A 72,089-nucleotide genomic window follows, 5' to 3' on the forward strand; every position below is an offset into this window, starting at 1 on the left:
CGCCGAGTTTAAGCGAGACAAGCAAAACTATGTAAGAGAGGAGCTAAATACACGAGCGTCGGATCCGATAAACGTCGATTCGTCAAGTTAGTGGTATTCGCGCAAAAGGCGAACGTTACGTGTATATATGTACTTTAACTGGTTCGTGTACAGGTGAATCTTTTTATGCTTATGCCGTTTAGTGTGGACTCCCTATCCCTCCAGGTCGCTTTTTCTTACTGCATAGAATATAATAATACAAATATGCTGATTGACGTTTCTTGGCCTTGCGCTTTTTCTTCTTTTTTTTTCCGCCTTCCGGCTATCCTGTCGCATTGTATTCTTTTCTGTCGACAGCTCGCTTTCTTTTTTCCTCGTTCTTTGGGCGCGACTTTGGTAGAGAGCGTAAAGGTGTGGTATGCACTCTAAAAAAAAACAGAGAGCTTTGACAACTCCTATATGCTGGTGTAACTGCTCTTCGATGTTTTAACTCTCTTCGTCAAGAGTTGCACACACCCAAGGAAAGAACAGCTGTACTGGGTGTGTGAAATTTCGGAAAGGGGGTCTATATGTGACAAACAATTACTCTCGCATAATGGAGTTTCCAGAACTCCCTTGGTTCTTTGAGACTTAGCGTCGTCTTGCCGTGCGGCCAACAATGCAGTAGTAACGGCCCGACTGGAGCGTACATCTACATAGCTGTTCAGCGCTGTCGCGGGCAGTGCTGCACCGAGGCAGAACCAACTTGCAGGGAGTGATGAAGACACACGTGCCAACGCAGTGAGCAAGACGCGTACGTAGCTGGGCTTCTTTCGCTATTTATCGACGAACAACGGGGCAGATGGCTGTCCGCACCGGCAGAAGCAGCTTTTCTGCGTCGCACCAGTGAGTGCTGCAATCGAGCAGGGAAGCTCGCACAACAGGGTTTGACAGCGGATAGTCGGATCAAATAGAGCCAAGAATCACAGACCACACGGCGCTTCGAAGCATTTTTGTTGTGTTCTTTCTAGTTCTCTTGGGTATATTTTACCCGAGAGGTGTACGTAGCGTACTTAGTTGGCAGTGTTTATTCGAACGTTACTATATATAGGCAAGCTTACTACATGGTTTTAGATACTGGTTATTTACTCAGCAGCGTGAGCGTTTACAAATGAATAGTTTACTCTGCTTGTCGCGACACACTTCGTCCTTTTATGGAACGAAAGAGCCTGAGCGAGCTGCGATACAGTTCTGTACAAAGGAGGCGGCATTACAACTCCTGGTTATCTTGTACACTGCGTGATCTGGCGGACGCACTAATGAAGAAGAAAAAACATAATGAGAAACAGCGTTCGACTGACTATGTATGTGTTCTGTGGCAGCCTGCGTGTGCTGTCCATAAGATACGGCGCAGCGTAGCTTTTTTTTTTTCCTTTTACACTTGTAATGCATGGTTCAAATCAAAATTTCAGGAAGAACACCTTGTTCTCGTCATTTGTCCACACATAGCTGCATCAGCAATTGTGCAGTATCTAAAGTGCAACCTCGCAGCAGCCAGTATCAGTGGCTGGGAAGATGGCTTTAAATGGATTCCATTGTAAACTTTGTACAAAGGCGTATTCCTTGGAGTTGACTGGAACCTGCGAGCCGTTTTCAGTATGGCTCGTAACAGTGTGCCGCTCGCATTTCTTTTAGAGACAAGAATTGTTCTTCTGTCGGCAAGACGTCATTGTGGACTGTTGCTTGGCTTCGGGAAACGAATGATCTGCGTGCTTCTGTTCTTTGGAGCGCAGCCATTTGCGCATGAACGTCTCAGCATTTGTTTGTTTGTTCAGGTCTTTGGCCGCGCCTGTATTTATGTGTTAAGTTGGTGTTCACGAATGCGGTGATCGCGAGGACAAAATGTGGGTGTCGCCTCTCGCCGCCGAAACCACCGAGACAAATTGATGTGGTAACTACGGTACCACCTACTATCGCAGGAACACTTTTAGGGTGATTTCCTTTGACAATGAGTGAAATAAAAGGGAAATATTAACCACGCTGACTGCTCGTTCAGTGTCCGTTATTTCGCGTCAACCCAACACCGTCACAGTCCCGAAACAAGGCTGTACCGTATGTCAGGAAAGTTGTTGTAAAATGTTGAATCACTGCTTCGATAACCGCTCCCTTCGAGACACGTGTAAAACAGCTAAAGTAATCTTTATTCCCAAGCTCAATAAGCCCTGTGACAACGCTTATCTTATACCCATTTCCCTCATGCCATGCTTGGGCAAACCGCTCGAGCATGTCATGCTTAATCGCTTGAATAACTACATGGGAGACAATCAATTATTTCCGCCAGGGATGATTGACTTATGCCGGTCACTCTCTCGCCAGGATGCCATGCTAAGGCTCAAGCGCGACCTTACTCCTACGAGTGGTCGAGATACCCAAGCCATCTTGGAACTCGACCTTCGCCGTGCCTTTAACAACATAGATCATGGCTCTATCTTACGTGATTTGAAAATTATTATATGTGGCAGCTAGAAAGCGCATGACTACATCCAAGAGTTTCTCACCAGTTGCACAGCTGTCATTAGACTCAATGATCAAACTTCTCCGATCACCCTAGGTAGCTTGTCACACATCGGGGATCTGTGCTTTCACAGTTCTTCAACTTCGCTGTACTTCTATCGCTACGATGATGGCACAATTACTGGATCTAAAATTTTCTGTATATACAGGCGACGTTACATTACGGACGAAGGGTGGCTTGAATGGCCACATTCAAGATTCTTTACAAGAGGCGGCAGATGCAGCGGCTACGAGCTCCGGGTTCGTCACCCTCGAGCGCTCGCCCCCAAAATCCAGGCTGTTACTATACCATCAGCTATTAAACGCAAGACGCCCAACTTCCAGATTAATATAAACTGGAAAGAAATGTCCGTCGTATAAAAAAATCCGTTTATTTGGCATGCACGTTCAGTCTAACCGATTCAATGCTTATGCACTTCAAACGATCGCAGCTAGCGTCGACCACACCAAGTGGCTTAGAGGAAAGGTGTTCCAAAGCACGTTGGTCTCCGCGAAGCAGAATTGCAAAGACTGATACATGCCTTTGTCGTCAGTGGAATCACATACTCCCTCCCTTATCTCCATCTAACTAAGGCACAGGAAGATAAAGTCAATTCACTCAAACGCAAACTCTACCAATTTTGCCCATGAAGAGCCAAATCGAGCTTCCATCGAGACACTTTTGGCTACAGATACCTTGAATACATATATAATGAGCTCGCAGAAGCCGACCTGACAGCCCAATACCACTGCATATGCAATAACCACCCCGGTAAGTACATACCCAGTCGAGTAGGTACATCCTAAACTCCCTGAATATTACTTAAGCACCCATGTCCAAGAAGCAATTTAGTACTCCCCTCCACATTCATGAGCGCCTTCATATCCCTCCTCTTCCTAACAAAGTACATCCTGTTCATCGCGAATATAGGAAGCAAGAACGAACTAAAACCCTACAGAAGCACTTATCTAAACACAAAGACGTGGTCTATGCTGATGGCGCAGAGTATCAAGGTGGCCACAAATTCGCGATAACACTCATAGACTCCAGTAGCAGGGTTGCGACGGCTGCCTCAATGCTGGCCTCTTCGGAGCAGGCGGCGGTGGCATTAGCCACAATCATACCCAATCACTCAGTAATTGTACAAGTGACTCTAAAACTGTCCTATACAACTTCGGAGAGGGTCGAGTTTGCAGGGCAGCCCTACCAATTTTATCCAATTGTCTGCCATCCCAGCTTCTGAGTTTCATATGGACACCTGCTCATGCAGCCCTCGTCGCCAATGAAACGGCCCACGCCAGTGCTCGAGATTTCACGAACCGAGCGCAAGATACCCTATACGGAACGGTTAAGACGCCTACAGTTTCCCTCTCACATTCGCTCCCAAAGATAAGCTTCTTAGATACCAAGACATTTGCGGGCATAGCCGCTAGCAAGCGGCTATGACCGCAGAAGGTTAGAGGGTTCGGTGACCCATGGGTAACCGAACCCTCTCACCTTTAATGTGTATGTCATCATACAGACGCGAGGTGCTATGACGAACAAACCCGCACTTTTCGCTCTCATGCCTACGTCACCTATTCCATCCTGGAACATACCCTACTTCAGAGCGCAAAAAGCCTCAGCCTTTAAGTTTTGTAAGTTTTGCCCAGCATATACGCCAACGTCCATCATATTGGAAGAGCTTTCGCCTATTCAGGCGATTCATAAATTGATTGCAATAATTGGCCCTCGTTACGAGATGAAAAGGACACCACTGAACAGAAGTGGAACTCGGCGATCAAGAGCTCGGAATAACATCGTCAGCTTTGGGTGGTCCAGAGAGCCTGCGATGCGGCGGTTAGGTTAGGCCTAACCGTCCCCACGTGGGAGCGACCCGCGGTATCGCTGTAAGGGGCGGCGTTTCTCAGGATCTTTTTAATCAAGTTCTTCGTATTCCTATTGGCATTTTGCAAAAAAAAAGGTATGCCTATAGCCCATTCAAATGTAAAAACAGCCTTGTCCACTGACTTTTCTGGTAAACGCCGGTGGGTGGCATATACATCAATCTCCATCCTATTGGAAGTGTTTCGGCCTATTCAGGCGATGAATAAACGGTTTACAAAAAATTGGGATTTCCGAAAAAAGGTAACCCTATAGCACAGTAAAATATCGAAACAGCCATGTCCACTGACTTTTCTGAAACACGCTGGTGGGTTGCATATACATCAATCTTCATCCTACTGGATGTGTTTCGGCCTATTCAAGTGATGAATAAATGGTTTACGAAAAATTGGGATTTCCGAAAAAAGGTAAGCCTATAGCCCAGTACAATATCGAAACAGCCATGTCAACTGACTTTTCTAAAGAACGCTGGTGGGTGGCATATACATCAATCTTCATCCTATTGGGAGCATCTCCGCTTATTCAGGCAATGAATAAATGAATTACAAAAAATTAGGATGTCCGAAAAAACGTAAGCCTATAGCACAGTAAAATATCGAAACAGCCATGTCCACTGACTTTTCTAAAGAACGCTGGTGGGTGGCATATACATCAATTTCCATCCTACTGGATGTGTTTCCACCTGTTCAGGAGATGAATAAATGGATTACAAGAAATTGGGATTTCCGAAAAAAGGTAAGCCTATAGCCCAGTAAAATATCGAAACAGCCATGTCCACAGACTTTTCTAAAGAACGCTGGTGGGTAGCAGATACATTAATCTCCATCCTGCTGAATGTGTTTCCACCTGTTCAGGAGATGAATAAATGGATTACAAGAAATTGGGATTTCCGAAAAAAGCTAAGCCTATAGCCCAGTAAAATATTGAAACAGCCATATCCACTGACTTTCCTAAAGAACGCTGGTGGGTGGCATATACATCAATTTCCATCCTACTGGATGTTTCCACCTCTTCAGGATATGAATAAACGGCTTACAAAAAATTAGGATTTCCGAAAAAAGCTAAGCCTATAGCCCAGCAAAATATCGGAACAGCCATGTCCACAGACTTTTCTAAGGAACGCTGGTGGGTAGTATATACATCAATCTCAATCCTATTGGAAGCATCTCCGCCTATTCAGGCGATAAATAAACGGATTACAAGTAATTGGGATTTCCGAAAAAAGGTAAGCCTATAGCCCAGTAAAATATCGAAACAGCCATGTCCACTGACTTTTGTAAAGAGCGCTGGTGGGTGGCATATACATCAATTTCCATCCTACTGGATGTGTTTCCACCTGTTCAGGAGATGAATAAATGGATTACAAGAAATTGGGATTTCCGAAAAAACGTAAGCCTATAGCCCAGTAATATATCGAAACAGCCATGTCCACTGACTTTTCTAAAGAACACTGGTGGGTGGCAGATACATCAATCTCAATCCTATTGGAAGCATCTCCGCCTATTCAGGCGATAAATAAACGGATTACAAAAAATCGTGATTTCCGAAATAAGGTAAGCCTATAGCCCAGTAAAATATCGAAACAGGCATGTCCACTGACTTTTGTAAAGAACGCTGGTGGGTGGCATATACATCAATTTCCATCCTACTGGATGTGTTTCCACCTGTTCAGGAGATGAATAAATGGATTACAAGAAATTGGGGTTTCCGAAAAAAGGTAAGCCCATAGCCCAGTAAAATATCGAAACAGCCATGTCCACTGACTTTTCTAAAGAACACTGGTGGGTGGCAGAAACATCAACCTTCATCCTATTGGAAGCATTTCCGCCTATTTAGGCAATGAATAAATGCATTACAAAAGATTTGGATTTCCGAAAAAACATAAGCCTATAGCCCAGTAAAATATCGAAACAGCCATGTCCAATGACTTTTCTAAAAAATGCTGGTGGGTGGCATATACATCAATCTCCCTCCTATTGGAAGTGTTTCGGCCTATTCAGGCGATGAATAAATGGATTACAATAATTGGAATTTAAAAAAAAAACATAAGCCTATAGCCCAGTAAAATATTGAAACAGGCATGTCCACTGACTTTTGTAAAGAACGCTGGTGGGTGGCATATACATCAATTTCCATCCTACTGGATGTGTTTCCACCTGTTCAGGAGATGAATAAATGGATTACAAGAAATTGGGGTTTCCGAAAAAAGGTAAGCCCATAGCCCAGTAAAATATCGAAACAGCCATATCCACAGAGTTTTCTAAAAAACGCAGGTGGGTAGCGTATACATCAATCTTCATCCTATTGGAAGCATTTCCGCCTATTTAGGCAATGAATAAATGGATTACAAAAAAATTTGGATTTCCGAAAAAACGTAAGCCTATAGCCCAGTAAAATATCGAAACAGCCATGTCCACAGACTTTTCTAAAAAACGCTGGTGGGTAGCATATACGTTAATCTCCATCCTATTGGAAGTGTTTCGGCCTATTCAGGCGATGAATAAATGGATTACAATAATTGGAATTTAAAAAAAAAACATAAGCCTATAGCCCAGTAAAATATTGAAACAGCCATGTCCACTTACTTTTCTAAAAAACCTGGTGGGTGGCATATACATCAATCTTCATCCTATTGGAAGCATTTCCTCCTATTTAGGCAATGAAAAAATGGATTACAAGAAAATTTGGATTTCCGAAAAAACGTAAGCCTATAGCCCAGTAAAATATCAAAACAGCCATGTCCACAGACTTTTCTAAAAAACGCTGGTGGGTGGCATAGACATCAATCTCCATCCTATTGGAAGCGTTTCGGCCTATTCAGGCGATGAATAAATGGATTACAAAAATTGGTAATTCCGAAAAAGGTAAGCCAGTAAAATATAGAAACACCCATGTCCACTGACTTTTCTGAAAAACGCTGGTGGGTGGCATGTACATCAATCTTCATCCTACTGAATGCGTTTCGGCCTATTCAAGTCATGAATAAATGGATTACAAGAAATTGGGATTTCCGAAAAAAGGTAAGCCTATAGCCCAGTAAAATATCGAAACAGCCATGTCCACTGACTTTTGTAAAGAGCGCTGGTGGGTGGCATATACATCAATTTCCATCCTACTGGATGTGTTTCCACCTGTTCAGGAGATGAATAAATGGATTACAAGAAATTGGGATTTCCGAAAAAACGTAAGCCTATAGCCCAGTAATATATCGAAACAGCCATGTCCACTGACTTTTCTAAAGAACACTGGTGGGTGGCAGATACATCAATCTCAATCCTATTGGAAGCATCTCCGCCTATTCAGGCGATAAATAAACGGATTACAAAAAATCGTGATTTCCGAAATAAGGTAAGCCTATAGCCCAGTAAAATATCGAAACAGGCATGTCCACTGACTTTTGTAAAGAACGCTGGTGGGTGGCATATACATCAATTTCCATCCTACTGGATGTGTTTCCACCTGTTCAGGAGGTGAATAAATGGATTACAAGAAATTGGGATTTCCGAAAAAAGGTAAGCCTATAGCCCAGTAAAATATCGAAACAGCCATGTCCACTGACTTTTCTAAAGAACGCTGGTGGGTGGCATATACATCAACCTTCATCCTATTGGAAGCATTTCCGCCTATTTAGGCAATGAATAAATGGATTACAAAAAAATTTGGATTTCCGAAAAAACGTACGCCTATAGCCCAGTAAAATATCAAAACAGCCATGTCCACAGACTTTTCTAAAAAACGCTGGTGGGTGGCATAGACATCAATCTCCATCCTATTGGAAGCGTTTCGGCCTATTCAGGCGATGAATAAATGGATTACAAAAATTGGTAATTCCAAAAAAGGTAAGCCTATAGCCCAGTAAAATATCGAAACAGCCATGTCCACTGACTTTTCTGAAAAACGCTGGTGGGTGGCATGTACATCAATCTGCATCCTACTGGATGCGTTTCGGCCTATTCAAGTCATGAATAAATGGATTACAAGAAATTGGGATTTCCGAAAAAAGGTAAGCCTATAGCCCAGTAAAATATCGAAACAGCCATGTCCACTGACTTTTGTAAAGAGCGCTGGTGGGTGGCATATACATCAATTTCCATCCTACTGGATGTGTTTCCACCTGTTCAGGAGATGAATAAATGGATTACAAGAAATTGGGATTTCCGAAAAAACGTAAGCCTATAGCCCAGTAATATATCGAAACAGCCATGTCCACTGACTTTTCTAAAGAACACTGGTGGGTGGCAGATACATCAATCTCAATCCTATTGGAAGCATCTCCGCCTATTCAGGCGATAAATAAACGGATTACAAAAAATCGTGATTTCCGAAATAAGGTAAGCCTATAGCCCAGTAAAATATCGAAACAGGCATGTCCACTGACTTTTGTAAAGAACGCTGGTGGGTGGCATATACATCAATTTCCATCCTACTGGATGTGTTTCCACCTGTTCAGGAGATGAATAAATGGATTACAAGAAATTGGGATTTCCGAAAAAAGGTAAGCCTATAGCCCAGTAAAATATCGAAACAGCCATGTCCACTGACCTTTCTAAAGAACGCTGGTGGGTGGCATATACATCAACCTTCATCCTATTGGAAGCATTTCCGCCTATTTAGGCAATGAATAAATGGATTACAAAAGATTTGGATTTCCGAAAAAACATAAGCCTATAGCCCAGTAAAATATCGAAACAGCCATGTCCACTGACTTTTCTAAAAAATGCTGGTGGGTGGCATATACATCAATCTCCCTCCTATTGGAAGTGTTTCGGCCTATTCAGGCGATGAATAAATGGATTACAAGAAATTGGGACTTCCGAAAAAAAGGTAAGCCTATAGCCCAGTAAAATATCGAAACTGCCATGTCCACTCACTTTTCTGAAAAACGCTGGTGGGTGGCATATACATCAATCTTCATCCTATTGGAAGCGTTTCGGCCTATTCAGGCGACGAATAAACGGCTTACAAAAAATTAGGATTTCCGAAAGAAGCTAAGCCTATAGCCCAGTAAAATATCGAAACAGCCATGTCCACAGACTTTTCTAAAGAACGCTGGTGGGTAGCATATACATTAATCTCCATGCTGCTGAATGTGTTTCCACCTGTTCAGGAGATCAATATATGGATTACAAGAAATTGGGATTTCCGAAAGAAGGTAAGCCTATAGCCCAGTAAAATATCGAAACAGCCATGTCCACTGACTTTTGTAAAGAACGCTGGTGGGTGTCATATACATCAATTTCCATCCTACTGGATGTTTCCACCTCTTCAGGATATGAATAAACGGCTTACAAAAAATTAGGATTTCCGAAAAAAGCTAAGCCTATAGCCCAGCAAAATATCGAAACAGCCATATCCACAGAGTTTTCTAAAAAACGCGGGTGGGTAGCGTATACATCAATCTTCATCCGATTGGAAGCATTTCCGCCTATTTAGGCAATGAATGAATGGATTACAAAAAAATTTGGATTTCCGAAAAAACGTAAACCTATAGCCCAGTAAAATATCGAAACAGCCATGTCCACAGACTTTTCTAAAAAACGCTGGTGGGTAGCATTTACGTTAATCTCCATCCTATTGGAAGTGTTTCGGCCTATTCAGGCGATGAATAAATGGATTACAATAATTGGAATTTAAAAAAAAAACATAAGCCTATAGCCCAGTAAAATATTGAAACAGCCATGTCCACAGACTTTTCTAAAAAACGCTGGTGGGTGGCATGTACATCAATCTTCATCCTACTGGAAGCATTTCCGCCTATTTAGGCAATGAATAAATGGATTACAAAAAAATTTTGTATTTCCCAAAAAACGTAAGCCTATAGCCCAGTAAAATATCAAAACAGCCATGTCCACTTACTTTTCTAAAAAACGCTGGTGGGTGGCATATACATCAATCTTCATCCTATTGGAAGCATTTCCGCCTATTTAGGCAATGAATAAATGGATTACAAAAAAATTTGGATTTCCGAAAAAACGTAAGCCTATAGCCCAGTAAAATATCAAAACAGCCATGTCCACAGACTTTTCTAAATAACGCTGGTGGGTGGCATAGACATCAATCTCCATCCTATTGGAAGCGTTTCGGCCTATTCAGGCGATGAATAAATGGATTACAAAAATTGGTAATTCCGAAAAAGGTAAGCCTATAGCCCAGTAAAATATCGAAACAGCCATGTCCACTGACTTTTCTGAAAAACGCTGGTGGGTGGCATGTACATCAATCTTCATCCTACTGAATGCGTTTCGGCCTATTCAAGTCATGAATAAATGGATTACAAGAAATTGGGATTTCCGAAAAAAGGTAAGCCTATAGCCCAGTAAAATATCGAAACAGCCATGTCCACTGACTTTTGTAAAGAGCGCTGGTGGGTGGCATATACATCAATTTCCATCCTACTGGATGTGTTTCCACCTGTTCAGGCGATAAATAAACGGATTACAAAAAATCGTGATTTCCGAAATAAGGTAAGCCTATAGCCCAGTAAAATATCGAAACAGGCATGTCCACTGACTTTTGTAAAGAACGCTGGTGGGTGGCATATACATCAACCTTCATCCTATTGGAAGCATTTCCGCCTATTTAGGCAATGAATAAATGGATTACAAAAAAATTTTGTATTTCGCAGAAAACGTAAGCCTATAGCCCAGTAAAATATCAAAACAGCCATGTCCACTGACTTTTCTAAAAAACGCTGGTGGGTGGCATATACATCAATCTTCATCCTATTGGAAGCATTTCCGCCTATTTAGGCAATGAATAAATGGATTACAAAAAAATTTGGATTTCCGAAAAAACGTACGCCTATAGCCCAGTAAAATATCAAAACAGCCATGTCCACAGACTTTTCTAAAAAACGCTGGTGGGTGGCATAGACATCAATCTCCATCCTATTGGAAGCGTTTCGGCCTATTCAGGCGATGAATAAATGGATTACAAAAATTGGTAATTCCAAAAAAGGTAAGCCTATAGCCCAGTAAAATATCGAAACAGCCATGTCCACTGACTTTTCTGAAAAACGCTGGTGGGTGGCATGTACATCAATCTTCATCCTACTGGATGCGTTTCGGCCTATTCAAGTCATGAATAAATGGATTACAAGAAATTGGGATTTCCGAAAAAAGGTAAGGCTATAGCCCAGTAAAATATCGAAACAGCCATGTCCACTGAGTTTTGTAAAGAGCGCTGGTGGGTGGCATATACATCAATTTCCATCCTACTGGATGTGTTTCCACCTGTTCAGGAGATGAATAAATGGATTACAAGAAATCGGGGTTTCCGAAAAAAGGTAAGCCTATAGCCCAGTAAAATATCGAAACAGCCATGTCCACTGACTTTTCTAAAGAACACTGGTGGGTGGCATATACATCAACCTTCATCCTATTGGAAGCATTTCCGCCTATTTAGGCAATGAATAAATGCATTACAAAAGATTTGGATTTCCGAAAAAACGTAAGCCTATAGCCCAGTAAAATATCGAAACAGCCATGTCCACTGACTTTTCTGAAAAACGCTGGTGGGTGGCATATACATCAATCTTCATCCTACTGGATGTGTTTCGGCCTATTCAAGTCATGAATAAACGGCTTACAAAAAAATTTGTATTTCCGAAAGAACGTAAGTCTATAGCGCAGTAAAATATCGAAACAGCCATGTCCACTGACTTTTCTAAAAAACGCTGGTGGGTGGCATATACATCAATCTTCATCCTATTGGAAGCATTTCCGCCTATTTAGGCAATGAATGAATGGATTACAAAAAAAATTTGGATTTCCGAGAAAAGGTAAGCCTATAGCCCAGTAAAATAACGAAACAGCCATGTCCACTCACTTTTCTGAAATACGCTGGTGGGTGGCATATACATCAATCTTCATCCTATTGGAAGCGTTTCGACCTATTCAGGCGATGAATAAATGGATTACAAGAAATTGGGATTTCCGAAAAAAGGTAAGCCTATAGCCCAGTAAAATATCGAAACAGCCATGTCCACTGACTTTTGTAAAGAACGCTGGTGGGTGGCATATACATCAATTTCCATCTTACTGGATGTGTTTCCACCTGTTCAGGAGATGAATAAATGGATTTCAAGAAATTGGGATTTCCGAAGAAAGGTAAGCCTATAGCCCAGTAAAATATCGAAACAGCCATGCCCACTGACTTTTCTAAAGAACGCTGGTGGGTGGCATATACATCAACCTTCATCCTATTGGAAGCATTTCTGCCTATTTAGGCAATGAATAAATGGATTACAATAATTGGAATTTCCAAAAGAAAGTAAGCCTATAGCCCAGTAAAATATCGAAACAGCCATGTCCACTGACTTTTCTGAAAAACGCTGGTGGGTGGCATATACATCAATCCCCATCCTATTGGAAGCGTTTCGGCCTATTCAGGCGATGAATAAACGGCTTACAAAAAATTAATTTCCGAAAGAAGGTAAGCCTATAGCCCAGTAAAATATCGAAACAGCCATATCCACAGAGTTTTCTAAAAAACGCTGGTGGGTAGCATATACATCAATCTTCATCCTATTGGAAGCATTTCCGCCTATTTAGGCATTGAATAAATGGATTACAAAAAAATTTGGATTTCCGAAAAAACGTAAGCCTAAGCCCAGTAAAATACCAAAACAGCCATGTCCACTCACTTTTCTAAAAAACGTTGGTGGGTGGCATAGACATCAACCTCCATCCTGTTGGAAGTGTTTCGGCCTATTCAGGCTATGAATAAATGGATTACAAAAAATTGGGATTTCCGAAAAATCGCAAGCCCAGTAAAATCTCGAAACAGCCATGTCCACTGACTTTTCTGAAAAACGCTGGTGGGTGGCATATAGATCAATCTTCATCCTTTTGGAAGCGTTTCGGCCTATTCAGGCGATGAATAAACGGCTTACAAAAAATTAGGATTTCCGAAAAAAGCTGAGCCTATAGACCAGTAAAATATCGAAACAGCCATGTCCACAGACTTTTCTAAAAAACGCTGGTGGGTAGCATATACATTAATCTCCATCTTACTGAATGTGTTTTCACCTGTTCAAGAGATGAATAAATGGATTACGATATGTTGGGATTTCCGAAAAAAGCTAAGCCTATAGCCCAGTAAAATATCGAAACAGCCATGTCCACTGATTTTCTAAAGAACGCTGGTGGGTGGCATATAGATCAATTTCCATCCTATTGGATGTGTTTCCACCTGTTCAGGAGATGAATAAGTGGATTACAAGAAATTGGGATTTCCGAAAAAAGGTAAGCCTATAGCCCAGTAAAATATTGGAACATGCATGTCCACTGGCTTTTCAAAAGAACGCTGGTGGGTGGCATATACATCGATCTTCATCCTATTGGAAGCATTTCCGCCTATTTAGGCAATGAATAAATGGATTACAAAAAAATTTGGATTTCCGAAAAAACCTAAGCCTATAGCCCAGCAAAATATCGAAACAGCCATGTCCACTGACTTTTGTAAAGAACGCTGGTGGGTGGCATGTACATCAATTTCCATCCTACTGGATTTGTTTCCACCTGTTCAGGAGATGAATAAATGGATTACAAGAAATTGGGATTTCCGAAAAAAGGTAAGCCTATAGCCCAGTAAAATATCGAAACAGCCATGTCCACTGACTTTTTTAAAGAACACTGGTGGGTAGCGTATACATCAATCTCCATCCTATTGGAAGCACCTCCGCCTATTCAAGCAATAAATGAATGGATTACAAAAAAATTGGGATTTCCGAAAAAAGGTAAGCCTATAGCCCAGTAAAATATCAAAACAGCCATGTCCACTTACTTTTCTAAAAAACGCTGGTGGGTGGCATATACATCAATTTACATCCTACTGGATTTGTTTCCACCTGTTCAGGAGATGAATAAAAGGATTACAAGAAAGTGGGATTTCCGAAAAAAAGGTGAGCCTATAGCCCAGTTAAATTTCGGAATACCCATGTCCACTGATCTTTCTGGTAAACGCTCGTGGGATTCTATGAGAAGTATTTCCGACTTTTCAGGTGATGATAAATGAATCGCGAAAATAGGCATTTCCCAGAAAAAGGTATGCTCATAGCCCAGTAAAATATCGAAACAGCCATGTCCATTGATCTTTTGGAAAACACTGGTTGGTGGCATACATCAATCTCCATCCTATAGGAAGCGTTTCTACCTATTCAGGAGATGACTAAATGGATCTTGACAGTTGGCATTCCCGAAAAAAAAGGGTAAGCCTATAGCCCAGTAAAATGTCTAAACAGCCATTTCCACTCATCTTTCTGGAAAACGGTGGCGGGTGGCATATACATCATTCTCCGTCCCACTGGAAGTGTTTCCACCTATTCAGGCGATGAATAAGTTGATCGTGAAAATAGGCATTCCCGAAAAAAGGTAAGCCTATAGGTCAGTAATATGTCGAAATTGCCATGTCCACTGACCTTTCTGGAAAACGCTGGTGGGTGACATATACATCAATCTCTATCTTATCGGAAGTGTTTCTGCCTATTCAGGCGATGAATAAATGGATCGTGACCATTGGCCTTTCCGGAAATAAAGGTAAGCCTATAGCCCAGTAAAACGTCGAAACAGCCATGTCCACTGACTTCGCTGGAAAAGGCTGGTGGATGGCATATACATCAATCCCATCCTATCGGAAGTATTTCCGACTATTCAGGCGATTAATAGATGGATCGCCAAAATTGGCATTTTCGAAAAAAAAAAGGTGAACCACCACCACCACCAAAGGCCGTGGGTTTCAGTGTTTTAATTAACTATGTTTAATTAGCTGTGACTTAATTAGCTTCGCCTTAATTAACCCCTAAGATCGTGGGCTCGAATCCCACCAATTGTCGTGGGTTCAAATACTTTTCGTGCCATTGGTTGTGACAACAACACCGGATTTTCCGCTTCCTTAGCCATATAATGCTATCGCATTAATAAACTACTTATTGGTATTGTTACTAAATTGCTCTTTGCTCCATAATAGATTAAGTAGTGCCTTCCATTCGGGGCCTAAATTCCGGGTTTGCTAATTGAAGCATAACCTGCTTCCGAAAAAAATAGGCTATCCGTTATATTGGGCTTATCCCCTTTTTTCCCGTGTAAGCCAATTTGCGCATTTCCGTCTATTCGTCGCGTAAATTGGCGAGAGCACGTGTTAGCACGTGCTCTCGCACGTGCTAATGGGGTTGATGTAAGCGTCCAAAAAAAAAACTCTCTTTCGGAGACGCGAGTTGACATGGCTGAATTCACATTTTAATAGGATATATGCATACTTTTTTTTCTGTGTAAGCCAATTTGCGCATATCCGTTGATTTATCACGTAAATTGGCAAGAGCACGTGCACTATCATGGGGATTGATGTAAGCGTCCAAAGAAATCTCTCGGACTTGCGAGCTGCGAAACGCGCGCCGCGAAACGCGCTTTCCCGGCAAGAATTCTCTGCCGTGCGAGGATGATTCCCGAACCTTTTTTTTTACGGCGCCGCGTTTCCGCAAACTCGAGCGAGCCAATCACAGGCGCCGAAGTCGTCACGTGGTCGGTGAGGTCAATGCCTTCGCCGGCGAGCCGGACCAACGTTACTAGACTAGCTTCTCTAGTAACGTTGAGCCGGACCGGCGCGCGCACCGTGACCCAGCAGCCAAGGAACAACGACTGAAACGTGCGGGAATTCTCGCGGGCTCCCGAGGCATCTCGAGAGATGGCGAGAGCTATCGCCTGCCCGCCGCTCTCCGCTACCGGGAACGCGCAGTGGTGTGGCCTTCGGAACGCGGCGCGCGTTTTTAAGCGCGCCGCCTTGCGCTCGCTTATTTCCGCAAGTGAGGACGTACCTCGCCGCAGAAAATCCGGTGTCGGCGTCTGGCGCCGGCGTCGCCGTGAGCGATAATTCCCCTATATATTCTTCACAACGTTATTCCTTGTTATGTTGGGGATGACAGCCCACAACAAAGAAATTTCATGCAACAAAACACTGCCTTTTATGTTAAATCTTGGCAGTCTGAAATATTGGAAGTGCGAAACAATAGCAGAAACCTTGAAATGATTGTTTATTTATTTATTTTTCGGCACGGCTTCGCACTACCTGGATCGGCCGGCGCAAGATGGCGCGTTTCTACCAGAAATCTCGCCTTCGTGCATATCATTCGCCGCCAGAGTTTCCGGGTAAACATTGCGGTTACATAAGGTGCAGCTGCCAGGAAGCGTGAGAAGCACTCATGGATCTTCAGTTTTTATTCAGTGTATTCAGTTTATTGATGCGACTGAAATTTTGTACAGAAAAAGTAACTCTAGAAGGCTCCATAGTCAAAGACTGGGGAGGGACCTCCAAATGAACGCTATCGCGTTCCACTATTAAAGTCGAAGCTTAAGCGCCCTCCAAATATTTCCAACCTTCAACATCCATTATCCTTTCGCAGGGCAGACCCAATAGCCACGCCAACAGTGCGATGATATTCATATTTTGGGTTACGCATGGACACACGAACGAATAAAAAGGCTAGAAGACACAAGTCCAATATATGCGATTTGTTGCGCTCGTGTCATCTAGTCCTTTCCTTCGTCGTTGTTTCATGCACAACCCAAATTACGAATAGTAGTGGGTACCAGCTCGCTCAACCTTCAGTTCAAGTGCGAGATTGCTGCCACAGAGCAATATCGCCACTTGAAACCCAGCACGAGGATACGCGCAATGATCCTAATATTTGATCATTTCCTAGACGCCCGTCACCCGTGAAGCGCACGAAACCACCATACGTCACGATGTAGCAACTTCTTCGCTTTCTCGCGAGACGCCACCTAAAACAGAGCGCAATACGACGCCTCAATCGCTCCTCGGAAATGGAGCAGCCATCCCCACCCCCACCCTGCCCTCTTAAGCCTCACCAAATTTTTTGAGCCGCCCCCACACTTGAAGCACACTTCCAAAGCCTCTGGACCAATCCAAGTGCCGACGGCAACAATTTGTTATATAATCGAATCGTCTGCTAAATATCCGAAACTGCGATGTATGCAGATCTGCTGTCATAGGCATGGACTGTATCCTTTTTCTCAAAGTTCGCGTTAACTTCTGACCCTTCCTATGCCTATATACTTTCAGCAAAAATTGAAATGAGTACAGTGTAGTGGGGCTGATATCAGCTATACATGTCCAGTTCACGACATGGGTGCGGTGATAGTATATGCTCCACCTGAACGTTTTGGCCACATTTTACTGCACTATATTTTTATTTATTTTTTGCCACATCGTGGCAGGGAGCGACTCAAGTCATTGCCATTGCAGTCCTTTTTTTTTTTTGTTCCAGTATATCGCCCAGGCAACCTGCCTGGGTTTGTGGTATGCGCAATTTTCTGTGTGGAACCAAAGGTAGTTCCACAGCAGTCTACGTGTGGTACCCAAGTGTTTAGTATCCCATGTCTGCCGGAGGACACCCAGCAATGCAACCCCTAGTTTCGTTTCACTGAGTGTTGCAGATACGCCACAAATTCAAGAACTTCCTCCGCACTACTTTCTGGCTTTCCCAGTCCTTGCTTAGCAATCCCTGCCTAGCGTGTCATGGCAAGCTCTTCCACATCATGTCGCCAGGGTAAAACCTGTCAGTTGGTCTGTTCGTGAGTGACTATGGTGCCCCCCATTGCCAAAGTAACCAAAACCAGATGCCCGTCCTAAGAGGGGAGCGGTGATCACACATCGTGCACCACATGATCCTTTGCGAAACTTTTATTTACTCAGCATCGCACAGAGGGCAATTACGGGTGAATAATGGAGAAATCTTTCTTACCTGTTGATGCGGTCCGTAGTTTTTGCAGCATTACATTGAGTTGGTGAGAATACGCAGTGAAGGAGGAGAAAGTGCCTGCGAGGAGGTTAGTAAAGGACTGACGAACTACAGCAGCATGCATAGTGAATCAAACGCCTGTAACGTTTCTATTAAAGCATCATTTCCAAAATTATTGCAGCTGTGTGTTCTGTCACGTCTCAACACAGCCAAGGGCATTACCGCGAGGCAAACCGCGAGATGTTTACTGCGAGTTTACCCCGCTCCCCTCCATTCATGAGCGCCCATTCAGAAGTTGACGCCGGCAGTTGACGGGTCAACAAAAGACCCCTCTACCTGGACCTGACAACCTGAACTAATTGATGAATAGAACCAAAGTCGAATGCTGCCGTGGGGACGGCTTCGACCTCGGTTCTCAGATAGCTAAATATGTGGGGGCTAAGGTGCAACATCGGAGGCGGAGTTCGGCGGAACGGTGTGATATCATGGGCGGGATATTGTGACAGATTCGACGATTGTGATTGGCCGCGATACAGTCACCAGATTCCTTAATATGGTCGCCTAGGGAAGCTGAGGGTTTTAAAAGCGGAGACCTTTGATGTAGTGTGGCTGACGGGTCCCGATGTGAACTCAGACGTTTATTATGCTCCTACACGGAATGGGCTTCCGTATCTGTAGCCAGTGTAAATAATGTAAAATAAACCATTCTTTCTTTATTCCTACAACCAGACGTACTCATCAATGGGCTTGGTGGATTCCTGGCCCAAACGCCACCTCGAGCCGCAACAAACTGGTTGGCAGCAGCGAGATCAAGGCACTCCTCACGATCTGGGATCGACGGACCTGGGAACCTTCGCAAGTTCGAGGTAAACTGAGGAAGGAAGAGCGACTTCCGTGGATCCAGCACCAGCAGACCTCCTCTTCGTGGCTCAGAGAGGCAGAACTGTGGCAGTAACGGCATGGAGTCTTGGACGACTCGAGGAAACTTGAAAAGCAGCACAAGGCAGTTCCGCGATCTGGGATCGGCGGACCTGGGAACGTGACTCCGGGAGACACTACCTTCGCAAGCTCAAGGTAGGGCGAGTGCTAGAGCGACTACGTTTTAACGGACAATGACAGAGTCTTATCGGGGAATTAGCTGTAATTGATCCCCACTGGATGTGCGGTCAATACAGGGGAAGTTGTAGTCGGCTCTCTGAAAAGCATGGATACCACCAGGTTAAAAAAGGAAGAATAGCTTCTGTTCTTGGCAGCAGAGCTCGGCATGGATATTAACCACAAGTTGAAGCCCAAAATTCGTACGGCGATTGACGAAGTGCGTTTCGATGAGGACGAGCTCACGGATGCCTGGGAAAAGATATGTTGCGAAAGGAGAGGAACAAGAGAAGGAGCGCAAGAAAGGAGAGGCAGGAAAGCAGGGAACAAAGGCAGGCAGAAATTGAGCTCCCGAAAATAAAACTGGAAGAAGCAAGGTTAGCATGCGGGGCGGTTACAGCGCCGCCACAAATGGAAAGCATGAAATTGACCCGAGTGTCAGACCCCCAGCTGCAGTGCATCCTGAGCCGTCACTTCGGAAGGGAACCTCGAGGCTTCGGCTCGGGCAACCTTGCAGCTGATCGCCCTCAGGTTGAATCTTCTGGCAGCGGAGGGGTCTGTTACACCTGAAGACAACCAAGGGCATCAATTAGATGTTTACCACGAGGCGATCGACCCCCCCCCCCCTTTCATCACTGCCCATCCAGAAGACAATGCAGCGTTTATGGGTCAACAAAAGACCCTTCTACCTGGACCTGACAGCCTGAACTAATTGATGAACAGGGTCAACGTCGAAAGCTACCATGGGAACGGCTTCGACCTCGGATTCCCAGATTGCTAAATATGCAGGAGCGAAGGTGCAACATCAAAGGCGGAGTTCGGCAAAACAGTGCGATATCATGGGCGGGATGTTGCAACCGATTCGACGAATGCGACCGTCTCCAATACAATATTCAGATTCTCTAGTCTAGTCCTATAAGAAAGACTTAAAAGCATAGACCTTTGGTTCCACAGGGCTGACGTGCTGATGGGAACCGACGTTTAATATGCTCCTGCTTGTAGTGGGCCTCCGTATTTGGAGCCAGTGTAAGTAACTTAAAAACCATTTTTCCCTTCATTCCTAGTACCCAATGTTGTCGTCGATGAACTTAGCGGATTCCTGGCTCAAACACCACCTCAAACCACAACAGTTCTACAATGGCACACAGCTACCACTAAATAAAATCCAAGCTCAGTGGTTAAGGGGTTCTTGAATGAAAGTTATACTGTACATGCCATTTCAGGTTCAGCTGCTGCTCCATAGAATGCATGTTTAGCTTTCAGCTGTGGCATTTTAGCAGCATCACGGCATTCAGAGATTCTGGCACACTGTACAAGCTTTAGGCCTTCTTGCTATAGCTCAGGCACGATTATCTTGCATGCAACAAAGACAATGCCCGAAATAAAACTTGAAAAATTTTAATGCACAGTGTATACATTTGAGACTTGCTTGGAATGAGCGCAAACAGATAAAAATATATTTTTGAAGGACGCAACAAGCACAGGGTTATTTCAATACAAGCAGGACCTAATTAAATCTGCCAGCATAACGATGATGGTTCATGGAATTTCCACACTAATCAGACTTTGAGGACTTCATGGACAGCCTTGACGATGTGCTCAGCATCAATTCCAAACATGTTGAGCAGAGCAGCGGAGGGGCCACTCCGTGGCACTCCACGCACTGCGAGATGCTTCACGACGATGTCCCTCTCCAGGGCCACAGCCGAGCTGACTGCATCCCCGATGCCACCTAGAAAGGGGGAGTAAAAGAACACCAATCAAACCTCTCAGAAGCGGTATGGAAGGCAGACAGTTAAGTTTTATACAATGGTGGGCTAGTTGGTCAGATTTACACTGGTGATTGAGTTAGGTCACGACTGCAAATTGCGACCAAGGAGTGGCGCATGGCAACCGTTCACAATGGCAAGTACTACTTGCCAGCTGCCCCCACCGCAATGTTATCGCCAACCGATGGCTTCCATGTCTGCTCACACCACCATCAGCATGTAAAATAAGCGCCAGCGTATACAGATGCCCTGTGCCACCAACTGGTTCGGTAGGTCTGCAACCATAGTTGTGCAACTTAAAAGTCGAGCGACTGACAGAAAACAGCCGCTTTTTGACCGAATCGGTCATGCAAAAGCAACACAACTGTATACCCACAAACACAGCTAAGTCCAAATTGCGTTGTTCTTATTTGGTGCGTGTTCAAGCTCACATGTTGCCAAATTAACTCTAGAGTCGACTCATTCAGCTTCAGAGCAATGTGTGCCAGTTGAGGTTGTTCTGCATAAGTGCAAGTCAAGTGGTTGCAAGTCTGGGTTAGATCAAGTTGCAGAGAACTGGAACTTGTGCAAGCTGGAGTGAGTTCAAGTAAGCCATTGGAATGGCATGAGATTCATATTTGTGTCCACAAGAGCTGGTGCAAAACTGAGCTGCTATGATCAAAAGTGAATCCGACCAGCCGTAAAGCTGGATTACTGAGCTCATTATTTCCCAAATGACTGAGCAAGCCCTAATGAATGTGCCCCGAAGTGGGCATGTCAGAGCCGGGCTTCAGCGAGCAAATGAGTCTGGTGGGGCATGATTGCTCACAAATACAAGTTCGAGCCAAACTGAGTGGTCAGTAGGTCAGATTTTCATTCATTTTACTGACCTACACACGTGTTCTTGAGGTTCGTGGCTATAGGGAAGACAACTGAGGGCCCTATCTGTCCGAATAGCTCATGGGGAGTTTTTCAGACTGCTAAACAAAGAAAAGATAAGAATCGTCACAGATTTTAATGGAAAAGCAGCAGTGACCATCTGCCGAAATCCTGTTCAGCATATCAGGATGCACAATATTCTGGAGCAATGCTTGCCTGAATGGCATCATTGCGAGTATCCACTGGCCCGAGCAACCATTGTGGTAAATAGATTGTGCATCATGCTGCTAAATTTAACTATTGAAGTGGACATGCTAGTACAGCAGACTTCCATTAATTGGACTCCGGTTAATTCGATCCAGACCGAAGGTCTGAGCCACCCCCATAAATTTCTATGGGCCAAAACTATTTTTCATTCCCAAAATAGGCTTTCGCTGGATAATTCAAACTTAGTCAGCATGCAAGAGTCTAAGCCCTATGGTGCCCGAAATAGCGACCCCCCCTTAGAGGCAGGGTCTGTATCGGCAAAGATTAGCAAACAGTTAATGCACTGAACAAACATCTCCCACTGAAAATGCCCATTTTTAATCTGCCCTAGGAAGATTTTCAAGCAATAACCGCAGCTCGCAATATTTGGTTACAGTATTTCTTCTATTATAATGTGCACCACCCTTAAAAATTTGGGCTGGAAATGTTCTGTGTGGTGCAGTCCGATACAATATGACAGCTTTGTGGCGTTTGTGTGCTTTACCATACAACACCATATAGCAGTGGAGCCGACTTGAAAGATCGCGCAGCATAGCTGACTTTAGGAAATCTGCTGTCATTGAGAAACAGATTAGACCCTTATTAGATTTTTTTTTTGCAAATGAAAATGAGCACGCATTAGATTTCTATGTTGTTTAGAAGCTTTATAGCCATCTGTACATTACATTTTTTACTCTGGACAAAAAGTGCACGAGGATTTGATTTAGGCAAATGCAAGAATGTAGCAAATACTGCCAAATGAATCAGCAGTGTGTTTTGGAATTTTTTCTGTATATTGTTTAACTCTTTCATGCAGTTTTCCTTGTGAGTAAAACTTAATTTTATTCAAGAAGTGAGCACCATCTCGTAAGAAAATGCTGTTCAGTGAAATAATTGTCATCTTCCGTTGGACAGAAGTGAGGTGGTTACCTGGGGTGACCAAGCACTAAGGGCCTAGCTAAGTTCCTGTTTTTATAGCAGGCATAAGGGGACATTGCATGTCTTTTGCACCCATGTTGTCCTCAAAGGATGGTGTTTCATAGTGCAGACAGCACACCTCTGTGGAATGCACCTTTTGAACTGGTGCTTGCAGTGATGTATACACTTTGTAGTGTTTACATAAGGGCCCAATTTTATTATCTGGGCCACCTCTGTAATGGAGCCCCAGAAGAGAACACATTTCACAAAAATTTGGAGTGTATAATTTGCACCACTGCTGAGCTTGTGTTAAGGACAGCTTCAAGAAAACGCTGAAGACCTTTTATTGCGATAGCAATTATATGGATGCTCCAGGTGCATTTTTGCCGTCATCGGCGTGATGTTCCTTATAAAGTCCAAAGGCTGTAACACCATCACCGCGCGCCGCATGCTTTACGTGTGGGTGAAAACACCCGAGGAGTGCAGATGATCGCGGCTCAATGTTGTGCGCACAAGGGAGGAAGGCGGAGAGCAAAATCTCTATCTTCCGTTGCATGAAAGGCCATGGGGGGTGGGAGGGAGGGGCGCGGTGTTGATCTCTAGCAGGAACTGCGTATTTTGCGGCCGGGCACAAGGGGAACTGATGACGGCTCAGTCTTGCACAGGAAAGGGAAGACAGTGGGGAGGCAGCGCAGGAGGGAGGGGGGGTTTTACATTCCAACAACTGCATACTTAGAGCGGCGGTGCGCAGTCGCGCGGCCTGCATCTTGAAAGCGATCTGCAGACGGCTTAATACCTATGTGTGTGCAGTTTTCTTTCTGCTGTTGGCGTTGAAGCGATAGACAGGTCGAAGGCCACTTCGCTCGCTGCTGCTGCTGCCGCACTTGCTCATGCCTTGCGTTTTGACAGCGAGTGTCTGCAGTCATCCAGCGTGACGTGTTCATGTTTGCTTGTGCGTGCGTGACAGCATGCTCATTAATTCGGTTAGTGAGCGAATGTTTCCAAATTTATACAGCCGACGAAACTACTGTCCTTAATTCATAAAGCTGTCGCCTAATTTGCTATCGCAATCGTTGCTTTGCCTTTCACGCAAAACGGCAACGTTTTTGTTCTGAGTGGAAAATGACACTCCACTTATGAAATACTGCATATGTATCTTATTGACCACAAATAAAGACGGGGACAGTGGAAGAGACAAAAGCATGGGCAGTATTTGATACGCAGTAAACACTAACTAGGCCAAACTGAAGTTCTTCTGAAGCAGTATGATAAATAGTGTAACAACGGTGGATTTTGAAGGACAGACTCCATGTAGGCACACATGTCATGAGAGAAGTACTATAATCTCCATAAACCTTTGTATCAGGAGGCTCAAACAGTGTGAAGAGCTTTTGTTGTGCTGGCTCTGTATGCGAGTGTTCTAGTAGATTGTACCAACAGCTTAGAAGCCAGAATTTTTGCCATTTGATTTGTCACCTCCTGCAAAGCTATCACAGTGATTGCATTTCCCCAAACCCTTAATATTAAACAAAGCAATAATTATAAAACCTAGCGAAGACAGAACTTAAGTGTCTCTCCAGAGAAGACTTGGGTTCAGCGTGCATCTCATGGAGGTAATCGTGGTCAGGAAAAATGTTGCACCATGTGATACTCGAGTTCAAAGGCAGTGCGTGACCACTCGAATTAGCGGAAACTTGAGAGCACACCATATGAAAGTCAACACACGAGACTTGAATGCCGCAAGAGGAAAAAAATGACAAGGTGGTCACCCCAGGTAATCACCATGCTGGAGAGAGTTCATTGGACCTGCCGGATAATTTGATTGATTTCAATGGTCATGTCAGGATCGAATTAACTGAAAAATGCACACTGGAAGGCTAACACGAAGAGCAGAGCTTGTGCTATCATCTTGCGACAATGCAGTCAACCACAGCATGCAAACCTTTGCGACTCGACCTTCACTGTCAGCATTTTATGGCTGCCATCTGAGTACAGCAAAGTAATCAGCACGGAAAATTGCAAAGAGGACAGTGACCACATTTTTAATGCATTGTGGTTGACGACGTCACGAGATCCAATACAGTGCCATCAGTGAAGTCCTGCAATTCATTGCTTCCGCTAAGTAGCTACAGCTGCCATTAGGTTCTTCACAGCTTATTTAAGCTGCCATGCCTTGTTTTGCGACGATCACAAAACATAACATTTTCAACATACAGGCTCCAGCATTCTGCAGCATATGGTGTGCAAGGAAACTTCATTAAAATACTAGTTAGAGTTCGGCAGTCTGAAATTCACAACAGCCTACTGGAACATGCATCAGCTGTAGCAGAGACTGCAGAAGTACACCAAGCTTGGATGCAGTGAGGCATCTAAAAAGGCTCAGGTATGATGAAGGAATTGTGTCAGATGTTTGCAAAAGCCTTGGGTAAATCGCTAGCAGTGGCATACCAGACAAGTAGGACTTCCAAAGGGTTCGAGAACTCCTTTATACATATTTGCTCTCTGATGTATGAGCTGATCGGACTTGCATACATCTGTGAATTTGTTGAACATGAAGTGTTGTAGAATCTTAGATGTCTCGCCTCATGCTGCTCTAGCATGAAATATGTGGAGTATTACACTTGAAAAAAAAAATAAAGCAGAGAAATTTCTCGACAACATACTGCAATGCAACTACAAAGGAAAAGAAGAAAGTGACTGGCAATACAAAAGTTTAAAATAAAGGCAGTTGACTAGTTGGGCACAACTAAGTCTCAAGAACCATAGTGAAAATGAAATTAGACTGATTTTGGAGAGAGCACGGGGAACCAAACCTTGAAATTTTATATTCACTCTTCAGGTCCCAACTATACATGGTTGTGGTAAAGGCACATGTATTTTTCGAAAGTCTTTTCACCAATGCATGCACACCCTATGATTACGCCACTGTATGTCACGTGTTTGGACTTTCATATCCAGGACTTGGCTGCAAGCACTTACCTTCAGGATAGTGGTCCTCAACGACAACAATGCGTCCACCACACTCCTTGGCATTGGAAATGATGGTTGGCTGGTCGAGGGGCTTCAAGCAGAATATGTCCAGCACCCTCACGTGGATGTTCTCCTTCTTAAGAGCCTCTGCTGCATGCAACGCCTCATAGAGGGTAACGCCAGCACCAATCAGCAGGGCCTTGTCTGAGAGGCTTCTGAATACCACCTGCAGAATGTTCCCGCACAGAAGTGAAGTTGTGCTCGAAGGACTGCCACAGATTAAAACAAAATCAAGGAATTTAATGTCCCTAATCTGGGTAGTAGGTAGTAACGAGCATTGCAGTGGAAGGCTCCGCATTAATTTTGACCACCTAGGGTTTTTTAACCTCTTCAGGCACCAAATAATTCTTGCCGTTGAAGATCTAGTTTCACCACATTTCTTGAATCTTTAGAATCATCAAAAGCGTTCAGATGCAGAATGCAGATTAGGAATTTTCAATTATTAAGCTAGCTTTGTGAAGTTCACAGAATGCGGACTCCACGTGAGAACTCTACAGCAGCGTCAGATATGAGAGCATCAACTATTTCATATCTGGCACACACACACACAAAGAACGTATTCAGCAACTTGAAAATACCTGCGCGAAATACAGTGAAATAAATTAACCCATTACATGACGGCATACTGACACTGAGCACCAATACCCATCCGACTACCTCTCAACCTGTTTCAGCAATACTATGCGAAAAGTATTCAAGTAAAACTTGCAGCACAGGTCCAATAAGAAGTGCGTGCAAATTTACGAGATGCATTTTAAATATTTTCATCAGTGCTACTGCTTTCGAAGCACTAGCTTCGCGAAATTGTGCACGTAGTGCCTGAACGGGTTAACATGCTCCAAACACACAGTATTTAAGCATTTCTGCGTGTCACCCCATCGGAATGTGGCCATTACAGCTGTGAAGAAAACTTGACTTCGTGCATGCAAGCAGAATGCCATAGCCAACTACACTCAAAAGTGTACGCTACACACCAACTTATACCAAATGACACTGGGGCGACACAATTGCAAACTTTACTGTCCGTACAGTTCCCATGCTCATTTTGTGCAAAATAATAACAAGGTTTATAAATTTATTCTCTCAATACACTGATGTCAGGATAACCTAGGTAAGGTTTCACTAGATTTGCATTGAGCCCCAACACAAGCTAATGTCTACATGGCTACAAAGTATGTGGTGGTGCTAAACTGCATCCTTGCATTTCGACACTTAGAGTACTAGTTCAAGTAGTTTTTAGAGCGAGAGCTCTACTACTCCAACAAACCCAGAAAACGCCTGGTTCTGTAAATGTGACCTTCAAGCACAGCCAGAGTAAAACTGGGACTCTGGCCTGCCACTACTGGCGGCTGCTGCATATGCCGCGTGGGCACCCATATCGTGAAAACAATCGAAAACAATCTGCGACGTTTATAACGTGCACCAAGTGCTAGTAGCTTCGTTTTCAACGCTTAGTTCGTTTTGAAGCGAGACGCAGCATGAAGGCCAATGTTTCGCATGTGCTGTGCTTTCAATGCTTAGTTCGTGTTGAAGCGAGACAAAGCGTGAAGGTCAATTCACTCGCTGCTGCTGCTGCCGCGTCGAGCAGTGTCTGTGGAGCGACTGCAGATGCGGTAATTGCCGACGCCGCCGAGCAGCGTAAACTGCGTTCAACCACGGCAAATTTCTCGTCAGTACATGACACAGAGCAATACACAGAATATATCTGCTTGTGAGATAAGTGAGTGTTTATCAACATGAGTTGACACCATATGAGCATATGCACCGTCAATGCGAGCTACGAGATGCTCCCAATTCATGCACTTGCTAGCAATGCCACTGCATCATCGGGTCTAGGAGACAAGCATGCATTGCTTGTCTAATCCATCCAAGCATACTTACAGACTGAAAATATTGACAATAAGTCACTGACACTACTTGGACAGCTTCGCAGCACCACCACTTGCCCATAAACATAATGTGCAAGCTGACATTCAGGATGCCTTACAGCACGTTATATGCCCGAACATGTGCTAATTTACATATGCATGTTCACCCTATAGAGAAAGCAGTTGAAGGAACACTTGTTTACATACAGAATGTTCCCATTAACTTGGAAGTTGACCTCTGCTATATTTACACGACCAGCTACAATCACTGGGTATGCGACAGCAGATACCAAAAAAAGAACACTGCTTTAATTCATACATAACATGGGCCTTATGGCACACGTAATGCACAAGGCCTTATGGCACACGTAATGCACAACAAACATTACCCGTAGAGGCAAGTCTTCAACCCAATAATAATAAAAAAAAGGCAAGAAAAACTCTTGCCTTGCTCTTGCCGATCTCAAACTTCTCGTCATTGGGGTAGATCACAGCAGTGTTGGGGCGCGACGTCCTGAGGAACACTATGCCCTTGTAGTTGGCTGCCAATTCAACGGCACGCTCGCAGGACACCGCATCACTTGGATAGAAGACAACGCAGCCAGGAATGGTTCGAAACATGGCAAGGTCTTCCAGTGCCATCTGGGATGGCCCATCCTCACCTGGCAGAAAAAAGAAGTAGCACTTACAGTTGAACTGCTTGCATATGTTTCTGTGTGGAGTGCAGGAAAAAAAAGTAAAGTCAGCCATAAAAGCTTATGGGACACGATATATGAAAAAAGCTCAATCTCCACAAAGCTGGGAGAGAGCTTTGAAGTTTCCATCTTGATTTGTCAATGCAAAGTTTCGATGTAGTAGACTAAGACTTGCACGGTGATCCATGAAAGGGGCACCGCAACACTTTTCTGAACATTAACATTTGCGATCTGTAGAGAATGCCGTCATGAACATGCAAGCTAAATACAGTGAAACCTCATTACTATGAATGCATTAACGAATTTTTCAGAAATATAGCTTATAGTTTCAAGGTAAGAATATTTCAGTACTACGAACCTTCAGAATACTGAACTTTTCAGAATAACGATCATTATTCAATTTCTGCGTTATGCTAGCAATGCTTGCAATGCAATCTAAGCTGACCCTCGAGTTTGGTACATGATGATTTGGAAAAAACCACCGGCCTAGATTTGAATAAGTACGGTATTATATGGCGGAAATCAAAAATCCAAATTTTCAAGAGCAAAGTTGCGGGTGTGCCAATTATGTGGGTCCATTAATTAGGCGAGTGTATACGGTATATTTTTTTACAAGTGTGGCGATATTGACACTTTATGCGCAAACAGTGCACAATATGGCACATGGCTTGAACTAACATGGCTGCTTTAGTTTCTGTCAAACAAAGCACACATGAACCAATTCCATTCGAAGAAGAGGCAGAGAATGGCAGCATAGTTGGGTTATTAACCATTAGAAGGACGAAGCAAGACTTCAACGGCACTACAGATTTGCTGTCAAGCTGATCGATTAATGAGGCTTCACCGCAGAGTAACTCTGGTTAACCTCCCTGCCTTTCTCTTATTTGTATCTCTCTACTGTAGAGTGCCGAGAGTGTTTAAAACAATGGCCTTGGCTCTAGCAAGTGCCCTGTAGCGACTCCACTCATTGTAAAACTCCTGCTATGTTAAACATTTTGCCTGACAGGGTGGGTAACACTAGATGCCACTGCTAGTATCCCCGACTTCACAAGGTATGCAGTCTTTCTGAATATTCCTTCCAGCGGGCTAGTTATACAAGTGCAATTTTAAGTCACTAAAACTGTAGAGTAGAATCTCGTTTGTCCGTATTGGAAGGAAAAGCTAGGAAAAACGTATTAACCAAGAAAGCGTGCGATCAGAGGCGACTAAAAAAATTGACTCCACTGTAGTTGACATCGAAGTATAATGCAAGGCATTGTGCGAATCACTGCAGCACGAGACACCGATCTGGTGGGGGCTCAAGCGGTCCCAGACGCGCACTGTCGCTTTTACAGCTACGGAAAGCTTACGCTTGCGATCCTGGAATTCAGCCTGGGTGCGGACATGCGTCGTGCTAGTGGGGCACAAACGACCAGAGACGTACATTGTCATTTACCTATTGCACACCGTTTTAAGAGCGCAATGGGAAATATAAATGAAACCGAGCTGGTAGGCACACCAGAATGGAATACCTACGATTGCCTCTAGAGCGATACACGATGCTCCCTTTGTGCTGCCTGCAGCAGGGAACGGCGGCGCATTTGGGTTATCTCCTAATAAAAGCATGCAGTATGCTTCCAACAGCACTACAGCCCCCGCAATGTGAAACGTAAGTGAAGATGCTTATCACAGTAGGGTTGGTGGCAATAGCTGTGAATTCAGTGTGCAACGACCTGGAAGGCTTGCTGGTACTGGAATGAGAAGCTTACCGAGCACCAGTGTTTCGAAGTGAGACAGGCGGGCGAGTATTGCAGGGAAGATTCTGCTGGGGGTGGCTACTGTCCTTGATTGAGCATGCTTCGTGCGTTTTGTTTACATATGATCTAGCGGCCAGAAAACAATCTTAGTTTACGGATCTAAATGTTCGTGTCAAGAGACCATGTTTTCCCGCAAACGTAAGAACCAGTAACCGGAAACACAAGTCCTGTGATCCTTATATTCCCTGGAAAAGTGCCTACCGATAGAGATCCCAGCATGAGAGCCGGCACACTTGATGTTGGCCTGAGAGATGGCGCCCATCCGCAGTTGGTCAAATGCTCGCGTGAAGAAAGCAGCAAAGGTGCTAGCAAAGGGGACCGTCCTCCCACGACATCCGCAGCCGATGGCCACACCAACCTGGAAATGGGAAACAATATGTGCAATCTCTAGACTGCCCCCTCGATAGACATTTTCTCGCCGACTGAGGCTAGAGTTCCTGCAAGGCAGTATGCCAAGAGAAAGGTGCCAGTAACCAATATTTTAATCGGTGGATATGGACACTCTGTGCATTTTAGAAGACTAAAAATTGAACTCTATTGTCAAGAAAACTGCATGCTACAGAGGGGCCGGTATGCCCAGTTTGAGCTTGGCCTTAACTTTTTTTTTTTTACCAATGACCGGTACCCTTTTAATTTGTAGGCAAGTGTGCTTTGCTGCAATGCACATGTGCCAAAGAAAATTATATTCTAGAATATACACTCAAACCTCATTATAATGAAGTCAAGCCCATTTGACTCAAAAATACCCGAGTTATATTTAAGCAATACTTGTGCTTCATTACTCTGAAGTGATGAAGCTCTGTCGAAACTTTGGCTCCAGGCTGAGGCTTCCCATGTCTCTCCCACTGTTAACCACTTTAACAAGGTGTAGAAGCTATTGTCGACCCAAGACTTACCAAGTTCTGTTCAGCAATGAAACACTCGATGAACCGATCTGGGTGGGCCTTCTTGAACTTGTCGGCAAATGTCGAGTTCTTGGTGTCGCCGTCCATTGCAACAACCCTTTTGTTGCTGGTGCCGAGCTTTGCCAGGGCAGTTCCATAGGCAAGACGGGTTGCAACCTGCATCGGACAGAAGTGGCATGATGCATACCTGAGATTTGAAAACTTTGGGTGCTGGGCATTTCTGCCTGCTTTGGGCTGGAAGGTACCTGTGGCACATCAACACTATATCACTGAACCTTCTACAAAGTATTTTTGAACTAAGAATTCAAACAATTCAGATGCGCTAATTAAGGACTAACCAGGATAGCAAGTTTTGTACAGGCAACACAGTCTAAAAAAAGATTATGGGATTTTACGTGCCAAAACCATGATCTCATTACGAGGCACATCGTAGTGGGGGGACTCCGAAAATTTTGACCACCTGAGGTTCTTTAATGTGCACCTAAATTTAAGTACACGGGCGTTTTCGCACTTCACCCCCCACCAAAATGCAGCCGGCATGGCCAAGATTATACAGACATCTTCAACATCTGTCACTTCAAGACACCTCGTAATCAGCATCAAAGTCCCCTGAATTAGAGTTCATAACAAGCTCTTGAATTTCTGCACCCTTCAAAAAAGTGCAAGTTTGTTTATAACTAGTCCTCCATGTCAAAAAACTAGATAGAAGCAAAGCCAACAGATAAGATTTGTTGCAACAAGGGTCGTACGAAAAAAAAAAAAAAACAGCCGTACATTTTTAGTTTAACTGAACTCTGTAGGCGCTGCAACCAGTGCATAGGTTTCACATTCATAAATTGTCTTGGGAAAGGCAAGGAGTGGGCTAAAAGTTGGGAACGGCTTTAGTGGGGAATGGCCAGGGTTCTGTAGTGGCACTCAAGACGAGTATACTTGAACAGAGCATTTAATAAATGGGGTTAACAGTAGGGGTGTGCAACAGTAGACTGAATAATGAACCGAATTAAGAAAAAGGAAATATCGAATCGATAATTTAAGTTTAACACTTACAAATGTTGTGCAAGAAAGCAGTGCTGTATGAACTTTGGAGTCTACTAACATTGCATAACAATATTGCAAGCTATAAGTAGCTGAGGTACCTAGGAATTAAGATGAACAGTATGGGCTACTCTTACTAATGGGAACATCAAATTGGTATGCCAGCACATATTACTACTCAGTTCTATATGAAAGCTTAGCAAATATTTATTTTTTTTATCGGCAGAATGTCCGATCGGAATCAAGTGCTTTTTGTCCCTTGAAGCTGAAGCAGTAAAGCTGTATAGTACTGAATCTCACTGGATCTTCAGTTTAATAGCTTACTAGTTCTTTATGGCAATATTATTGCATAGAAAGTTTCTTCGCAGTTTTACTCCAAAATACAGAACTGTTTTTCCACCTTTATGGGCAGGTGGGTTATCACCAGCTCATTAAGGTAAATCTGCATGACAGATGAAAGTGTACACCGCGAATCACGTTACTCGATCACAACTTCATGTGCAGCAATTGCTGCTGCAGAGTCTACCACAGCCCCGCCGACTGAAGATTAGGAACTTTTTCATTGTCAGGTTCAGCATCATCTGCCACTTGTCAAAGGTTCTGGAACCAGGAGGGCGACAACAAATTCACGAAAAGCACATTCACATACACCAAGGTGTTTATAGTCGCAGCATCTAGGAGGACAGCAGTATCCAAACAACTTCGCAAGTGCTACTCGCCAAGAGTGAGTATCTCAGTAGTGAGCCATGCCCGCAACATAAACTATCCGCTCACCAATTACCTCACATGTGCCACAGGCCAACAGTTTTACAGCAACATGGAACCCCACCCTTTATGTAATACCCCTAAATAAAACTGAACTGAACAAACTGAAATATAAAGAAAAGGCCATAAGCACAATTTCACTTGTCCCACCATATGGCAATGCGGACATCTGATGGTGCTAGAATGGAACCCCCCTTTGCTCTGAGCCCAAGGCAAGAGGAAAAGAGGGGTGTTACCTTGTCCCCCATCTTGTAGTTGGGGGGCTCAGAGAGGCGAATGTTGGAGATGTCCACGGCAGGTGCATCTTCCTTCTCGGGCCTCTGAGGTGCCAGCTTCCACGGCCCCTTGCTCACCATCTGCTTCTCCAGTGCCTCGATTGCAGCCGCTGCCTTGTCGCCCAACGGCTTGCCGTGCCAGTTCTCGGCATCCTCAATGCCTGGACAGCATTTAGCCATTCATTGCACGCTTCCTTAAACTGGCCTGGACATGTGCATTTCTCAAAACTCCAGAACAATCACAAATGATGGTGGCCCTCGCCTAGACTAACCACTTCGGTAGTTCGTCCTGCGATGCAAGCACTTCTCCAGAACACCAGAAACACACGTACGACTCTCTAGCTCAGCACGAAAAATAAATTTTAGAATGAGCCTTCGTTATCGAAGGTTGAAAGCAGCGCTTAGCATGTGTTACACTAAGCGAATAGAGTACTAGAACTAATGCAACCATGGCACACGAGTCGCCATCTTGCAATGGCAATGAAGCTGGCTCCGATGGTAGGCTGTTGAGAATGTCGCAAACGCAGCTTTGGTTTCGTATCCAATAGACCGTGCCGGAAACTTAAACCAACGTTATTGGAAGAAAACGCAGTGCACTACGACCAGATAAAAGCTGTAATTATTTAATGTAAGCCACCATTCTCGCTTGAAAACCTTCCTATGGCAGGCCAAAAATAGCCACTTTCCGCAGGATATGGCATTTGTTCACCATATTAACTGTCCTCTAAGCTCCACCAAGACTGATGCTGTCACTAAAGGGGTTGGCATTGGCTCACCATAGGGGTCAGGTGTGTGCGTGCTGGCCAGTGAAATTCAAATTATCAGGCAAATGCCAATATTAGGATCGTAATTTATTGTTGTTAGTTTCAGCGCAAAAATGCCTATTTAGGTATGTGAACTTCTCACGACCCTTCAGTTCATCTTTCAAATGACAAATTTTGCAAGGAGGCCCCCCTACCTACACCATTATTGAACAAGGCTCCTTAAGCAGTTCAGCATTTCATTGCAGTTGGCCTTTAAGAGCATCTTCAAAATCAGCTAGTAAAGAATAAGCTCAGTGCAAATCCAAACAGATGCTCAAACTTGCTCAGTAAACTCATTGCAGTGCAGAGAAAGTTGCATTTTGTGTCAGCCAATCAGGAAGAAGAGGCTGGGTGTACAAAAAGAGAAATGGGGCGTTCCCATTGCCTGCTTTTAACCCTGCTATGAACTTCATATTTGGTCAGCGTCATGCACAACAAGGCCGACCAGTGAAAAACTGGTCAAGACCTGGTACTTCCCAGTGGCTGACCTGACCCAATATCAGCTGCACGGAACTGCCGACACAAACAACAGCTCACTTCTTTGGAAGTTCAACAATGAACCGAGCTGTCGGCAGGTAGAATAAAAGACCACCTCTACAGCAGAACTTGCGTACCTGCAATGCCCTTCCCCTTGTACGTCTTGCAAATGACTGCAGTGGGCTTGTTCCTGACGTTGGCAGCATCTGAGAAGGCCTTGCACAATGCCTCGACATCGTGGCCGTCAATGAGGTACGTGTTGAAACTGCAAAGCAAAAAGGGAATAATAAAATAGTGCTGAACACAAGAGGCAAACTACCCATTTCTAATCTTGAACCAGTTTTAATGTGTCATCTTTCCTTATAGCAAAGGCACGAAACATCTGATCAGTGCTGCCTAAACAATATGCCCGATTGATGAAAACAGCTTCACGTAAGCATCAACAGATCTCTGAATAGAAAAAGAAACGACTGATTATAAAGCCACTGACATATTACGCAACTTGCACAAATGCGATGTCATTAGTATGCACTAATAGTGCAGGTCTGTCTCTGATATGAGCCAACAAAATGCACCTTAAGGCCACAACAGAACAGTTAAATGCACAAAAATTGGATGAACAAGACCAAATACCATAGAACCACGACGTGCGGTGGACTCTATGAACAGAACCTCAAGGGACCAGGGAAATTGGTTCTGTTTATCAGGAGTTCCATTTACTGAGAGACAAAGCTGAATGCAATTGCATCAATACAAAACCAACCATGTGGATGGTGTTCCGTTTAAGAGGCAGTTCCTTTTAAACAATTTCCATTTATCGAGATTCCACTGAACATGCCATTTAGCATTATTTCCTGTCGCCAACATTCGCGATATTAAAAAAAATGACCCAACACATTCACACTTCTTTCCTTTACCATTTGATGCAGTTCTGACAACCTTTCGGCACCAGTGTTCTGTACATTGCCCAACTAATCGCCAAACTGATTTCCAGCTGCTAGATCCCCCGCAAACAAGGTGTGAGGCATGCACAATCAAGAACAGCAGCCGTCCACTGCAACAGTGCAGTGCTTGCCCGACCGTGTTACATGAAAACACCCGTGCACATTGTTTCCCAATCTGGTATTATCAGAAAATCTGGTTGCAGGGTCGTGGAACACAGCATTCACAGTTATCGCCGCCAACCCTATCACGAAAAGCATTTAAAGGGACACTAAAGTGAAAATGATTTCGTCTGCATCAGTAAACTACCATTCTACAACACCAAAAACACCACTCTTGCAACGATAAGAAGTTTGGTAAGCCAGAAAAAGCGCAAGAACGAAATACGGGTGGCGACGCCTACTTAAGTTCCCGCACCTGGGGGCTGTGATGTCTTGGATTTTGATGGCATCTTCTAGGGCCTACTAATTATATATAGTGGTACAGATTCACTACATTGTGTTCTAAAGGAACCAAATATTAAGCATGGCAAGTTTCGGGAACCTTTACTCAGCCAAAGCGGCCCAAATGCGAAAACATACTTTGGAATCCCTGACGTCACGCTGACGTACCGGCGCTGGGGTTTCGGCGCGAAATTCAAATACTAATACTTAGACCTTCATTTTCTCATTTAATAATCAAACTATTTCTTTTTTAAATGACTGCTGTCAGGGTTCTCAAACAATGCTTCACTAGTCTAAACTGATTTATTGTTTCGCTTTAGTGTCCCTTTAACTGAGTGCACGTGTGGCGTAGTGCCACAGAAGCATACAGCATGCTTTTATTGGGAGAACCCGAATGCGCTGCCATTCCCTGCCGTCTTTTGAGTGGCACTGTCCGAGTGTGCATTGCTTGCAAAAATGAAAGCAGCCCACAGTCGAAGCATTGGCTGGCCAAGCTATGGGTCGCACCCATGCACCGTTTACACAGCCAGGAATGATGCAGGCACAAAGACAGATCACTCAAGCAACATTCATGTTAACCCGTTCAACAGCTGTGACAATGACATTGAAGCAGCACAAGTCTGTCCATCACTGAAAAAAAAAAATTACGCACTCCCAGTCATTGACCGCAAGCCGAGAAAACACCTAGACATCGTCAGTGTGCTTGGACTGCCTGTGTCAACTGTCAACATGCGCAACCAGTTCGGCCAGTGATCTTCGCTCGGCCCGCCAACATGTTCCTGGCCATGTGATCTGCAGGTGCGAGGCCAACATCCAGCAGAATACACCTCGATGCACAAAATCTTTCTGCGCGGTAAATATTGGACATGAACGAGTCTATGTGGCCCCGAATCCGTGTATTGGACACACATACAAGTCTGGCAAGTTTTGCAGATAGAGCCAGAGAACACCTACAACAGTGGCGTAATTGAAATGTTGAAGCGAGGGACAGCATGGATTGTTCGGTTTGGGATAGGCACACATGCTTCCAGCTCCTGGCTGTACTCGTCACGGCAGCATTGTGACAGCAAGTGCTAGTGGATATTGAGTGAACTGTTCATGTGCCTTCAGGCGCACTACACTACCCAGTTACACCACCAAGTTACACCATTCACTAAAGTGTTGCACACTTTAATAAGCAAGCAGATGTTTACCAAAACTTAGACTGCCCACAGAACTAGTACTAGCCTTACTTAATAGTGAAATCCTATCTATCAATGCTTCACCTTTCAGGCAAAACTTGGCAATTTTGGCCTGTACGTTTTCCCGGATAGCACATTTGCTTTGCATTTTTCTCCAAATGTACGCACACAGTTCTACCGTATTATTGACATTGTGGTGAGCAGCATACCCAAAGGAATCAAGCCTGGTCTTGTAGATGTCCATGTGGTGCTGGAATGCGGTCGGCTCGCTCTGGCCCAGGCGGTTGATGTCGAAAATGGCCACCAAGTTATCCAACTTGTAGTGGCCCGCAAAGGACAGGGCTTCCCAAATGGAACCCTCTGCAGACTCGCCATCGCCAATTATGCAGTAGACTCGATAGCTGTGCAAAGGAATAGAAAGTTCACTTAAGAGGCAAACGCATTAGAAATAAATGAAACTAACTTCTTATGCCAAGGTATCACAAAGCCTGGTAGGTTAATACAGCATAAACAAGCTGGATAGAATGAACAGAAAAGACAAGACCAGTGCAAAGCCTGAAAGAAAAAAAGGCGAATAAGAGCGAAGGACTGCATTTCAGCCATAAGTAAACGCTGCATACAAGATTTCTGGCGGCAATCTTTGCATAAGAATGAGTTGTACACCAAGTAGTATACTTCGGGTTGCTACGAGGTTGCTATGACAAAAATTGCTGCTCCAAGCTCCCGGCTGCGAGCACAGTTGTAGCTAGTATTTTACCAATAGATACCCGTTTGCAGGTCTTATCTGCCTCACAGCTGCAGTAGATGTTTCATTAGAAAGCAGTCTGTGTTTGGACAAAGGGTACCCAGAGACCTCGAAATTTCCGTGGGCCCCCTTTCGAGATGAGAAAAATCCAACAAGTGGCCAAGCACCAGGCCGAAGGGCATCTCTACCCATTAGAAGAACTGGGTTCCTGGCAGCACCGGGATTCGAACACTGTACCTACCACATAAGAGGTGGGTTAGAAGAACTGCTGCCAGTTCCATTCCGTGATTTCCCATGAAGTGGGTGTTCTTTCCAAGCAATGAGCTCACTTGTACCGGCCGAGCACCAGGCCAGCAGTTCATTTGTACCTATTTTACAGATATGGACCTGGCAGCAGCAATAGTCTGCCTCCCACAGCAGCAGCAGATGCTTGACTAGTTCATCACTGTGGGACAAGGGATGCCCAGAGACCTTTCAAATTGCTATAAGGGACCCTTTCAAGATAATACCCCTTTATGAAAAGGCCAAGCACTGGATTGGGGGACACCTCTACAAACTAGAATGAACTGGTGGGTTCCCAGCGGCACTGGGATTTGATCCGAGTACCTCTCGCATAGCAGGGGGACGCTCAAGCATTGTGCCATGTTGCAGCCATGTCGCCACGGTGATGAAATAGTAGAGCATCTGCATCGTATGCAGGAGGTACTCTGATCGAAACCCAGTGCTTCCTGGAACCAACAAGCTTATTCTGATGGTGAACCGTAACACTTTCAACCATTTCGTCACTGCTGCAAACTCGCTCAGGATGATAAATCAATGTAAGAGTTTAGTTCCTGGACTGGTAATCATGTGGCACCACAACATATCATCCACAGCTCATTTTTGTGCTCTGTGGTCCACCAGGGACACAAGCTGGTTTAACTATGGTTCGACCCAAAAAGGACACAGTCCCACAGTACAGGTCAATTTTTCCCAGCTCAAGTATTTCGGTGGCCAATGAATACTGCAGTTATACCTCGATATAGCAAAGCTGCTAAAATCGACGCTTATATGAAAATTTCATTATACTAAAATTCAATGTTTCATGCAAATAAGTATAGTCGTTGACAGATTTTTCTTACACTGAAGGAGCCGTAAAATTTTCTGAATTATTGGGCAGTATAAAAAGAAAGTTGAAATGAGAAAAAAAAATCTTGCTGAATTAGAGTCGACGGCGAAAGATGCTTTATGCTTTATCAACAATATTGTCACATCAGCCTTACAAAAGTGAAGCCTGTAACGCTAACACATCTACTCCACTGCCATGGCTGATGACGTCCGCAATGGAACGACGCCATCCTGCAGACAGCAGGCCGATTCCATATTTAGCTTCTGAAGGCATGACAGATGCTACTGCCTATAAATTGTGGGATGCCATGCAATATACTGCAAAACAAGTAGCAGTGCGGAGTTCCTCATATGCAGGTCGAAAACAGTCGTACGTGTAGCAGTGGAGCAACACCGCTAACAAGTGCTTGCACTTTTCGGAGACCCACTACACACAGACACCTCCCTTTTTTTACCTCTGGCTGGCTTGAAAGGCACTTTGTCTTTACCAAAGACCGATGCGGCTCGCTAGGCAAGCACAGCACAACTATTTCTATGGTTTCGTCACTGAAATCTTCGAGATCGATCAAAATAATGTAGTCGGCAGCAACGACCTTTTTGGATTTGACAAAACACCTCAATTCTATGCCCCAAATGAGAAACTCGATCACAGCACCAAGTGAAACAGCTGCTGTGAACCTGAATGCATCTGTTTATTTGGACAGTGTTGCCAGCGCAAGTAATGGATTCTGGAGTTGCCGATACTCTGGCGGTCACTGTAGGGGATACTTTCACTTTTGCAAAATATTGCATGACCGGTGGTGGGCACGTTGGCGCCTGGGAAACAGCGTCCCCGGCACAATGCCAAGCATGTTATAGTAGTTCCAGGAACGCCGTCACCCATAGCCAACACATCTGGCTCTAGTCACATTAAGCCTTGCGAGTATTCCAGGAAGTGATTGCCCGAGATTGCTGCACCAGAAATCTAACCTGCGACATGGTCTTGACCAGCGACATGTCACACGGATGAAGTTGGAGACACTAATGAGATGCAATGGTTAGACAGCTAAATTATTCTTTGAACACTCCGAGCATCCCTTAGTGGGAGAGTCTTCCATTCTTCGATTTCAAGCTCAGACTGCTGTGCCCATGATGCCAGTGAGACAAATTGAAGATTACTCAAACACTGCAGCCATATTTACACAGGGAATGTTGCTAAATGTCTCCAGGTCTAGTGTCTGCTTAGTTTAAAATTTAGTGTATGCATTCTTTATAATAAACAATTAACTAGCCCGGTCAAATATTAAAGATCAATGACACCGAAGAAAGTGGTACAAAGGAAATGTCAAGGTGGTACAGTAAGTCAACCTATCCCGTGTTCCAGAAATACAGAATTATCCCTTTAGCTTTACTCATTTCCTGTTAAGGTCTCCAACAGGAAGCCTTCTACAGTAGCCGTCTTAGCACTAGTACAGCCTTGGCACCAAGACCGATATATGAACCTGTCCTGCCGAATGGTGACATACGCACCTGGCTTTGTCGAAGTATTTGCCCGTGTAAGCCATACCAGCGGCACAGCTCAGGCCCTGGCCAAGGGAGCCTGTGGCAACATCCACAAAGTTAAGCCGAGGGGTTGGGTGGCCTTCGAGGTCGTTGTCGATCTTGCGCAGCTTGAGCAGCTCCTTTTCAGGGAACAGCCCCGCTTCCGACCAGGCAGCATACAGGATGGGTGCTGCATGACCCTGCAAAGAGTGACCAAGGATAGTTCATTCTAGATACAGCAATAAGTGCAAACGTTACATGGAGAACTTGCACTGCAGAAGAACCATACAATAGAAGCAGTCAACATCTGAACCTTCTGGACGCAGCTAGTATCATTGCCTGTTAGATTAGATGATGGGGTTTTACGTGCCAAAAACCACAATCTGATTATGAGGCACGCTGTAGTGGTGGAATCCAGAATTTGTACCACCTGGGGTTCTTTAATGTGCACCTAAATCTAAGTACATGGGTGTTTTCGCAGGCTTGTTAAATTAAACAGCACAAGTGCTTGTGAAAGTGTAAGGGCAAAAACGCCTACCTTGGAAAGAATGAGGCGGTCACTAGAGGGATCACGAGGGGCATCCAATCGGTAGCGCATAGTCTTGAAGAACAAGACAGACATGATCTCTGCCATGGAGCAGCATGATGTGGGGTGCCTGCACATCACAAACAGTAGCAATGCGTCAGCCACTAGGCAGTTAGTCATGTTGAACTACTGGGATCAGCAGTCCAAATTTTGCATCAACCCTTTAAGGTGTCAATTCTGTCCATATAAAATTAGTTTCGCAGCACACTTCTTGAGTCTTAAGAATAATAAAAAAACATACAGCAGCAGAATGGATTAAGAATTCTCATTTCTTCAGTAAGTTCTGAAGTTTATAGAATGTGGACTTCATGCAAGAACAGGAAATAAATGCTTCTAATAATTATTCCACCACAATTCATCCAAAAGCAGGTCAAATCACCTCTTTTCAATCTGCTTCTTTGAAGAGCACAGGCCTTACGACTATAATCTACGACAAACAAGAGGTGCATGAGAACCTGACAAAATTGCACCCCTCTGTTTCCCTTCATAGAGGGTCTAATATTCGGCAGGTTTGATGCCTTCAGGTAGCATAAGAGGGTCTATCGATCAGATGCCTGCTCATAAAGCTCTCTTACTATGCAGCGCCAATTGTCGAAAAGGATGTTCCACATCTAACACTCCATGCCAACACTCCCTGGGTTACCCATACATAAACAGCTAAGAATGTGGATGTTGGAATGGCCTCCATAGAATCACAATTGGTCATTTCAAATTAAATTACGGGGTTTTACGTGCCAAAACTGCAATCCGATTATGAGGCATGGAGTAGTGGGAGACTCCAGATTAATTTTGACCAACTGGGGGTTCATTAACATGCACAGAAATCTAGGCACATGGGTGTTTTTGCATTTCGCTCCCATCGAAATGAGGCTGCCGTGGCCAGGATTCGATCCTGCGTCTCCGTGCTTAGCAGAGCCACTAAGCAACCCTGACAAGTGTATCACAGCTGGTAGTGCAATGCATGCGTAATCGGCTCCCATCGACGGCGAGTTTTCCCGCCCACTTTTATTTATTTTTTTATCATTTCTACAGTTCAACTAAATCTAAACTTCATCTGTGCTTTCCTAAGCTACCCTATCCGTTGGCTTCATATGGATCTAAATATATGGAGACCTACTCAGAGACAAAGTGTTCATACATTAACGAGGGAAGTGTTTTGTGTAACAGTAGTTAACAGGTCATCTACAACCAAAACTTGTATTTAAAAAATCCAACAAAAAAAATCATGAGCCATTACACTCTGAAGGTGGATGACCTGCAAAGCTGTTTAGTACATGACACAGGTGACAGAATCTTGAAGGGCACAAACCTACATTTATAAACACACATTTGTGTCGATTAGACATGAAATACACATATATGCAAATATGTACATATCCTCTGTATTACGAGAGGGATGAGCCATTGCATTTTTTGCTTGCTTAGGAGGGTATGAGCCACTGCCGATAGTTTCAAACAGCTTCACTGCAAAAAAAAAATAATGAAAGAGGGGGGGGGGGGGGGGGGGGCGCTGTCAGCTGCCCCTAGAAGGGGCACAACACCAGTCTTGCATAAGTATGGCCCAGGAAATGACACAGAAGAATTTCAAAGCATATGATGCAAAGAAAAGCGCCGCACCAACATTATGCAGGAAAGGGCATAATACTGAGCAGCACTACTTTCTAGCGCTACTGCCGAACACAGAGGCATGTGCGAAGAGGCATCCTAGAAGGGGGAGGGGCAAGTAGAATTCGTTGGGCACGGGCCACTTCAACATTACTTGCGCATTACAAATTAAGGTTCCAAAATTAAACTGAGCACACGCGGCATTCCGGGAACAGAAATCCCCGTTCAAGCCCGAGTGGGCGGGGCCCACGGGCGCAAATGCTCACGCTCGCAGACGAACAAACAGAAAAGCGAGCAGGCATCTCGAAAATTTGCGCGTTTATCGGACGCGCTCTCGACATCCGTCTCCTCGCGGAGCCATCATGCTAACGGGACACACGCTCCAGACGTCGCGCCGGAATGCGTGATAACGCGCGCGCTCAAGCCGCCGCAATCACCCGAGTGAAATTAACGAGGAAGCAGGCATTCGACCCTCTTTACGGTATCTAACTTAACAGCCCCGTGCTTCGGCATAACTTGCTCCCACACAAGAGCGCCACAGAACCGTTAGTATTCACGAGCCGCTTGCTTTGAAAGAGGCTCATGCAGTGAAGCACGGGCGCTCCTGAGCGACACGCTGTCTGGAAAACAAATAAGACCGAAGCTTTACAAACCCGCTGTTCGAGGCATTGGTGGCCCGAATGCACAGGATGCGGAGCTTGTTGGCGATGTCCCGCAGCTCCTGGTAAGTGCTCGCGTCCATGTTTTTCCCCCTTGACGGTCTACGGGCTTCCCGAAAGCGCAAAGACACCTGTGAATCGCTCCGGTGGCCGGCTCAAGGGCACAATGTCGAAGGCGTGCGCGGCGGCGGCCTGTGGGCAAGCTGCTGCGACCGGGAAAAACCGTCTGGACGCGCGCGCGTACACCGAAGGCGGAGAACACACCAGGCGGGCCGGCAACGGGGAAAACGGGCTTTCCGCCGGGAGCGCCGCTTTATCGGAGACGGTGTGCCGGCATCACGTGGTGCTCGCTTCGTATGACGGCTAGCCGGTGGCCCAATGGCGGCTGGCTACGGCTACGGCGGCGCGCCTAGCCGGAACCGGCCGGCATCCGCTGACAATGACGGCGCGGGAAAAAAAAGTTTCACGCAATCGCAAAGAAGGAAATGGCGCGGCACGAGTAGCGCCGGCACGCCAAGAAAAGAAAAGAAAAAAAGGTCATGCAGAAGGCGGGTTTATTGTGTTCGCCAGCGCACTTGGCCGGGAACGGGGTAGGTGAGGGGAGAGGAAGGGGGTCTAGGCAGGCTCCACACTAAAACAAAAATTTGGAAGTAAACGAATGCTACAGCGTAGTCGTCAGCTGAGCAACTGGGAGTCAGTGACATTTTAATCACGGGCACGTCTACTCACGACCGCTCACAAATAAAACGTTTCGCGCAATTGACGTGAAGATGCCGCGCAAATTCTTGGCTAACTGTCACTCCACAAATAATAGTCACTTTCATGGTAATTAGCTTCGTGCAAACGGGTCCCGGATGAACTTGTACATAAGTGTACAGCTTTCGGATAAAGCTTTGAAATCTGTCGTCAAACGCTTGTCGCCCCAAAACTCTGAATGACTTTTTTTTTTTTTTTTTTTCTGCGCCACGAAATTTGGGCTTGTAGCCGCTTCACAAAACTCGGCCACATTCCTGTTACGAACAACATCCATGCACGAAATACCTGGGATTTACACGTATCTATACGCATTTTGCGCGACAGAATTTACGTTCGAGAATCTTAATCTTGAGAATCACGTCATTAATTGCACTGCCCAGACAAGCACACCTACAGGGAAGCGGCGATCGAGAATGCGGTGTCCATCCGTGACCATGACGTTAAAGGCTCCTTGCTTAGGCTCAACCTTGCATACTCAAAGCACGCAATGACTGCCAAGGGGGTCAACTTATGATTTCACCACGTCAGTTGGTCCATACCATTGCGTCACAGCTCGTGCGCTGACCCAAGGTCAGACGTGCACATATGACACTGCTTGTCCACGCGGTCCGACGGTCATTCGGGTTGACAACGGGCAAGCGACTTGTGCTGTTGACTGTGCCAACAACACAAGTGGTGCGGAAACCGCTAACGACGCGAAATAAGTGGGACCGCCTCCAAGTGTGTTGCCCGAGTCGAGCGCTGTCGTTTGTTGACCTTTCTTTTTTATGATTCCTGTTTTTCTTTTTTTTTGTTCCCCGGAGCCTGTCCTTCACGCAGTCCTACGTGCGCGGGAGGAACGTTCAAAGTAAGAGCACGTATACGGTAAGTATTACGCTGTCAGTAAAAAAATTTTAAAAAAGGGAGGGGGGGGGGAAGAAAACTGCACAACAGGAAAGAAAAAAAAAGGAAATCCCGTGTTTGCTACATACGAAATCAATCTAGCGTTGTTCTGAGAACGGGCCAGACTTCGAGGAAAACTTGGTGGCAAAACAGAGCAACAGAGGGAAGAAAAGGTGATAAAACAAGAACAAAGATGCGTTTATAAAAAGCGATAAAATCCATTGGAACGTTCTGTGACGTCGTGTTAAAAGGAATTCGACACCATCGACTTCCCCGAACAGCGCCTGTATCTTTCGCTACTGCCAATGTAGAAGATAGCCAAGTGAAAAATCAGGTCGTACACAGGAAAGCTAACGCTATTAAAATGACACCAGTACCTAAATGCTGTGCCACCGCCTCTTACGCTTTAGAAAGGGCGCACAATTACAAGAGCACTTGTCGTTGCGTCAGGGGTGTATAAGGCAAAAGTATATAACAGCGCGCGAATAGTTTATTCGCATGGCCTGACACACAAAACATCAACAAAACAGACTGGTGGGCGAGTTGGTATTGCATGTTAGCGCTGTCTCCTGTGTGCCTTCTCTCGTGTCGTGCGTTTCTTTGCGCTAAAGACTATTAATAAACACTAAACATGTATACTCATTTGCGTGCAAGGGCGGCGAACGTTGACCTTGTGCGCGCGTGAGCAAGTTTCCCCGACTACGGATAACCTGACTCGGTGACTCACGAGATTATCTCTTCTTAATCTGCTATATCTGAACCATAATAGCTCAGCAGAAAGCGATGTTGCAACCGACGAAGCGGCGATTTGCAATTTCCCGCAAATTTCTGAAGGGTTCTTGGCGTTTTGCGCATGCGTGTACTATACGCGGGGTTGCACGGAGTGAAAGCTGCGAGCTCTGCACGCTCTGCACGCGCGATAAGACAGAGCAGACGACCCCCTTGACGACGATCTCCTGAGTGTTGCATTCGCGTGACCAGTGCGCGTGATTCGCCGACTCCAGCTGCATCTAAATAGCTCGCACTCTAATGCAGGCACACCTCGATACCCTCTGTGCACTGTCACAAGCATGCTCACATCGCGCTTTCTTTCCTCAAAGACGCAGGCTTTTATACCGGTCGCACATTCGTGTTTATCCAGGAACGTCAGGGCGCCTTCGCGTGAACAACATTTGAAGCTCGAATTTTGGCTGCAATATAGGGAGAGAGAAAGGGTTTGCCGTCGCGCTGGACGAACGAGTATAGAGTGCACAAATGAATGAAAGAGACACGGCTATCGCTAGCCTGTTTCAACGTATCTCTTCCCTGTCTCACGAACCAGACGGAGTTTCGCGAGCGAGCGATAGCGCGAAACAAGAAGCCTGCGCACGCAGCGTCAGACACTTGGGAGGAAGAGTTGCGCGTATATATATATCCACGTCGAACACCCACCAACGTGGGGGCTACACACACTTGAACGAGACACGGCGCCGAGATAAGCGGGTGACCACAATATTTGCTGGGTGGGCGATAAGCGCGCAGCGAAACTTTCGAGGCGCGGGCGCACATGAGACGCCAAAAGATACAAGACGCCATTTCTCGATATCAACGCGCGCGATAACCGCCTCGAAGTGGCTATAGGGTTTAGCTGCTAAGCCTAAATAAAGATGTCTAGGAGAGAGAGAAAGGGCAGGGACGGTGGGAGGATGGTGTGCGGTGAGAGAGTCTTCTTCTAGATATATAGGCACGTGTTAGAAAATCTTGCACCGAGGACAGCTATAGATGTGCGGGAAGCCAGTCCAAGAGCAAAATTTGCGAAAGTAACGAGATCCCCGCGCACACGACCACTAATCCCACAAGCGGATTTTGCTTGCTCGAAATCCTTCATCATCATCATCATCATCAACAACCTGGTTACGCCCACTGCAGGGCAAAGACCTTTCCCATATTTCTCCCAACTACCCCGGTCATGTACTAATTGTGGCCATCTTGTCCCTGCAAACTTCTTAATCTCATCCGCCCACTTTCTGCCGCCGCCTGCTACGCTTCCCTTCCCTTGGAATCCAGTCCGTAACCCTTAATGACCATCGGTTATATTCCCTCCGCATTACATGTCCTGCCCGTGCCCATTTATTTTTCTTGATTTCAACTAAGATGTCATTCACTCGCGTTTGTTCCCTCACCCAATCTACTCTTTTCTTATCCCTTAACGTTACACCCATCATTCTTTCCATAGCACGTTGCGTCGTCCTCAACTTAAGTAGAACCCTTTTCGTAAGCCTCCAGGTTTCTGCCCCGCACGTGAGTACTGGTAAGACACAGCTGTTATACACTTTTCTCTTGAGGGATAATGGCAACCTGCTGTTCATGATCTGAGAATGCCTGCCAAACGCACCCCAACCCATTCTTATTCTGATTATTTCAGTCTCATGATCCAGACCCGCGGTCACTACCTGCCCTAAGTAGATGTACTCCCTTACCACTTCTAGTGCTTCCTTAGCTAAATCCTTAGTTCCGCTTAATTAATTGGGTCTTGCAGGAACCAAGTGGCTTGCAAACGCAAACGAAACGCTCGTTACTCTCAAAGTCATGACTGTAAGATGAATAGAATAACAGAGCATGTTGGGACGCAGGCCCATTGTCTCAGTATAAACGCTTATCTAATTTGCGCGTGCGTAGTAAGTAGCACGGTATAAATGAACAGTGCACAGCATACAGCCTTAAGCGCACTTCACTGATTAATCAACGGTCACTGACGCGCAAAAGTCACATCCGATGCGAAGGTGTACGCATATCATTCACTGACGCGCCTGCACTCATGTATACCATACAGGCAGTGCAATGTATACGGTCCCGAAGCCAGTGAAAAATGGTCTCCTTGTATTCGAATACAAGAGATGCATACGAGCCATTACACAGTTATTCAGTGCAAAACTTCGAAAGACGCGCGCCCAAATTGTGCTAAATGCGTGCTCAATATTTGCATGCATGCAGGGGATTCTATGAGAGTGCGCTTCGATTGTCGAGTGCCGTGCTGCCACGGCGTGTCGAAGTGCAGGACGCGGCGGAGAGTTAGTCGTTCTATAACATAAATTTAATTTTGGTATATTATTAGAGGGACATTACAAAGAAATAAGTTAGCTGAGTTTGTAAGTAATACGAAAAATACAAATCAGTCCTGCCGTGAACGTATATATTATTGCTAATCCGGAAAGGACTTAAAAAAAAAACAAAAAAAAACGAGAGAGAGAGAGAGATTTGTGGCGACGCGCACATAAATTTCCCTGCAATAGCAGCTCGTGACGTGATGCATTTCGGCAGCATCTGCTCCGAACTAGTAAATATAGTTTATCGATAAGCAAGGCCCACATTGCATTATAAAAGCAACTAAAAGTCTAGCCTGTTTCGAACACCTTTTCTGCATGGAAACGCGTACGGCCGAAATATGCAAAAATATTTTGATATCGGTAACCTTACAATGACACATCGGTGCTAATTAAGCTTTGAACGAGGAACTCACAAAAGGCCGGAAGCTTCGCCGATACTTTCTCTGCTAATAGCCAACCCTTTCCCGCCAAATAAAAGAAATAAGAGGTCACCAGAGAATAATTCACCAGTTTCAATTCTATACCCGGCGTTCTTACGGAGATTTATAGTAATATTTAAAAATAGCTGTTTTGAAATAAAAGGACGAATCCTTTTGAGATATGCCGCGAGCGGTGGTGACCACGGAGTGACGGGTGATAAGAGGTAATTTGTCGCTCATTAAGCAAAATTTAATAATCGCATTGTAAGCTTCTTATTTCAGCAGGCTCATCGTAATTTCATGAAACTGAAGCGAGTTCTCCGTGCAATTAAGCCGTGTCAACTTTTCAGATCTGAGAAAATGCGATTACCCGCGGAACTGTGGCACGACGAAATTCGGCTATCAGAGCGCGCGAAACAGAAACTGGGAAGCTGCAACGCACGCCGCCACAGAACGCTTACATATGGTCGCGCCTCGAGCGGATTGATGGATCGATGGATAAGGCTGAACCCTTTGAATCGGACGTTGGTTCACGCCACCTAGCCATGACTAGAGGCGACGTTCATGCTGACGTCACACAGCGGCGGGCAACCAACGTATTGCGCCCAGACTGCGCCTCCTTGCTCCTCCTCCTCCTCCTCCTCCTCCTCCTCCTCCTCTCTCTCTCTCTCTCTCTCTCTATATATATATATATATATATATATATATATATATATATATATATATATATATATATAAAGGAGAAGAAAGGGGGTTAACCGAGGGCCTTTCTTCTGGTTTATTACATAACGAGGGTCTCGAATTCGGCAACATTGATGGCTACAGGTAGCATGTGTGGGTAAAATGAACGGTTTCCTTCACCCAAAAGGATCACGTTCTCGTGACGCCTGCGGGCAGAAAGGATGTTCCACATCCGCCGCCAAGGTCTGTAAGTGGTGGTGGCGCTGGCTAACACTCCTAGGGTTCTACTAGGAAACATAGAAACCCAAGAAAGTGGATGAGGAAATGGCGCCGCGGTAGCGCAATTGGTAGAGCATCGCAGGCGAAATGCGAATGTTGTGGGATCGTTTCCCACCTGCGGCAAGTTGTTTTTCCATCCGCTTTCATTTCCATTAATTTATCGTTTCTGTATTTAATTCATTAAGCATATATATATATATATATATATATATATATATATATATATATATATATATATATATATATATATATAGAACTTGAGTGGTGCTACAAGGTAAACAGAACAAGTATTTAATTTCGACAGTTTCGATCGGTGGACCGATCTTCATCAGGGTTTACAAAAAAAAAAATATATATATATATAGCCGTAGCCCTCGAAGCGACGTTCTGCTTACGTCGCGTTCTTCAATATCAGAACGTTGATATGCTGCGTTACGGTGACGTGGCTTCAGTCAGCGGATTGCGATGAGCCCTCAGAAATTAATAGCCTGAAAGTAAATCATTTAATTTTTTTTTATTATCGATTGATTACCTAATATGACACGTCACCACATGGTCGCTGCCGCTCCCGAAATTTCTTCCAGGGAACCTACCTTTTATTTCAAGATGACTATCTCTAAAATATTACTAAAAGTACTTGCAGAAACAGCCGGTATACATATTATGTTTGGCTGAAGGTGTCTGTTGTGTGCATATATATATATACCATCAAGCATCCGGTTATAGGCGCCCTTCGTTCTATTTCCGCCGACGAAACCTTTGTCTACAGCACGAGAATCAACCGCGTACGCACAAGTCGGCCGCTTCCGCATGCGTGTTGGCAATGACCTTGGGGAGTTGCTTGCCGCCCACGGCCGCGGTGACCAGCGTTCAGGACAGGACCCTCGTGCAGCAGAAATGATGGGGTCTGACACGGCAGCGATGATCACAATATTTCGACGACGAGGAAACGCGTGGTCGCCCAGGCGTGTCCCTACTTTTGCCACTGCAAGCCATCCGCGGATTGAATAATTCAAGGGAATCAAAAGACTGCAGTCTGTCTGTGTGCAGACCATCAGCTAGACACCCCATTGTGCATTGCAGCTCCCTTGCGTAACTCCCACATAGATGGCGTTATGACCTCATGATGTATGAGTTGCTCCAGACCAAAGATGTATAAAGCGGAAGGTGGAGATCAGCGCAACGTCTAGAAATCAACAAGGTTCGTTACCAAGGGAGAAGAGGAGGAGGAGGAAGCAGGAAAAGACGGAAAGACAGAGAGGTTAGCCAGTTCTCAGACCGGCTGGCTACCCTGTGCTGGGAAAAGGGAGTAAGAGGAGTAAACTATAACAGAAAAGAGATATTACAAAAAAAAAGGCAAGAACAGAAAGACAGGGAGGAGGGAGAGAGAATACGGTACTGCTTAAGGTCTGTCTTGAAGACCAGTCTTCCGCAAGGAGCCAACGCTCGAACAAAACAATGCGTCGAAAACGTTGAACGACGGATACATAAGCGGCGTTCTTGTGAGTGTGACAAGTGGCACGTCGCATCGCATTTCCAAAGCTTCGAATCGCATGTAAACAGCAACAATGCGCTAGAAAGGCGAATCGTATTAATGCGACAGGAGGAGCCGGGTAAGGACGATCGTGTCATGTGATGCATGTAAAAGCTGTGCGTATCGTATCGACGGAGAGCGGAAAAAGTGAGACGGCAGCAGCAGTGCGTACTACTCCGCTTACATGGCGAATGGCCGGAAGCAGTTTCCGGCTGTGGAGAGAGAGAAAATGATAAATGAAGGGCAGGGACGTTAACCAGGACTGAGCCCGGTTAGCTCCGCTACACTGGGGAAAGGGAAACGGGGAGGGAAGGATTAAGAAGAGAATGTTCACTGTGGATGTCGCCGAGGTGGTACCAGCTTTCTGCTGTAGTTTCGAAAGAAGCGGATGCTACACGTATTACGATTAACATGATGAGGCGCTAAACCCCTGCCACACGGGCACAGAAAATGACAGAAAGGCGGTACGTTACTCTCGCATTCGTGTGTGTATATATATATATATATATATATATATATATATATATATATATATATACTTCTTTTTTTGCTTTTTCCCACAGCCTGGCGTGTACTGCACTTGCAGACAACTTTCTGTGGCAATGAAGGGAAAGCTGCGCGGAAGCAAAGCGCGCAGAAGCGAGAGCGCTCCTGCAAAGAGTTCCACATCTTCATTAGCGTTAGCTTAAGCTGGGGAAGAGGAAACGATAACATCTTAGTTACAACAGCTAAATAGAAAACACACCACTGAGTGTGTTTAAGTTTGTTTATTTCGCGGCTTTCATCCCCCTCGTCTTGGCAAACGCGAAGCTGTCGCACGTGGAAGCTGAGTCGATTCGGCGCCTGTTCTGAGAAACTAAAAGCGCTGTCACAACGCTGCCGGACTACTTGGCGCAGTAACACATGTGCAGAAGCTCCGCCCCCGTAGTTTGTCTTTACACTTCAGTTGTTTCAGCGTTATGTCCTCGCCTGAAGTCGCGATGTTGCGTTTTGGGCCATGCAGAAATAACCAAGCCAATCTTTGACGTCGTTAGGTACGTATATGCATACGTTTCAGGAAACACCGCGAGCAAGCAACCGGTTATGGAAGTGGCGGAATCGCGCGCTATACAGCGTCGCTGAGTGATCGGCTTGTTACGGTCTTTCTGGCAATTGACCAACGCTTTAATCGCGATGAACTATTTTTAACCGGTCACTCAGTTGAAAGCCAAACAAAGCAAGCCGAATGAACCAACCGCGAACGCTCTCTTGCGCATGCAGCTTGTCTGGGGTTGGCTTCCGCATTCGAGGAACGCTCTTTCAACCGCCTCAGCGCGGGCGATTAATTATTGTCTTCGCCGGCGGCATGGTCCGTGAATGTAATTATAGAAACCACAAGTGTGTCTGTGGAGGGGGGGGGGATGATGCGCTATAGCAACGAAATACAAAAATGGACCTTTTGTAAACGTCACCTTGTACACAGCGTCGGTTTCAATTCCAAAAAAAAAAAAAACACAAAAAATTAGGCAATGCAAATGCGCAGTATTGCTCTCCCTCCCGCTCTTTCTGATGATAGCATGCACGTATTACACGACAGCATAGCGAATTAGTCGATTAGAAGGTGGCCAACAAATGTACTGAGAAAGCGTGCGAAGTTTTTGTCTCAAAATGTATGTATGTATGTATGTATGTATGTATGTATGTATGTATGTATGTATGTATGTATGTATGTATGTATGTATGTATGTATGTATGTCCGTTCATCCGTCCGTCCGTCTGTGTCTGTCTGTCTGTTCCGCTGCACAGACGAGCTCTCTAACTACCTATACGCAATCTGCTATGTAGTACAACGAAGAAAGTTCCCAACGTTCTTGTTATTTAGCTCCGCCGACCTCTCCTCTCCAGTAACATGCTCGTGAAGAGCCGCCGCATCCGCTGGAAGGATGTATAACACTGTGCAACCCGCTTAACTAAAACTGAATTTACGTGTATCCTGCGCACGAAATACGGCGACCGCTTAGGCGCTGCATTCTGGCAAGGCGCCATCAACGTTTCTTCCGGAACATGCGACGGCAGCGCGCGCAATAAGTGCAGCACCGCAACTACACGCACGGCCACGGCCCAGACACCGCCCACAAATCACTCATCGCTGGCCAAGCGTATCCCTGGACTGGCTGCGTCCGCGAGCAGCGCGGGCTTGCAAGACGTATATACGCAAGAGCACTTGGTGCTTCGAAACACGGCCCTGACAAAGAAAAAAAAGAAGAAAGAAAAAAAGGAAAGAAAGAAAGAACAAGGGGGGTAAGGTTGAGCAAGCGTCCTTGCAATAAAGCGGTGCGAAAAGCAAAAAGGCTGCTGAAAAGCGAAAAAAAAAGAAATATAAATAAATATACATTTACTTCGCGCCGTAGCCAGCGTTAAGAGCCCAGCAAAACAAACACAAGTTAACACTGCAGCCGTTGGCCTCGCTTCCGGCTTCCCGTTACTGACAAGTTATAAATGCACGATAAAGACCGGTTTCGCGTTAGACGGAATGGCGGCGCCTGTATAGGTTCCGCGTTCCAGTAAAACTGTGCAGCGTTGCAGAAGCTACGACTGGCGTCGGCCAATCGGAGCATCGGGTTCACAGAGCTGTTCGACGCTCCAACCACTTGCATGTTAGTAAACAGATCGTGGCCAGCCACTGGGACGCATAGCGTAAGTGTATTAAGTGTTAGCGTGTACAGACAATGTGAGATGCAGGCGAATATGTACACTATAGATCTTCGCTTTCTTTTCTTGACATCATCTTGAACTATACTGTTCAGAAGAAAAACCTTTCCCTAAGTTCGGTATAGCCCTTAAAGAAATCATAGCGCTAAAGGAGTTGGTGGTTATTTGCACTAACTATACATGCGCTATTCTATTTGCATACATCGCTGAAACGGGAGCGACCATCTTTTTTGAAGACACCGAATCAGACCGTAGCACCACCGCACCTCTGCGACGTCGCTAAGGGGGCCGCATTAAAGCTTAGGACTTGGCAACGAACGAGCGGCTATGTGATAAAATCAGAGAACACATAGAACGGGCTACAAACGCTGGTCATTCAGTGACAGCTATTGCGCGCTATATAGCCTTACGAATCCGCCTTTCGAATGGGAGCACTTAGCTCTGTAACTTCCGTAGCAGTGCACGGTATTACTGCAGCACGAGTATACGGTTTGGTTGCGCCGTTGAGATCGTAAACGCGAACGAGACATGTAGACTGCCGGGAAACTTATACATGAACTACACAATTACGACTCAAAATATAGGCGTGCTTTAAATGAGAACACTACAGAAAATTGATGTTTGTTTTTTATGCCCACCACCACCACGCTTACCAACTTAACTATGTGCCGCACAGACGCTTGTCGAGTGGCTTGGCCGAGATGAGAAAATTCGGCACCAGATTTAATTCCGTTCTAATCCGCGGCTGATGTTTCTCACGAGAAAGCAGTAATTAACTGAAGCTGGTTTAACGACACAAGAAATCCTTCCTATGTGTCGGCAGGCAACTGCCATACTACCGGTAATTTTAAACTTCAATAAATTAGAAATAGAAGAAAAGAACGGCAGCGCGACGCATCGCCAATGAGCTAACACCATCAATGTAGCAGAATCTTTCATCAGTCCCCATTGAGCATATTAAGATTGTAATTGTTCGGCCTTGAAAACTCGAAAAAACCGCGTCATTCTCTTAACTCACTTGTACCCGTAAGCGTTCCCAGATGGCGACACCAGTCCATAACGTCGCGGCACTGCGAAAGCGGTTTGAGGAAAACAAGCAAGCGAAACCTCCGAGCGGGAATTAGGTGGCAAGCCTGGGCCAGCCCATCGTCATTCTATAAATAGGACACTATTAGCGGTGACTCTTGGAAACGATTGGGAAATGCAAAACGGAACACGTGGGCCCATGGAGACCGGAAGCCGTCTATCGATGCTTTGCAGGCAGACGCGAAACGGGCACGTGCGGCGAGTAATCGACTCCGGAAACCTCGCGATATCAGTTTTCTAACCACTCTACTAACCAGAGATCAAAGTAAAGAACAGGATAGGACACGTGGCTAGAGTATTCACCTTCGCCAAACGCTTGTCACATCGTTTATCACAGTGTATCACCATAGAAACGCCGGCCGACCGGCGGGACTCGGGGGTTCGCAGCGACCGACTCACCCCGAATTGCTGGCGTTCGTCGCCTTGATGCAGAGAATTCTAAGCTTGTTGGCTATGTCCTTGAGCTCCTGCGATGTTTTAACATCTGGTCGATGATAATTGGCCATGATGTCCAAACTTCAGGGACTTCTCGGACACACTCCAATTGCTTCAGCCGGCGCCTTCCGCGTTTTTTACGTTAGTTTCTTCATTTGCCATAATTACTAGACGAATACATGCAGTTCCCCTCTGAGTTAGATATGGCATACAGCGACACTTGACGGTTCTAACTTCGTTTTTAATTACTACTATTTTAAATGTAATAAAACAAGTTAGATTTGTTAAACTAGCAGTTATTAAATTATGAATTCGATGTTTTAAGATGCTTAACTTTTCCACGAGAACTTCGTTTAAAAATTGTTGGACAGATGGCGGCAGCAGTCTTGCAAACATAAGTGACTTCTCGCAAAAAGTAGTTTCGTGCTTTTCTTCTTGTTGCTCTGCTGCTTCAGCAGAATGTACTTCAAAATCAAGCAATCTCCTGCAACATGACCACTGGAGCTATTATTGAACGTATTCTTGCACGCAACGAATTTTCTGGAGCAAGCTAGCATTCGGGGGCCGCGAACTTGAACAGTGTTCAAAAAATAAGCTAACGTACAGATCTTACCATGAATTTGCGCCGATTATATCATTCGCAATTTAGAATGTGGTGTTTCATTGATGTAAATCCGGTAAGTTCTCTGCTAGCGTAAAGAAAATGCATATAAATGGACTTTCTGATATCGTAAAGCATGGTTTGCTGTGCTATAGTTGTTAGAGTTATCGTGTGGGTACCCCTACAAAAACAAATAAAATAAAATAAAATGTAGGCAAATTCACTTTCTGCTCTAGTCGGTCTAAAAATGTACATAATATTGCGGTTCACAGATGTACGTCATCATCTCCCAGACAACACACTGACGTCCTTTGGATGTCCTTAGGATGTCCTGCTTAGAAGGCGTGGGATGTCCCAAGGATTACCCATACCAATCCCCAAATCCTCCCGAATGAGCCAAAGAACGACATCCACGGGATGTCCACTAAATCTTTCCGGGACATTCTGGGATCATATTTAGATGTTACATATTCTACCGCTCCTAGAAATTACCAGTGCATGCAGGCTTTAAGGTGCACACACCCATAAATACAAAGAATAGTCTTTTTGAAATTTGTACATTTCTGGAACATTTCTTAACGTTAATCGCCTTCAACGTACTCTCCGCGAGATGTAATTCACTTGTTTTCCTGCTTTCCCCCCGAGACTGCAGGTTTATGGCCTCCAGTGGTTGTTTTCCTCTCTGTTTGTATGTTTACCAAATGTTGAAAACCCTGGAAACAGTGCTGCGAGCGCAGAAGAACATACATACAGCTACACAACAATGACTGCATGGAAGTTCCCATCGTAAAATGGGACCAACGATGGATCTCGCCCTCCTTGTTTCAATTCCAACCTTGAAACAAGAGCTTGGAGATGCTTTCAGGTCGAGGAACAGGTAAAGGAGCAAATGACAAAAGCACTGAAGGCCATCATGATGTAATAGTTCTAGAATAGAATTGAATAATATAAAAAAGAACGATCAGACAAGTGCAGCGCATCTCGGAGTTTTCTGAAAACGGCTAGCGTTTAGACAGGAAAATGTATTTTGAAACCGTTCTTAGTAATTTTGGATTTTTTCGTGTAAGCGTATGACACTAATTTTATGTTGAACAATGCACTACAAATTATTCAATAGTTCATGACAGTTAAACTTTGGAAGAAAATGTAATTTTTATTGCACACTTCCCATATATAAGATGAACACATATATAATTAAGACGCATTCTTCTCACAGGAACTTATAATACAAAGCTTAAAATATTTTTTTTTCTGTTGTTTCCTGTGCATAACATAAATTTTGATTTCCTGGAACATAATTTCCTTACTGGTGCGCACAGCCTGCTTAACTCATCTAGTAGTGCAGAATTCAAAGTTTTATTTACTTGCTAAGCTGCTTCTGTGTATATTTCTGTGCACTCTTTAAAAATTGTACAATAGTGTTCCCAATTGCACCAATGGTGCAGTTAATACTCTTAATTCTGCTCTCTTAACTCTTAATTCCCCACTGTTAGAAGAGAGTTGAGCAGGCAGTGCAGGCTGTGTGCACCAGTAAATAAATTAAGTTTCAGGAAATAAAAAAATTCGATTAGGCACAGGAAACAACACATAAAAAATGATGGTGCTGAATGCGGCAAACGGTAAAATTAAAAACAAAAAAGAAAACGAAATACTGGTGAAAAAAGAATGTTCATATAGACAACGCAAAAAATATGCAACGAGAAAACTGACTTTAAGCATGATCATATTCGACAGTGAAAATTAAAAAAAAATTATGTTTGTTGCATGGCGGAAGCACGTCACGGCGGCCCTATGGACAACTTTAGGGTGTCAGTGGGTGACTGACCTCATTAATGCATGCGCCTGCATGCATAAGCAAAATAGTCCTTCTTATAAGTTTTACACCCTGCACAAAACTTGGACCAGTATTATATTCTACTAAGGAGACAAAACTAAATACCAGCACGAAACTCGGCAAAATGTGAATAATAGGTGCATAAGCCATAACCTGTTACAATGTCCTGCATTAAATATATTTTGCCACGGAAAATCCATCTAGCTAGGCAATAAGAGGTCCATTCTGTCAAAGCCGCCTAGGTAGAGCAAGTATACTGCTTGACACTAGATTTAAAAAGAACAAAGTGATATCGAGCTTGCTATACCTAACTCATCACACATTAGCTTGCACAGATGCAGCTCGATCACATAATTGTTTCCCCTTCATACCAAATCAGCTGAAGCTAATTGCCGCATTGCAGCTCAGGAGGGACTGTAGCACGCGTGTCCTTTCTTTGTTTTTGTTTGTTTGTTTGCTTGCTTGAGTCCACTCCTTGAACAGCCATGTGCTTCTTCGGTTAAAAAGAAACAAGAAAGAAATACAGCTATAAAGATGAATTGGGATCCAGTTAGCATTGAAAAGTTGTGCAACCTAAATGATGTATTGGTAATAGAAAAGTGCTAACTGGCTTCTAGTTTTACTCATATTCTTAAAAATTGCCCTAAACAGTTAACGTAAAATGCTACAGCATGGCATGAATCATACTTAGTGTCGTAACTAACATCAGCATAAATTTCTGTCTTGCAACCACAGCACACTGTTTGGTAGCTCGCGCAAGGAAGAAAACGAGCGACGAACCTTTAAAAGATTTGTGACGACATCGTGAGGTACATTCGATTCTAAGCTCCGTTGTCGCAGGTCTGCTTTCAATGACGCAATGTCCAGTTCTTTCAACGATGTGCTTGTGTTAGAATCCGTTACGGTGTCCTGCTGTGTAAGGCTTCTGTGGCGCCTATCAAGCCCGTTCTCGGGTTCCACGGGAAAGCTGTGATCGCTACGAATGCTGCGTCACCAGTCTGGTCCACATCGCAAAATTCCTGCGCACCGCCACATACGCCGCCACTCGCAACGTGGTGGAGCGAAAGGTTCGGAGGTGGTTCGGGAACTTCCACTGGTCGGAAGGAAGTGAAAGCGACACCAGCAAGATTCCCTGCTTCAATGTGTTCGCCAGCAGCTTCCAATATTGTGCGCACATCTGTGCGCACATCGGCCTGCACTGCGTGGCTGATGCTACGGTAGGCAGTCGCTCTCGACATGGAAGCCATGTTGACGCGACTATAGCGTACTGATTCGCTGGTTTTCCTCATTGTTCAGATTCTCAATAGCAAGTAAATTGACGTGTGCGTGTTGCTTACGCGAGTGACATTGATAGTATAGCGCCGGACTGCACTTCAATAGCGGCAGACTAACGCTACGAACGTAGAGGAATGAAAAATGCAACGATGACTTACTTTTGAATTCGCTTTCCATGGCGCGCTTACCGCCAAGCGCAATATCTAACGAAGGTGAAAAACAAGGCCATCACACGTATGTCCGCTGGCAATAATGATCAAAAACAGTTAGAAAGCGACAACACTTACCTTCGATTGAAACGCAGACCGGCTCCACGAGCCCCAACTTTGAAAACACTAATTGAGAGAGCGCGCGAAACCGCGAAACCACGGAACCATCGAGAAGCCCAATAAGATGCGAAACCATGGAACAAAGAAGCCATAGCCGATTAGCCATACATGATGAATATATATAATAAAATCAAAAGTAAAAAAGAAGCTATTAGGTATGTTAAAAACCAAAAATAAAGGTTTTTTCTTATTGTTTTTTCTGCCTGTTTAGAATTGGTTATGTAATAAAAGATACGTTCAAAGAACTGAAACCGAAACTGCTCGCCGCTTCTCCGAGAACTTGGCAAGTTGAAAGCGTATATGCGGGTCTTGTCACACGGGCGGTTTCAATACACAGTAATGTTTGTCCACGCTGAACTTTTTCATGCGCCATCGGAGCGTATAAGTACGTTAAAGCAGTTTAGCGCGCAAGATTGAGGTATAAATAAATGTGGGAATAAACGACCAACGTAGCCTATCGCGCGATATTGTTGCACGTATTGCGCTTGCTAATTAATTAACGCCCGAAAGGCAGAAAAATTCATATGCATAATTACAGCAAATAAGTGCCATTTTGTGGTCTCGCCTCCGTAATGCATGCAATTTGTGCAGGGTTGCGCAAGTTTAACGTGAGCGTGAATGAGGACACGTGCTTGTACTGGGATGGCACATAATAAAATGTTCGTTTTAAACAATGATCGCTCGAAATGTGCGTCATTTCACAAAGACAACCTAAATAAGCATATATATTGATGTGACTATATATATATATATTGCATGCAGGTGCCCAGTCATATACTATTCTGGGACGTTCACTACACATACCTTCACTGAGGTCCATGGGAGATCCATATGAATTCCTTTTTTTAGACTTGGGACTTTAATACTTGCTTGGGATGTCCTTAGGACGTTTGGTGTTCTCTGGGCTCGATGCGAAACAGACACATATAAGTTCCGGATCTTTTGAAACACGCCCGATGAGATGCACAGTCCATTTGATAAGTATTTCACGTCCTAATCGTAGAATAACTGCAGTGTGGGTGTCTGACATAACCTATGCCAAAATTTAAATGTATGCAAGTGCCGCATAACAGTACAGAAGTAAGGTAATGTTGTTTGCCGTCGCTTCGTATTTCGCCTAAATACATGAGTTAATATCAATCAACTTCTAAAATATGATATTCAGAGCAATAGTATCGTTGTGAAAGTTGCAGTCCATCCTGAAAAACCCCCTATCCAGCTTTCTGTTGCTCAGTATGTGCTGCATAAAAGTAATTTCCAAGCCTGAAAGAAAGTCCGCGAAATACGAAAAAGTGTCGCGCGGCTATGCTCCACAACTTTCTCATTGACATTTTCACTCTTAATATATTAAAAGTCTATTATTTATTAACAGCTAACTATGTAATTACGCGAAATACAAAAAGGAAAGCCTGACTTGCTCCAAGCGATGGCAAGATGGCAACAGTTTTACACGCACACGCACACACACACACACACACACACACACACACACACACACACACACACACACACACACACACACACACACACACACACACACACACACACACGCACACACGCACACACACGCACACACACACACACACACACACACACACACACACACACACAGTTACGTAAGTGGGTCACACAGTGGGTCACGTGAAGCAGGATGCAGAGGCAGGCAAAACCACATATATACACTTGTGCGTGTGATGATGATGATGATGATGATGATGATGAAAATTTTGGTAGAAGGAAGGTAACCAAGGCCCATCCGAAGTATTTAACCTGTCCCGTCAATGCGTATGCATGGGAGAGAAGGGAAGGGAGATATCTTTCTATAGGGGTCAAGAGAGTTTTCGTAATTGCATTGTTAGCGCTGTGTCACATACAACTGAAGTGAACTGAACTGGGCTGCGATCTTGTATGTATACCTGGGCTGAAAACAATCCTGCATCAACGCATTTTTTTTTTCTGTCTTTGGAGTGTCACTAGGGCCTTCGGTATTCGAATTATCCTTCCGAGGATGTATGCTTGGCTGTGACTCGCATTGTTTTGAATCCAACGCTCTTGCTTTCAGTAGTCTGTGGAGACAGTAAGCTTCAGTCTTATTTCGAAATCCCCACCAAGGGTACGTGTGATGCCTAGATAAAAGGAGAAATCACTGTAACCATGAACTGTTATTATACAATCGAATTCCGCCATATTATCGAATTCTGTAATGGTGGCATTTTGAGCCAATCACGGAGGCCGTAGCATCCTCGTGAGCCAATCACTGCTGACAAAATGGCTAATTCGACAACATGGCAGAAGTTGACAATATCTAGATTAGCACTCGATGTGGTTTCACTTACCTTCAACCAATTTGGGGTCGCATGCTTTCGCCGAGTCCGGTTCCTAAGATATTGAGTCCCTCGTCGCGTTTAGGTTTTTTAAAGCCTCGTTGGCGTTCAAGATTTTATTTTTACACTAAAAGAATAATCTGTTCAGAACTGCATTCGTTTACGAGTCCAGTTTGGCGCTGCCAAGATCTCACGTGGCCCGGAGCGAAGTACTTCTTTCGATTGGTAGAAAATCTTTATTATTGAAGTTAGTGGCACGCCGGCTTGTGTTAGGTGAAAATGTAAATAGGTAAGACCTGGTCACGCTCGCCGGATGCGAGAAAAGCAGGACAAAAGTAGCCAGCCTCAAATACTTAGCGCAAGGTGGCGTTGCAATCAATAGTATCTCTATTTTTTTTTTCATTTCTTTTTCATTGCTTTTATTGCCCTGTCGTCATAGTAACAGCCACCCATTCTAAAGGAAAGGCGCCACTTCATCATCATCGATCATGTAGATGTACGCATGTAACTTATTTATTTTTAGTGGATTGTGATTCGTATTTTCAGCTTCTAGCAAATAATTGCAGGAAGGGGAGAGGAGCTCTGGTTTTAACTTTCACAGTAAAGAAATTAAACTTCAAGGTTTTGTCGCAGAGCGAGGGAGGCGAGGCAGTGGGCATTTTATTGAAAAAGGAAGAGGGACAGATGCTGCCAACGGCGTGCCGAACCAACACTCTCTAGAGGTGCTGGCCGAACTCCCTCCTTTCGTTCGGGCTGCAGCGAGGACGAACACGCGCATGCGCACTTATGTGCACCGCGGCAGAAGAGGCTGTAAACATGGAATACGGCGCTGGTGCTTAGAATAAGTCAGCGCGCTTCGGTGAGGCGCCCTGCTAGCGTCGCTGTGTGTGCGCGTCCCGCAATGGCTGCGAGCTGCGCCACCATTCTCCGATCGCAGTGCCGTGGATCTGCATGCGAGCCTCACCACGATGCAAAAAAAAAAAAGCGAGTTAAGCTGATCTAATAATGGGCACGTTACGTAAATCGGACAAACTGGGCTGCGGAGAAGTCAATGCTACAGAATGCGATGCCAACGCACCGCTGAATTCCATCGAATTGGATGGATGGATAGATAGATAGATAGATAGATAGATAGATAGATAGATAGATAGATAGATAGATAGATAGATAGATAGATAGATAGATAGATAGATAGATAGATAGATAGATAGATAGATAGATAGATAGATAGATAGATAGATAGATAGATAGATAGATAGATAGATAGATGTTTGATTACACGCGGATATGTTTGATTACACGCGCATACGCAGGTGCCTACATGCTCTGCATGGGCAAGGGAATGGAAGACAGGCAGGAGGCCCTCGGAGGAGGAGACATACTTCGTTATAACAAAATCGCTTTATTCGAAATATTGTTTTATTCGAACTGTTTCGGAGGGCCGATCAGAGTGCGTTCATTTTAGACCGAATTATTCGAAATACTGTAGCACAAGACTCCGGTTAGTGCGAAGTTCGAAATCCGTACGGGACTTCTCGGCGAGCATACACGATGATCCTTTGCGTCTTCTGCAAAGGTCATTTTGATCACGTTGCGGCAGTTTATTGGGGCTAACTTCATCACGTAATGATAACTGACAGATGAGGCAGCTGCTCACAAGCGTCATCAGAATTTCGCTATTGCTATGTCGCCACTATCCAGTGCTGCTTTGTTTCAATCTCCGTTTTACGAGCTATAGCCGGCTACCTTATGGAGCGTATACATCCCGCGTGAACGCAACTCCTTTATAGCTGCTCCGCTTTTAACAAAATGCCGCTCATAACAAATTCAATTGTATGATCCGGAGACTTTGTTATAACGAGGGTGCTATAACGACTGTATATGATCGTGGTTTATATAGCTGAGACAAACGTGATGGTGTTGATGTAAACAGGCTATAGAGCTTGTAAATAAAGCGAATGACTCCAAGGAATGAGAACTAAAGAAATACATAATAAATCTTGAAATCACTTCTGCTTACTTGAAACTTGTCACATCGATAACGGTATAGGTGTCGCCTCTTATCTTGTCTGCCGAGTTCATGCAAAAATTGTCCGCCCAATTTGACAGAGTTTAAGGACCGAAAACGACGCAGAACAGGCATTGCTCAATCGCGTCAGCGACCACGCACGGAACCTGCTGAGATTTATATCGACGAAAAGTACATAGAACCTTCGAAGCCCGCGTTCAAGTCTATAGGACGTCCAAAGTACGACGCACTGCTCAGCGAAGCCATCTGCCACAAACTTGCAAATCAATACGGCGGAGTCAAGTATATAGTCAAGTCAAGTATAGTCTCGAACGGGGCGCACAGACTTTTTGCACACGCGACAAATCGGCGGGAACCTCACGAGGAACAAAGAAAAGGTCCCGAAAAAAGCACAACGTTTTTCCGATCGTCTCTCGTTACAGCGTGTACCCTCATTACAGCGCACACACTAGAAGGGTTCGTTTGCATTGCAAGATCGTTGGGCACGCGCGAACGGCGCACCGTGAAGCGAGGCCGGCGGAGCTCGCGATACACGCGGAGAGAGCGGCGCATCGGCGCGACTGATCGATCAATACGGGCCCGTGCACGTCGTTCGATGAGTGAAGAACGACCGGGAGCCAACAGCACAAGCAGCTGCTGGCCTCATCGGATGGAAACGCCTCATCGATGGCTCTCTGTGTACTAAACGCACGCACACGCGCTTGCGCATATTATGAGGACAGCTACGTAGGGTTTTGCACAAACCACGCGAGTCTCCCGAAGCGCGCTCGACGCGGAGTCGAGCTCTTGGTTGGCCGCTCGAGCCAGTATATATACATATATATACCGCACCTCTCCGTGGTCGACGCAGCACCACGTTCGTGTGTGTACGCATGCTTGCCCGACCGGCGACGCTGAGAACCTCCCTGCCAAGCCCCTCCCCTCCCTCACCCCCTCCAAGAAGCAAGTACTCGGAGCACGTAATGGCAAATCGATGGCCTCTCTATAAATACGCGCGCGCTCGAGCTCCGAGATTCGAACAGTATAGTAGTACGAAAAAAAGAAAAAAAGAAAGAAAGTGGAGGGAGAGAACGAAAGAAGCAGTGCTCGGCTTGTACGATGCGCCGCGCTCCATTGGGCGAGCTGTCGCGCGGCAGCAGCGGCTTCGAGCGACGTACGCCCTTGGAACTTCGCCCGAGCGAACTCGAAGTAAAAAACAAAACGAGAACGCAGAAGGGAAGGTAATCCCTTATTGGTCGATCCAAGTTTTTCGAGCTGCTCATTATGTATATATATACACGCCGCAGCAAGAGAGCTCTCGGGACAGAACTATATATGCGCGCGTGCGCGCCGTTCGAGACGACAACACGAACGCTTCGACGAGAGAGGGAGGGTAAAGGCGAAGTGACGCGCACCGATCGAACGCGGTTGCCAAGCGATTGGTGTTTTGTAACCCACGGGCTCGGGCTCGGGCCTGGCCTATAGCCTACATCCACGCGCACTCTGTGCGCGGCAGCTGCTTCGGCGTCTGGGCCACGCCGTTATTGGCAAGGAGAAGCAGCCATCGATTCGGCCCCCGGTCGGGGAAGAAGGGAGGGCGATGCTGCTGGTTTAGCCGACACACACAGCGCCTCGCGTTTCTCTTATCGTGTAATTATGAAGGCAACGTTTTTAAGGGCGCGTAGTAGTATCCTTACATTGGCGCGTTGACCGCAGTGCGGCGAGCTCTGGCCTATAGCGTTCTACTTAAAAAATAACAACATAAAGGGAGAGAGAGAGTGATTATCTGATAAGGAAGTTCAATAAAAGCCATCGTCCCTTACTTTAAAGAGCGTCGTTCTTCCGTTGGGTGCCTTGTATCGAACTGGGCCTCGATGAAAAACCCCCGCATTTTCTTGTAGATGTGGTAACAGATATCGCGCGCGCGAGGCTGTAAAGCTCAAGCGCAGGAACGGAAGATTAGAAGCCGTCTTTAGCGCGCACTTTGTGCGATTTTGCGGTGAATAACACACGCCGGGGAAATGCTGCCTGTTGCAACTGCGTAATCTTTAGGGAAATCCGATATCGGCCGTTCGGTACAATCCTCGCACGCACCTGTAGCGACCGGCAGCCGATAAAACGACGGCGGAACTCGTTGTGGCGAAAGCGAATTAGTTATCGACGAAATCAAGGTTCCTCGAACTGTAGTGGAAGCACCGGCAAGTAACAGAGCCTTGTTGCGTCTTCCGTCCGTCCGTCCGTCCGTCCTTTCGCGTATGTATGTATGTATGTATGTATGTATGTATGTATGTATGTATGTATGTATGTATGTATGTATGTATGTATGTATGTATGTATGTATGTATGTGTGTGTGTGTGTGTGTATGTATGTATGTATGTATGCTCCTATCCAGTCTACAGGTACAGCGGATTTGATTGTTTATTTATTTATTTATTTATTTATTTATTTATTTATTTATTAGGTGGATACAGAAAATGGGTATACAGTCTCAAGCAAAATTAGACCGTTTGGGTGCATATTTGCCACACAGCGATAATCGTCATCTGTCTCGCCCGCATTTCTTTTCTTTAACGCTGCAAGCCCGGTATACTTCCCGGTAACGAACGGCATGCGCGTTATCAGTATTGTATACAGTGCATTCTCGACAGGAAAGTAGCGAGCGCAGCGTTTTCAAGAAAGGAAACGCTAGCAAGACAGATGACGATTATCGTTGTGTGCCAAATATACACCCCAAATGGTGCACATTTGTTTAAGAGTGTAGATAGGCTGCTTTAGTGCCAGTCATCCCAAACTCGCTGTTATTACTGCAAAAATTACGCACAAATAGAAAAGGAAAAGATGAACGCGCGAAAAAAAATTGAACGTATATGAACATCACACGTACATACTAACACACGCCACAACCGTGCCACACAGAATTTGACCGAGAAGCACGTGCGCATGCGCCCGAAAGACTGTCAATACTCGAGAGAGCAGCCACCGTATACAAACACGTAGCCCCAATGAGATAAACTTACCTGCACTGTGTCTTAGTTGTGATTAGATTGGCCTTACAGTCGTGCCCTCATTGTGACCCTCTTTAATGCGGAAGACTCTAGTTGTGGACAATTTTTGGCGGCTACGAAGCTTTCCTATAGCATTTGCGTCACGTTATTATGGAAACCCGCAGTACGGGCAATGGATAGGGCGGAAAGGCGCAAAGCCCTTAAGAGTCCATGTGTTCTTGTCTGGTTATTTATTTATTTATTTATTTATTTATTTATTTATTTATTTAACAATACCTTACAGTCCCCTAGAAGCATTGTGTAAGGGGGAGAGTACAGTCAAATATTATAACATATACAGTAATTAGAAGCGAACAAACACTGACACCAAGGACAACATAGGGGAAATTACTTGTGCTTACTAAATGAAATAAAGAAACGATAAATTAATGGAAATGAAAGTGGATGAAAAAAGAACTTGCCGAAGGTGGGGAACGATCCCACTATTACTACTACTACTACTACTACGACTACTAGGGTTCTACTGGGAAAACATAAATACCCAAGAAAGTGGATGGGGAAACGGCGTCGCGGTAGCTCAATTGGTAGCGCATCGCACGCGAAATGCGAAGGTTGTGGGATCGCTCCCCACCTGCGGCAAGTTGTTTTTTCATCCACTTTCATTTCCATTAGTTTATCGTCTCTTTATTTCATTTATTAAGCACAAGTAATTTCCCCTATGTTGTCCTTGGTGTCAGTGTTTGTTGGCTTCTTATGATATGACTAATAAAAAAATCGGGCCCCTCGGTTAAGCCCCTTTCTTCTCGTTTAATACAATAATTAGAATACATATGTGAATAGATATTTAAAAAAGACATAGGGTAAGAAATGCCCTAATATAAAAAAATATTGTATTATAATACATACGAGGATCAAACCGAACGCTTTTGAACGTGACAGCTCATTCAACTAAACTAAACAAAATTCATGGTTATATTGCGCTTAGTTCTACACTGACGATTTTAAGTGAAGGACAGGACGTGGACGTACGTCCTGTCCTTCACTTAAAATCGTCATTGTAAAATTAAGCGCAATATAACCATGAACGTTCACCAACTAGCCCCCTTCATTGCTTTACTAAACAAAATTCCCATGGTAAGATATAAACAATGGAAATACAGGGTGAGCGGAACATAATTAGACTCTTACAAAACAGTATTTAACGCGTATTTACGCATTATTAACGGTAAAGGCAGTGCCAAAAAAAAAATTGGCCGACTATTACGCTTCTTGGTTATGAGATCTTTGAGCGCAGCTGCTGCCTTATTTCAACAACAGGCAACGCCGAACGCAGTGCCGAACGCAGTGCCGAACGGAGGCGGTTCTGCGTTTCGGATTGAGCAGCACGCACCGCGATCCGCCACTATCGAACCGGCGCTCCGGCGACGTGCCATCGCGCCATCATATAGCGGGTCACCGCCGCGGAGAGGTGGGGGGGGTGTAAATTAGCAATTATCCTTTAATATTTCTTATGATGTGGGATGAGGAAACGGGTGGAGAACCGGGGTACTGAGTAGAGCTCACACACTCATTCACTCCCAGATAGGCCTCAATGTGGCCGCACAAAGTTGGGGTGAGAAGTAGAAGTAAGGGGACGAAACGCTATAACTGCCTTTCGGGTCACCGCAACGGCACTGCGCCAGGTAAGGGGAGGTATAGAGCAAGAGTGGAGGCGGGAGAAGCACAACCAGGCGCAAGCACTACCAGAGGCGACAAATGCCGCTGAGGAACGCGCCCCGCAAACGGGGAAGCGAGAGGCACGGCTGACAGTCGTACAGCCACCCGACGCGGAGACAGAGGAGCGGAGAGCAGTGAATCACACCCGAGGCGGCAAGGAGCGCCTGCCGCCGGCACCTCGGCAGTGCCGCGACAGCAGGAGAAGGGACGGCGAGGGCGGAGTGGGCGGTAGCGGCGAAAGTCACCGCAACAGCACTGCGCGGAGAAGGGGGGCGAGAGGATAGGCGAGAACACGTGATCCGGCTTTGGAGGACAAGGGGCATAGAGCTTCGTATGAAAGTCTATGACAGAAGAAAGCAAGACTCGCGCCGCGCGCGAGAGATGGTAGCAGGAGCGCGCGCAGCTAAAGCAGCGCGCGGATGATGACTTTGGTTACGACGAGGCACGACGACGAGGCCGACGGCGACGCGAAACGCGCGAACGGGCACCAAAGAGCTGTGCTCTAAAACAATTTTTAACCAAGACAACCGGCGATGCTCAGGGAATCGAAGAAGGCTCAATTACACTTTTGGTTAGCATCCTTTTTTATTATTTTTTATTGAAAATAGAAGAAAGAGACGCAGTCACCTTATAAATGATGACGGCTACTGCTTTTCTCATAGTGGAAACAACAATATAAAAAATATGTAGCAACATGAAATCACTTCATACGGTCAGAAATGCACAGCACAGTCCTATACGCCCATGAACATATCGGTATAAAAGTCAAATACAAGTTGAATCACAATGAGTTCGTAAACAAAGTCACAAACGCACACAAATGGCCGTGATGTAGACTTCGATGAGCATACAAACAGATGAGGAATTACACAGTGTAAAAATAATTCACGCACAAGAAAATGTATAACACGTAATATACAGGCGCTAATAATTATAAATAATAGAAGAACGTTATAGTAACATCGTGTGATTATTCAGTGCAATACTTAGTATTAGTTAAGGATGCCTGTTTCTTCATAAAAATGTTACTGAACTTTTTAAAAACTACGGGCCTGGATTGCAGACTTTGAGCATGCCAAATTGCTTGCGATATGTTCTACATCTTCCTTCTATCGTCATCGTCACCCATCATGCACCTCTTCCCTCTTTCTTTCCCTCTTCCCCTTCCCCCAATGCCGAGTAGCTGGCCAGAGGAATATACCTCAGGCCGACCTCTCAGCATTTCGTATCATTAAACTTCTCTCTCTCTGTTCAAGTGTGTTCAATGCTTTTCGCTGTGCTATTTTCGATAGCCATGGACCCAGCAATTTTGCGAGTGAAAAAGGCCGGTGAGGATCAGTGGAGTGTAGCTCTTGTTCTAGCTGCCGTCTTTGCATATCGTATATGGGGCATTCGAGGAGTAGATGGCGAACATCCCCATTGTCGTGGCCACAGGAGCAAGCTGGGGAAGGAGCCCGTTTGATGCGATATAGGAAATGTTTGGTGTATGCTGTCCCAAGGCGCAGTCGATGAATTAGTGTCTCGGTACTTTTAGAAAGTGGTACATCCAGCTGGTATTTGAGTTGAGGGTCCAGTTCGTAAAGAACTGATTCCTTAGTGTTTTCATTAAACCATGTTGACATGCACAAGTCTTTCTTTAGTACTCTCAATATCCGTTTTGTGTCCATTGGTGATAAAGGGACGAGTTTAATTTCTACACCTTTATGGGCCGATTTTGCCAATGAGTCCACTACTTCGTTGCCTGCTATACCAGCATGGCCCTGGACCTACTGTAATATCACTTCATGTTTCCTTTCATTAGCATGAGTTAAACTGTTCAGTACTGCGTATGTTATTCGTGCGTGTGGTTGGCTGTCATCAATATATTCAAGACATGCTAAAGCCGATAAGGAGCCCGTGCAAATTACCCGCTTTGTTGGTGTCCCATATCTTTTGACAAAATGAGTGGCTTGGAGAATTGCCACTAATTCCGTTATTGTTGGTGACGACGTGTGTCCTAGTCGACAAGCGTACTCAACCTCTAAGAATGGTATAACACAAGCTGCAGTCTCACTTTCTTTGATTACAGAACCATCCGTGTCGACGTGAATAGATTCCTGGTACTTGTCAAATAGATGATGTAACGCTAATTGTTTTGCTGCTAATGTGGGAACGTCGCTTTTAGTTGTAAGCCCTTCGATTGGCGTTTCTATTTTCGGCGCTTGCAGAAGCCATGGTGGGTAGCGGAGGTCGGAGTGCCAAAAAAAGTGATCGTGGGAGTCGTGATTTATGCTCTTGAAACAAGCCGTGTATCTGTGCACCCGGACGGGTCTCTATCAGAGAAAGAAGGGGGTGGTGCAGAATGCTGAGTAGAAACTCTGAAGAGATGTCGGCACGTTTTCAGGCTGCGAATCACCGTGAAATGCGGTTCCCGCGCTTCTGCAATATCTTGCTTTCGCGAGATATACTGGACGTATATCTTGCGGGACTCCTAGGCACACTCGTAAACTCCGAGCCTGCAAGAGCTGTAGCCGATGGAGGGAAGTCGCAGATAATTTGTGCAATATAGGGGGGGGGGGGGGGGGGGGCGGAGTATGCAATGCTCTGACGCACAAGTGCTGAGTGGACGTGAAGCAGGGGTGCAGTTGGTCCACCCCACTTCGTCCCTGCGATTCTGCGGAGAACATTTATAACACAACCAATTTGGTCCTCCAGGGCGGTCTAATGATGAGTCCATCGAAGCTGGTGGTCTAAAATCACGCCGAGAAAACGATGTTTCAGAACCAAATCTCACGGCCGTCTGTTGAAAGGCCGACATTTCTAACCTTTCTTCTTGTGAAAGGCAGAACCGCTGATTTGGCATAAGATATCTTCATGCCCCGTTCTCCTAAATAATCACCTATTGCGTTCAAAGTTTCCTGCAGCCGATGCTTGACAACTTCTAGAGACTTGTTCGATGTCCATATGCAAATGTAATCAGCATACATAGAGATGTTTATGTCTGCTGGATGTACTGCTGGTAAACCTGCTATTGCTGCATTGAAGAGAAGTGGGCTTAATACACTTCCTAGTGGAACTCCTTTGTTTATGGTGTATGCGTAGCTTTGTCCGTCATTTGTATTTATATATATCTTTCTGTCTTTCAAGAAGTTAGCGACCCATTGGAAAACGCGGCCATGCACTCCGAGAGTTGAGAGTACAAGCAGAACGTGAAGGTGATTGACCGAGTCAAAGGCCTTCTTATTATCAATAAACGCAGCAACAGCAATGTTCCCACAGCTAATCTCGTGGTCAACAAACGTTTCCAAGCATCTTGACTACTTCAGCTTGGATAACCTGGCGTTCTGTGGGATACACGCGGTAGGGTGGCCGGCGGATCTAGCATCACCGGTGTCAATTTTATGGGTCACAACGGAAGCCTTTTCCAGCGGTTGATCCTCAAAGACGTCGGGATAAGACACCAGGACGCGACAGAGATCCGCAGCCTGTTCGGGAAGCAAGTCTTGAGCGATCATCTTCGAAAATATGCCGGAATCGGACGTTGCGGAACGTTGCCGACGAGGACGGAATATCGAATGCAGAGATGCCGGTATCGCCGATAGGAGAAGAACTGCCGAGCGACATGCCTTACGGTATAACTTGTGCACTTAAACCAAAATTCAAAACAGGCAGAAATACGCGGTTATCGGCGA

At 45.0% G+C, this 72,089-nt stretch overlaps 2 protein-coding genes across 11 annotated transcripts in view; one reads left to right on the forward strand and one right to left on the reverse strand.

Annotated features, from left to right (window-relative positions):
- Window positions 1-2,002, forward strand: part of sif (still life) — a 305,006-nt gene extending 303,004 nt beyond the window's left edge. For all 9 annotated transcript variants that reach the window (XM_050171630.2, XM_055066570.1, XM_055066572.1 and 6 more), the window contains one exon: window positions 1-2,002. This exon is cut by the window's left edge and continues 5,617 nt beyond it. The gene's annotated coding sequence lies outside the window, so the exon portion shown is untranslated.
- An 18,627-nt stretch (window positions 2,003-20,629) lies between these two features.
- On the reverse strand, window positions 20,630-55,469 carry LOC126522810 (transketolase). Of its 2 annotated transcripts, none has more exons than XM_050171627.3 (11): window positions 55,290-55,469; window positions 41,165-41,282; window positions 40,615-40,826; window positions 37,463-37,654; window positions 34,825-34,952; window positions 33,369-33,568; window positions 31,324-31,488; window positions 30,629-30,785; window positions 28,384-28,598; window positions 26,018-26,234; window positions 20,630-20,979 (listed from the first exon to the last, which is right to left on the reverse strand). In XM_050171627.3, the coding sequence occupies exons 1-11, from the start codon at window positions 55,394-55,396 to the stop codon at window positions 20,807-20,809; spliced, it is 1,884 nt and encodes a 627-aa protein (XP_050027584.1). In that variant the 5' UTR covers window positions 55,397-55,469; the 3' UTR covers window positions 20,630-20,806. The 2 variants fall into 2 exon arrangements, with proteins under 2 accessions (XP_050027584.1, XP_050027585.1); XM_050171628.3 differs by lacking the exon at window positions 55,290-55,469 and adding an exon at window positions 43,471-43,800.
- Window positions 55,470-72,089: the final 16,620 nt, after the last annotated feature.

Source organism: Dermacentor andersoni, chromosome 6, assembly GCF_023375885.2.
Source record: "Dermacentor andersoni chromosome 6, qqDerAnde1_hic_scaffold, whole genome shotgun sequence".
Lineage (NCBI taxonomy): Eukaryota > Metazoa > Arthropoda > Arachnida > Ixodida > Ixodidae > Dermacentor > Dermacentor andersoni.

What these genes read in the sequence shown, in the direction of transcription:
- LOC126522810 (XM_050171627.3), bottom strand. Translation starts at nt 55,396, where the DNA reads ATGGCCAATTATCATCGACCAGATGTTAAAACATCGCAGGAGCTCAAG. An exon ending in ACCGCCTCATTCTTTCCAAG is followed by an intron (nt 40,827 to 41,164) that starts GTAGGCGTTTTT and finishes CACTCTTTGCAG; the next exon opens with GGTCATGCAGCACCCATCCT. An exon ending in AAATACTTCGACAAAGCCAG is followed by an intron (nt 37,655 to 40,614) that starts GTGCGTATGTCA and finishes TCCTTTGCACAG; the next exon opens with CTATCGAGTCTACTGCATAA.